The sequence below is a fragment of the Salvia splendens genome, chromosome 19, assembly GCF_004379255.2.
Source record: "Salvia splendens isolate huo1 chromosome 19, SspV2, whole genome shotgun sequence".
Classification (NCBI taxonomy): domain Eukaryota; kingdom Viridiplantae; phylum Streptophyta; class Magnoliopsida; order Lamiales; family Lamiaceae; genus Salvia; species Salvia splendens.
Window position 1 is genome coordinate 14,733,053 of NC_056050.1, and position 72,089 is coordinate 14,805,141.

General features: G+C 37.6%; 4 protein-coding genes and 1 pseudogene across 5 annotated transcripts; 4 read left to right on the forward strand and 1 right to left on the reverse strand.

Annotated features, from left to right (window-relative positions):
* The first annotated feature begins 15,800 nt into the window (after nucleotides 1-15,800).
* LOC121779063 lies at nucleotides 15,801-17,964 on the forward strand (annotated as a pseudogene).
* Nucleotides 17,965-22,008: 4,044 nt separating this feature from the next.
* On the reverse strand, nucleotides 22,009-22,866 carry LOC121779064 (protein MAIN-LIKE 1-like). The gene has a single exon (XM_042176412.1). The coding sequence runs from the start codon at nucleotides 22,864-22,866 to the stop codon at nucleotides 22,009-22,011; it is 858 nt and encodes a 285-aa protein (XP_042032346.1).
* Nucleotides 22,867-30,378: 7,512 nt separating this feature from the next.
* Nucleotides 30,379-34,392, forward strand: LOC121778418. Its single transcript, XM_042175772.1, has 3 exons — nucleotides 30,379-30,616; nucleotides 33,206-33,327; nucleotides 33,892-34,392. The coding sequence occupies exons 1-3, from the start codon at nucleotides 30,481-30,483 to the stop codon at nucleotides 34,210-34,212; spliced, it is 579 nt and encodes a 192-aa protein (XP_042031706.1). The 5' UTR covers nucleotides 30,379-30,480; the 3' UTR covers nucleotides 34,213-34,392.
* A 7,670-nt stretch (nucleotides 34,393-42,062) lies between these two features.
* Nucleotides 42,063-45,814, forward strand: LOC121778404 (protein LAZ1 homolog 2-like). 2 transcript variants are annotated; one of them, XM_042175755.1, is made up of 9 exons: nucleotides 42,063-42,171; nucleotides 42,519-42,703; nucleotides 43,132-43,188; nucleotides 43,768-43,876; nucleotides 44,154-44,335; nucleotides 44,413-44,501; nucleotides 44,617-44,866; nucleotides 45,040-45,273; nucleotides 45,386-45,814. In XM_042175755.1, exons 2-9 carry the CDS (start codon nucleotides 42,557-42,559, stop codon nucleotides 45,563-45,565), a joined length of 1,248 nt encoding a protein of 415 aa, XP_042031689.1. In that variant the 5' UTR covers nucleotides 42,063-42,171; nucleotides 42,519-42,556; the 3' UTR covers nucleotides 45,566-45,814. The 2 variants fall into 2 exon arrangements, with proteins under 2 accessions (XP_042031689.1, XP_042031688.1); XM_042175754.1 differs by lacking the exon at nucleotides 42,063-42,171 and adding an exon at nucleotides 42,299-42,416.
* An 18,270-nt stretch (nucleotides 45,815-64,084) lies between these two features.
* Nucleotides 64,085-66,719, forward strand: LOC121778398 (cation/calcium exchanger 4-like). The gene has a single exon (XM_042175747.1). It carries the CDS (start codon nucleotides 64,554-64,556, stop codon nucleotides 66,417-66,419), a length of 1,866 nt encoding a protein of 621 aa, XP_042031681.1. The 5' UTR covers nucleotides 64,085-64,553; the 3' UTR covers nucleotides 66,420-66,719.
* The last annotated feature ends 5,370 nt before the right edge of the window (nucleotides 66,720-72,089 follow it).

The following is a 72,089-nucleotide window of genomic DNA, read 5'->3' on the forward strand; positions in this document are numbered from 1 at the left end:
TGAGAAAGACTAATCGTTATATTCTAGTTTACCAGTCATTCATGTAATGTCCTTAGGGTTACACTGACTAAGTCTTATGACTAATCAGTGATCGAGTAAGTCATCCTCAGTTTATGTGTTTACATTAAGAGTATACTCCTAGTAGCTTTGATCGTAAGTTTGAGTATACCTATGAGTATTTTTACTCTAGCAAAGGCTAACTCAAGAGGAACACGAAATCATAAGCTAAACAATCACATAGAGAGATGAAATTAATTAAAGATCAAGTACGCAGCAAAGACATAATGACGCAAAAGATATTATCAGAGAACAACCAAGCATATTTTTTCACTGAAAAATGCCTTTGTGGCAACATGTTTCAAACATGATGTGAAATGAATGGTAGTTCGATATATCTAGCTCCAATACCTGCTTTGTGTATAAGTGGGAGAGTTTTTGGCAGTGGGTATACTCGAAAGCATGTTTTGAGTATAAGTGGGAGATTGTTAGGTTTAGTATACTGAAAAGCATGTTTCGAGCGAGTTTGCACGAATAGAATCTTGCTTGTGTACGAAAAAACTCTACAATCCACTTTTGACCCGATTCAGTATTATTCGAGCATTTCGCACGAATAGAATCAGTATATTATTACATTGTGTTTGCTTGTGCGTTTATAAGATGTTTTATAAACATTTAAATGCATAAGAAGTAAACAAAGCCTAAGTCTTTTGCTTAGTAGACTGGTTGTGGGCGTCGTCCACTTTAAGGTAACTACAGTCGGTTCTATGCAATGCTTTGCAAAAGAAAAAGAAGAATTTCACAACCTAGATAGGCTTTGGCTACCTATCGTGAAAGGTTGCAATGTCAGTCTGATTATTTCTAAGCCTTATTGAAATAAGATGATGTTGGTGTGATATAGCACTGAATGGATCTAACAGCAAGACGTGTCTTTATGCTATCTACTGAAAGACGAGGTCTTGATAAATATCTATTTCTTAATCAATGTACGTTAGCATTGAGCATACGATATTGAGTATCTACTACTTTGACTTACCAAAGGTGCGGGTTTTTCGTCACCCAACGATCCAGGTATATTGGGTAGTGGTGATCATTATCTAGCGGTGCTAGGATTGCTATTATGTTGAATCGTGCGCGAGGTGAGTCTCGTTTGATAATGTCCTCAAGAGGAGCTTGAACAAGGTTTTATTATTCGGAAACTGGCCAGTTGGAGTTTTATTACTCTATGAATAATAAATAAGTGTTTCTTGCTAAGTCTACTCTTGGAGTTAATAAGATGTTAATTAATTAAGTCCATAGCAGACTTTAATTAATTAATGGGCATTTATATCTTAAGCGCGGGAAATGAATAATAAATAAAATGGAAACCCGGAATACTTATAATTTCGGATTTGGATGGGGAGTTCAATATTACGTCTGTAGTGGCTGCTCGTAATATTCCAATATAAGCTTGTATTAAATTGTGGGTTCAATTTAATTAGTAAAAAGCTAATTGGGGGAGCCCATATCCAAAACCTTCCATAGATCCCTGACTGGGCCCAATATGAACTATTATAAATAGGAGAATAAAAGAGACAGAAAATGAATTTTTGAGATTGAAATTTCGTTCCCCTCCTTTCTACAGTAGGGGACGAAAATTTCAATGGAATTTCTACACCGTGAGATTTTCAGCTCCTCCTCCGTGAGAAAGATCTGTCTTCTTTATTCGAGTCCTAGTGTTTCGTTAAGAACAGCCCACCCTGATGTCGAGATACAGTTCGGGACACCAGTCAGAAGATCTGTGGTCTAGTATTGAAGATCATCGTGGAGAAGGCGCAAGCAATCGACGATTCTTTGGAGAATCAACGAGGTAAATTGGCTAACTCCGTAGAATTCATGTTTAGGATTTATATTCTATGAGCATGAATTATTTGCGTTCTAGCATGCAATTTTGTATTAACATGTGAATTGATTAATCCCGTAATTTGTCAAATAGATCATACGTCTGATTTATTTGTTTGTATAAGTCTTCCGCTGTGCAAGGGGCTCCAAAACCCCAACAGTCCGCACTACCACTAATTGAGTTCGCCTACAACAACAGTTTCTAGGCAACGATAAATATGGCGCCGTACGAAGCCTTGTATGGAAGAAAGTGTAGATCGCCGCTCTTTTGGGACGAAGTTGGAGAACGAAGAGTACTTGGACCTGATGCAGTTAAAGAAACGATTAAAATTGTTCGACAAGTTAGTGAAAAGATCAAAGAAGCTCAGGACAGACAAAAGTCGTACGCGGATGTCCGACGAACTGACTTGCAATTTCAAGCGGGCGACAAGGTCTTTCTCAAGGTATCCCCGTCGAAAGAGATAACGCGTTTTGGTGTCAAGGGAAAATTGAAACCGTGATTTATTGGGCCTTATGAAATCCTCGAAGGAGTGGGTCCTGTTGCGTACCGACTGGCGCTACCTCCAAGCCTTGGAAACGTGCACAACGTCTTTCATGTGTCGCAGTTGCGGAAATACGTGTTTGACCCAAAGCACGTGTTTCACTACAAAGAAGTCGCATTGAACCCGGACTTGAGCTACGAGGAGAGACCCTAAATGACTTTAGACCGAAAGGTCCAGAACGTGAGAAATAAACCGGTTGCTTACGTGAAGGTACTTTGGCGAAACCAAGGGCACGAAGAATCCACGTGGGAGCTTGAGGACAAGATGACGGAACTGTACCCAGAACTCTTCCCATGAGAGTACCAAATTTCGGGACGAAATTTCTTTTAAGAGTGGTAGTATGTAACGCCCCACTTTTTGAACCCTAAGACGTTTGCATTAATTACTTTGATTGCCGCAATTAAATGACGAATTGTTATGTATTTGCGTTGGTGACATAATTTTGATTTGACCAAGTCAAATTCGTTGATTGATTACGTGGCCTTAATTAATTGATGTGGAATGAAATATATTGCCGTAAATAATATTTTATTTCGGGGAGTGAGATTTAAATAGAATCATCAATTTTCATCTTGCCTTTTTATTTAGAATTTTCGACCACTATGAATTTTGGAGAAGAATTCTATTTTTTCTGGATTTAATTAATTGCTTGGGATAATTATCCAAATTAAATCCAAAGCCAATTATTCTTTATTTCCTCCATGGAAATTTCGACCCCTATGACTTGTCCATGGAGATTTTCAAAATCTCCTAATTTTTGGGAGAGGAGGAATTAATTATTATATAATTGATTCCTTACTTATTTCTTTCCATGAATAAATAAAAATATTCTAACCAATCTTGCCTACCTTATTCCATTAGAGATTTGGAAAATTTTCCTTGTGGGAGGGCTAAAATCACACGCCTATTTCCATATTGTGGGAGGATTTGTTATTAATTTTTCTGATCGGTATTATTTTATTCTACTCCGTGAAATACCAAATAAAATCATAGGCTAATTAATTAGCCATGATTTTCGATAATCTCACCTTACTCCTCCCCAAATTCACGTTAATTCCCTCCCTCAAATCTCCCATAATCTCTTTCAAATATTCATGCAATTAATTCTCCAAATCTTCCTAATTATTTGAGAGTCTATTCTAATCCTATAAATAGGAAGGGAAGACTAAACCCAAAACCTAAACCTAGCCCCCAAAACTCACGTCTCTCTCTCCCTCCACACGCCCATCTCCCCTCTCCAATCCTCTCCACTTGTTCTTCTACTCCACTCTTCCATTCTTGCCAAGAGTTGTTGAAGAATCGGGATTTATATTTGTTCTACCGATCGTTTTAATTAAAGAAGGTACAATCAAACCTCTATTCTTCATCCTCTCCATCCCAACTTTTCTTTTGTTTCCCTCATGCATCTAGTGAGTGTAGGGATTTCAAATCTAAGGGTTTAATCGATGGGGAAACTTGTGTTTGTATGTGTGTATGCATTTTGAATGCAATTTCGTGAAGTCTAAATAAATCATTTGTGAATGATGTGTGATTATATGCAACCATGAGTGTGAAGGCTCTTTTAAGCATAAGTGTGTGTTAGAAGCATGAAAAAGTTGTGTTTGAATGAATGGGGATAGAACCCTAATTAAAATTTTGAAACATGAAAAATTGTGAGTTCACACAGTAGGTTCCGACGAGTTTTTAACCAAGCAAATGAACTCCTTTTTGTCCGATTATTTTTTCTGAGTAAACTCCATGGTGTCTTCTGTGTTGTGTATGAATTTCAACCTATTTGGACGAAAGTTGAAATTTTGGTGAATTTTTGAAGTTAACTGCGCAGTTCTGCCTCAAAATGTTTTCCCGACCAGTAGGTTACGCATTCAATTCGACCGACCTAAAAAGGTTATTTTGACGTGATTTTTAAACTGCAAGTTATTTGATGAGTCTACTGCAGTGTGGTAAAATTTTAGCCCCAACGGAAGTCGTGTGAATTTTTAATGATTTTTACAAAATGATGTCACAGTGCTGTCAGATTTCTATCTTTACAAAAGCAACTATGTTGTTATGTGAAATGATATACATGATTTATATAAATGCTTAAGAACCACTCTATGATGAAGTGATGTGTTATTCAAGGATGTATGCTATGGTGTGTTTCCTTTTGTCGATGGGGATAAAGGAAAAACGTGGGGACATGCATAATTATGAGTCAATGTTTGTGACTAATTGGTGATACATGCTATTATCAAAGGTGGTAACTCGTGCACGAAGCGTGATAACAAAGGGAAAGAAGTAAGGTTTAAACGGTTGAGGTGAGCTTTCTTTTAACTACGGACCATGTCCTAATTATTTTATCGATGGAATTACTATGTTTATCATGCCGTGATTTGTTTTAACGTGCCTATCTGATTTGGCTTTTGCCACTATTATTTAAATCAAATTCGGATCCTCGTAGGGCCGCAAACCATACTTGGATTAGTGTACACCTATGGTAGATCGTGTGCTAGTGTACGGGCTGGCCGGTCTAGTGACCTGGTTTGCGGCCGCATTCCTTGTCATGTATTGGCAGATATGGCTAACGTCTATGGGAAAATGACTGATCAGTCGACTTTTACAATGGGAAATGATTTTGAGTGCCTCGGGCCTTTCTAAAGCTAAACCCCGATGGTTACTTACGTATGGCATGATAAATAACAATTTTTTATGAAAATATTTTCGGCATAAGTCCACTGAGTATTTTTATAATTACTCAGCCCTGCATGTGTTCTCCTTATGTGCAGGTTGAGCGGCGACGAGCGGTTGGCGGTGTTGATCAAACTAAACAAATTGATAGTATTGTCTTGAAACTCCGAGTGTCGTCGTGTCTTCACACATGACTTCACTCTTTCTCTTGGTCGTTTCCGCTGCGATATTTCTTTTACTTATTAGCTATTGAGCTTGAACTTGAATTTGTTCGGTTATTGGATTTTTTAAAGTCTTGTTGGATAATGTCTAACTCTTAATCTTTTCCTTGAATATTAATTTCCGGCCCAACTCATTATTTAAACCCGAGTCTTCATCTTGTTTTATACTTAATTACTCATTTAATATGTTGGTCAAACCTTTTTGATGAAACCCTAGCCTATTTTCCTTGTTATATTTAAGTCTGTTTAAGTCGCGATCGCCACATTTATTATACCCTAGTAGGGCGGTCGTGACAGTTTGGTATCAGAGCCTCAGTTCTTTCCGCTCTGGATCCAAGAGTCTTGTTGAGTCAAAGTCTATTCATGTGTAATTTGACAAATTGATAATCATCGAAGGCTCAACACCACGACTCGTCTCCGCCCAACCACGAAGAATGAGGTAACAAGCGTTTCAATAAGTTTGATATGAACCTGTGAAATATTGGAAAGTGTGATGGGGATATTCCTCTGGTGGAAAATGAAATTATTTCGATGGAAATCGAAGATAATATGATGTCCTTGAAAATGTTGTTTGGAAGTGTGGGATGATGAAAATACATGGATATGAAATTGCTTAATACGACTATGCCAAAAAACTATGGATGGTTCAAAGCCAAAAACTACCTATCCTTATGCTTACATACCTCTTGAGGGTTGAGCTTGTGTCTGCATACATATGCATTTGGCAATTTCCACTCATGTGGGGGATTGTTGGAATCGTGCTTGGTCAAACGACTTTGACTAATAATAAATGTTACAAGACATTTAATTTTGGAATCGTGCTTGGTCCGCCTATGTATCCGATAGTGTTGGAATCGTGCTTGGTCCGCCTGTGTATCCGATAGTGTTGACTATGGATGGTTCAAAGCCAAAAACTACCTATCCTTATGCTTACATACCTCTTGAGGGTTGAGCTTGTGTCTGCATACATATGCATTTGGCAATTTCCACTCATGTGGGGTATTGTTGGAATCGTGCTTGGTCAAACGACTTTGACTAATAATAAATGTTACAAGACATTTAATTTTGTGAAATTAAATGCAATAGCCACGATCTACGTTCCGAGTAGATGACCGTAGTATATTCATTTTCTCAAATCCGATTCCCGGTGAGTGAAAAATAATATATTAAAGTTGGTCACAATAAAGCTAAAAATGAGCTATGGGAAAAACTAAGGGATTAATTAACTAAGCGTTAATTATCCCACATCGGGGATGATAAACTTCTGTGATGAAGTATTTAATAAGATGAATTATTATGTGTAACAATTATCATGGAACAAGACGGGTGACATAGCCCACACGCGCGCACCGCGCACCATGACCCGTGCGCCGGGCGCCGGGTGTCGGGTGCCTTGTGCCTTGGCAATTGGTCTTTGGGCTGTTCTTTGGAGCTGGTAGTTGAGCATGGTTCAAGCTCCGCTTGTTCTTTTTAGACCACCCCAAACTCCACGCTATCCCCGACGGGTCCTTGTCCACGTCATGTTCCCGCAACACCCCGACGCATAACGGGAGACAAAAGGTCCCCACTGGACACCGACGCATAACAGGAGACAAAAGGTCCCGCTGGACCCCGACGCATAACGGGAGACAAAAGGTCCCCGATGAACCCCGACGGTCCATGGTGTATCCCGTCGTGTAGCATGCCCAGGTGCTTCGTTTCTCTTCAGCTCCCAATGGCTAGTGCACCAGTCAATAACCCCCGGCGGTTACACTCAAGCCATCATGGCATACATAATGACTGTTGACTCCATCAATGCCCCTGCGGGTGGACTTGGCCTATAAATAGGCATGTATCCATTGCATTCTTGCATACACGCTCTCTCCGTCTCTGCATAATCTTCCCGTCGAAGCTATACCCCCGCCTTACTCCCGTTCGCCGGAGCTCTGCTGCTAGCGGTGCCGATACTTCAGAGATGAAGCCGTTTTATATTTGGGGAAGACACGCCAAACCGAGAGCACTACCGGGGCGTATCTCGTCTTGCGAAAAGAGGACTCCTCGACTCGGCTTACAAATTATATCTACGGTTTATAGTTTCTAATTTGTTATTTCAATTCAGTTTATTTCTGTTTAGTTTCTCCGTTCATCATTGGGTTGTATTACCCCCGGTTAGTGTATCTTTGTATCACATTAAATTTTCAACCAACATCTTATTTATATAGAACTAATAGAAGCAAACAAATAAATACTTTTGTTATTCATAGTGATAGTTTACTGAAATCACACAACTAATGTATAAGCATAAGAGCATCCACAGCGACGAGTAAACGGTGCCCGTCCGTCCGTACCAAAGGCGCGGCACCGCCTGCTCGCAGCTAGCGCGGCGTTGCTCGATGCATCGAGCACGTCCGTGCCAGCGAGTAGCTGACGTGGCGCGTTCTGATTGGCCAACGACATTTCCGTTGGAAAATCAATTTTTTATAGAAAAAATTCAAAAATAATACCAAAAACTAAAAAATATATATTTTCAAAATCCCAAAAGTATGGTTGATTTTTACCCTTTTATTGGATTTTTTTGATTTTTTTGATTTTTTTATTTCCAAAATCATCTATAAATACACACATTCATCATCTATTTTTCACATCAAATCATCTCTCATTCATATTTTTTCATACAACTTATCTACATCTTCCTCTCTCACTCAAACCCTGTAATGAATTTCACCCATCTCATTGTGGAAGCGGAGCGCGAAGAACAAGAATACTATGAACAACATCGTGCCGCCTATGAAGCCTATGTCGCCGCGAATACCCCCGCCCCTCCTCCTCGACCAACTAGATCAACTCGCCGCTACATCCATCGTGACTGGGAGGGAGCCAACGAAAGGCTCGTTGCCGACTATTTTTCCGACCAGCCGCGGTTTCCGGAAGATTGCTTTCGGCGCCGTTTTCGCATGTCAAAACGCTTGTTTATGCGTATTGTCAACACATTGTCTGCCCATGTTGAATACTTTCAAACAAGTACAGACGCAACCGGTCGGCAAAGTCTCTCGGCGTTGTAGAAGTGTACGTGTGCCATCCGACAATTTGCTACTGGGCAAACGACTGACCTCTTCGACGAGTATTTGCATGTCGGTGAGTCCACTGGAATCCTTTGCCTTAAAAATTTTTGGGAGGACGTTCGTTCATCTTTCGGTGATGAATTTTTTCGGGCACCCACCACCGATGATTGTCAACGGTTGCTTCGTCTTCACGAAACAGTCTATGGTTTTCCTAGTATGCTTGGCAGCATTGACTGCATGCATTGGAGGTGGAAGAATTGCCCGACTGCTTAGTGGGGGCAATACTTAAGCGGCTACAAAGGCGACGGCCCAACACTTATCCTTGAAGCGGTCGCCGACTACCGCCTATGGATTTAGCATGCATATTTCGGTGTTGCCAGATCCAACAACTACTTGAACGTGCTTTATTCTTCACCACTCTTCAATGATGGTTGAATGGTGTAGCACCGGTGATCGACTTCACCGTCAACGGAAATGCATACCACATGGGTTACTATCTCGCTGATGGTATCTACCTAAGGTGGTCAACTTTTGTGAAGACGCTCAGCAACCCGCAAGACCGAGGACGGGTTCTTTTTGCGCAGCATCAAGAGTCTGCTCGGAAAGACGTCGAAAGGGACTGACCGCCTGACCGGACGGACAGCGGTGGCGACGGAGAGGCGGTGATGGCAGCGAATTTTGGCAGCCTTGGGCGATGGCTGTTGGAGCAGTGGAGAAATAGAGAGAGAGAAAAGTGAGATTTAGAGGGAGGAAGAGTTTGTTGTGAAATAAATGGAAGAAGAAGACGTATTGGTATCTGGGAGTATTTTTTTTAATGGGTTTGTTTTCTCTTCATTTGTTTAAGTGTTGAAGTTGTGGGCTACTTTTAGTTTTAGGAATTGGGACTTCTAAATTAATACTAGTTTATTTGTTTATTTCTTTAACTTTTAGTGTTTCACTAAGTGTATGTGTGTTGAGGGAGTATATACGTGTGGTGTTGGGCGTAGATGTACTATTTCTTTTTTTTCCTTTTCTTTCCTTTTCTTTAGTTTCAAGTTTTTGGGCAATTTTAATTTATTTTTTTATGTGTTGGGCTCATAGATGGGAGTCTAGTGTTGTGTTAGTTTATTTTGTTTTGTGAGAGGTCTTGGTTAATAAATTTATGCCAGTGTATTAAACATTTTGTGAAGCTGAAGTCGGGTCGAGTTTTTTTTAAAATACGAGAATCTAGAAACCTTTCTAAGAGGAGATGAGGAATAATACGAGCACATACGTAGGATACATGCATTCTAATTAGATGTTTTCTTGAGTTGATGAGTTTATTATTTTATTTCAAAAGGGTTTTCTTTCGCAAGCGAGTAAGACGAAGTGAGAGTTTTCAAGTTAAGAATATTAAGAGAACGAGGTGGGTTTTCTATTCTACATTATTGTGTAGGCTTACTTTTAAATTTACACAATATCTTTCAAGTATGAGTTATGTGATTAAATTCCAAATATATTGTGTCATGCTGTATTTTGTTTTGTGGATGTGCCTATCTGATCGCCCTAGTGGGGACTGAGTCCCTACTAGAAGTTATGAGTTTAATCGAATTCGGGTTTGTCTAGGGAGTGAGTCCCTATTCAAGCTAGTGTACACAGAGGGGATCGTGTGCTATCTTTCGAGTTGGCCGGTCCAGTGATCGAGAATGTGGCTACGTTCTCGTTTCACATATGAGATTCAGATATGGTACGAGGAGAGAGAAAAATGGGTTGCGCGGCCATACTTTTGAGCGAGAAAATATTTTGGTGACTTGGTCTTTTGTAAAACCCCGAGTTCACTTTTAAATGCTGACACAATATTTTATGAAAATTATTTTGGCATGTGTCCACTGAGTGCATCAAGTACTCGGCCATGCATTTCTTTTTTAAAATGTGCAGGTTGAGCGTGACGGGTGCGGTGGGTGTTGAGCAAGACCGTTGAAGAAATTTAAATGTTTAGAATGTGTCATGTCTTCACACGTGCCATATTCCTTCTCTCAAATGCTTTCGTTGAGTAGTTGTCCTTTTGAGATCTTGTATCGCTGAGATAATATTCATTTTTTAGTTGTTGATTGTTGAGATACTCTGATTTTATTCGAGCTATTCCCATTTGCTTCAAGCAATGGTCGAGGTTGTGTTGTTTTTCCCTTTCTTCCCCTCTTCTTTAATCCCCCTAATCGCGATCAACCGTGTTTTCTATCCTTAGAAAATGCGGGCGTGACAAGTCTATTGTTACTTTTGACTATGTAAATCCATAATGTTTGTTGAAATCGTGGCTTATTTCATGTCTTCATTGGCTTCGGGATTGATTAATCTGAGGTGCATATAGTGTTAATTAACAACTTGACCAATCAAAGTTTGATCATTTTTTTGTGACATTATTGATTAGAGTCAATGATACAGACAAACATCGAGATAAGATGAGTAGAAGTGGGAGCTGTTGAGATTGATCTATTCTTTTAATCGGTGGGTGGGTATTAGGGTGTCCAATGTAACGCGGACACGCCCAATAGCCTCGCCCCAGTTTTTGTCTATAGCCCCAATTTTGTTGTCCATAGCCCCAAAATTTTATTTCCGCCACTATAGTGGACACCTCCAATAGCCCCCAAATTTTATAATCAATTTTTATTTTTAAATATTTTTTAGTTTCAATCAAGTGTAATTTAAATAATCGCAGTGTAAATAACTAGAATAGGAGATAATTAGGGCCGAATATTCGTTGTATTGCAAACCGGTAAAATTATACAACGAATAATTAAAATAAAATACAACTACAAAACTCCGCCACCGTCTACTCGGTGTCGGAGTCGGCTTCCTCGTCTTCCTCTTCTTCTTCTTCTTCTTCTTCTTCTTCTTCTTCTTCTTCTCCTCCTCCTCCTCTCTCGCTGCTGCCGGCCGCGGTATCCCCAGGCGCATTATCAACCAACCCCAGTCGACTCTCAATCCGAGTGATGAGCCTCTTGTAGACGTTCCTGACGTACGGGTCAGTTTCCCCTGCGTATTTGCTGCATACGTCTTGCAGTTGTTGCATCAACTGCACGTCTATGGTATTGAACAAAACCTCGTGGGGTTGCACCGTGGGCTGTGGGATTGGGGCGGATTGGTGGATGCGCGATCCGGACGTGCCCGCCGATAGGCGGGAGCCACATCTACCCCCTCTGGCGCTGCGGATAGAGGCATGTTGTCCCATGGGCCGTCGTCGCCTAGTGTGAGTATCGGCTGGCTCTTCGACTTGCTCATCGGATTGCTCGAACTCGTGCGAGCCGCTTCCACTGCTGTAGTCGCCGACAAGGTTGTGCCTTGTGCGCTTTGGCCCAGGAGCTGTTCCCACCTCGTTCGCCATGATCGACCTGAATTTCGGACAATCCGCGAGGACAAGATACTCTTCCCACAAGGTGAACTTCGGCCAGCCCTCCGTGTGGTATTTGCCCTCAGACAGGTTCTTGATATCTGCTGCGCTGCGGCCACTCTCAGCATGGCGAAGGTTGTTCTCGTATATGGACGCGAACCGCTTGGTCGCATGGAGAATCCTACCCCACTTTTTCCGGAGCTGTTCTGGGTCGCGCCTCTTGGCGCCGTCGGGTTTGAACTCCTCGTATGCAAACATGACGCGCCTCCAAAAGCTCCCCTCGGCCTGATCTGTCCCCACCACGGGATCTGAAGTGATAGCATCCCAAGCCTTCGCCACGGCAATGCTCTCGTCTTTGGTGTATGGCTTGCCCCGGTTGGACCCAGAACCAGAGCCACCGCTACCGCCAGTGCCACTGCCCTCGCCACTCGGAATGCCGGCCCCGCTGCCCGTGCGCCCACCGACGTGGCCGGTGCCACGACTGCCGCCTCCGCCCCGACTGCCGCTACCTCCTCGGGTCGGAACGGGCGTTTCCACCAGTGCTGTCGGCGTATCTGGGATGCCAGAACTGAGCAGACCCATCATAGTATCAAACGCGTCTTGATCTGCCTCGGTGAACGGAGATTGGCTGGCTTGGAAAGGGGAACCCGGACGTGGCTAGTGAAGCGTGTCTAGGTTGGGTCTGTAATCTCCAAATGCGGAACGACTCAGATTCAGCTGTAAAGGTGGCGGAGTTGGAGAAGACCTCCACGACTGAGATGGAGGAAGGGGTGGACTCGATGCCCACGGTGGGGGAGATTGATTCCAAGTCCAAGGCTGGGACGGAGGCACATATCCGCCAAAGCCCGACGGCTGAGAAGCATATCCGCCAAAACCCAATGGCTGCGAAGGATAGCCCGAGGGGTTTGATGGATTGCTGCCATATCCCAATTCCTGAGAGTCGGGTGATTCGTCGTCTCCTCGGTGCATTTTTTAGAGAGTGGTTGTGTAGATAGTGAGTGGAGGGATTTTGTGAAAATGGTGAAAAATAGGTGGTGGGGAGTGGTATTTATAGAGGGAAAAAAATTGAAATTGGCGCCCATGCGCCGCGGCGGTTTCCGCCATTATGGTCGCCGCGCCTATAGGCGCGGCTATGCCCCCGCCGCGTCCTCGCCCCGCACCCGGCGATCGCCCGTCCGCCCCCATCGCCACGCCCGCCGCATCCACCCCCTGGGCGGACAACCTTCCCACTATAGCCCGCCCGCCGCCCGCACGTGGACGCGGCTATAGCCGCGTCCACTCCATAGTGGATACCCTTACTCTGTTTCAATATAGCCGCGTCCACTGCATAGTGGATACCGTTACTCTGTTTCATCCCTTTCTTTTATCTTAAAAGTAAATTATTGTGGTTAGCTGTCATTATCAGGGTAAATTTTTAAGTAATTTGAAATAGACGACGGCGTACAACTCTCGGAACTGAAGTCATTGTTTATAATTATTGTTTGTCTCTAGTTTGTTTGATTTTTTAAAATTATCTCATTACATGATCCAATAAATACTTCATTCTCCTCTTTCCATTTTCAGGTTATGCATCTTCTTCTTTTTCATTTTTTCACGGAATACTTTTTTTTTCAAATTCCAAATAATATTATGTGGAATAGTAACCAAGGATTTTACGAGAGAGATTTAATCAAATAAAACTATACCATTCATGACTTGTATATTCGTTACACATAGGTCGGTTCCATCTATTTCCACATGCCATACAATTGGCACAAGTATCATGAATTGCTGTTGGCGTTAGACCCATCAACATTTGTTTTTCTCAGTCTTACTATTAATTTTGAAAAGTAAAACGAAAATTAGTGTGGTCAATTAATAAATTTTGATTACAGCCCTTATTAACCATCATTGGGGGACCCAACAACGACAGCGGTGTGAGTGATGCTAGTGACCAAGAGAAAGCCATCATGAACTTAATTTACAATACCATACAATTGCTATGGTATATAGTGGGCCTTGGGCATATTTAGAATTTGGGCTATTTAGGAGTTGGGCCTTGGCATTTATAGAGTTTGGGCTTTTTAAGGGTTTGATTTGTTACTCCTTATTTAGCATTGATTTTAAAAATTGATAAATTGAAACAACATGGTTAAATTAAAACTTAAAAATTTTAAAATTGAAAAACACAAAATATTTATAAAAAAAAAATCAATACCAATAAAATAAGTTATACTTATGAGCAATAAATAAAATATGAAAAAAGAAGATTTATAATTTTATAATTTATTTTATTTCACTTGTATTTTAATTTTAAAAGTGATGAAATTTTGGAAAGGTTATTTTATAGTGCAGTAGGAGATTAGGAAAGTTGGTATTTATATTCTTTTTTAAATGTTATGAAGAATATCTATATGTCTATTTTTCATTTGTGCATTAATTAGGTGATGGATTAGGAGATGTTTTAGGTGATTCCTCGAGCTCCACCAAAATAAGTTTGTCATATTATAATTTTAAAATGAAGTAGTACATGCATGGAAATGTTTCAAAAACTAAATTCATGCCACTAACATATACTAATACTCCTACTATTATCACAAGGTAATAATATTCATGCTTTTTTTTCCTATCTAATTGTACGTCATTTATTTTGTTCTTCGCGCATAAAACAAGTTTGTTTTCCTATTTTCTAGTATGCATTATATTCTTGCTTTTATTACAATTCATGATTTTGTTTTTCCCTAATTTAATTTATATAGTACTATGATATTCTATTCTTTAGTTAATAGTATTATTCATGCGGTACTTTTTCGTTCACAAGAATTACTGCATCAACACAAGATATCATCTGCATTACACCTAAGCTTGTTTTACATTGAATACTATAATAGTATTGTTATGTAATTGATATAAGTTTAATATTTCCCAGTTTTTGATTGCATGATTATTATTTCCATTATAATAAATTTGCAGTATATTTGCACTTAACTTGTGCGCCGTTACGCAATTTGCTTTCTGAACTCATAACTTTTGCATCAATTACAAAATCAGTTTGCATCAAATATAAATTTACATTTTATTAATTTAAATTATATCGGTTATACAATATTTCCTAGAATCACGCCATTAATCATTTTTTCCATAAGGTAAGTTTCTTTTTGCCTAATTTTCGGTCGGCATGATATTATTTCCTTGATTATAATTTTTGTTGTTCATTACTTAATTTGCATACGAATAGCATAATAATCTTATAATCATATACTGTTTGCATAAAAAAGTTGCATATTACAAAGAAAAAAATATATTGTACCACTCAGAAAAATATTGCATTACATATGTTTGAAACTACACCCAAGGAAAATACGTTGACGAGAGAGAAAAACTTGAGAAAAATACCAGTAATCCAGCAGAGAAAATCATCAAAATCACCTTTCCGAGAACCCAACCTACACCAAAAATACGGCCTTTCTAACGTTCAGCAACATGATACTCGCTTCGACAACACAATCATCTCTGAATCATACTCGAAATCGTCTCATTTGAGAAAGAAAACAAACTAGGGTTTCGGTTTTGGGATGCAATTGAATGCTAGAATTCCCTAAAAAATCCCAAATTTGACTTAGTTAGCAATTGTGTTGTCCATTTTACACTATATTGAATGCTAATGGAAGGAGTATGAATGATGCAACTCGTGCTTAAAACAATTCAAACCGTCCAGATCAAAATCTAATCAACTCCTATGCATACTCATAACTTAAAAGACTACACAACGGAAAGCCACGAAAAGAAATAGGTCTACTTTTTTATTCAAGTTTAAATCTCATCAGAAACCAGTTGGATTAGGACTACATTTTTTCTTGATTTGTTTCAAGTTAAAATCTCTTTAGAACCCTTTTCAATTAGGGTTACGATTTTCCCTGATTTTGATTTCAAGTTTAATCTCGTCAGGTACTTGTTGAAGTGGAAGTAGGGTTACGGTTTTTGTGGATTTCAATTTCAAGTTTAATCTCTTCTGAAATCTCTCGTTTAATTAGGGTTACGTTTTTTCTTTATACTGCTGATTTGAGTTTAAATCTTGTTGAATAGAGAGAGATGTCGGATCAGAAACGGCCGCGTATCGCCCCCCGCAATGATACAGTCCCATCACTATGGCCCTAACTACTATAAATTGCATAGGTTTGTTTGTTGAAGCCTAGTTTCATATGCAACTTGCTTTTTTTCTAACTTTCTTAATATTTATTTTCACAGTTTACCTGTACCGAGACCTGGCCAAATTCTAGGCATCGTGGGAAACAATGGCATTGGAAAATCTACTGCAATTAAAATTTTGTCTGGGAAGGTCGTTATAATGTAACTTTCTTTAACTATTCACCTACCCTTCTTCCTTCTACATGTTCCTTCTTTTACATGTTCCTTCAATTTTCTTTTACAGAATCCACCTGATTGGCAAGAAATTTTGGATCATTTTAAAGGAACTGAGCTGCATAATTACTTCACCCGTATTGTTGAAGATAAAGTTAAGGTGCTAGTTTCAAAGTTGCATGGCTTTGATATCATATGGTGATGCATTATTCTCACAGGTAACCTTCAAACCCCAGGGCGTCGTTAACGTCCCTACAGTTCTTCAAGGCAACGTTGGGCAAGTTCTTTCCAAGGTACATGACATGAGAGAGATGAAACAAGAACTTGTTGCTGAACTCGATTTGATTCAGCTTATGGACCGTAATGTGGGAGATTTATCTGGTGGAGAGCTTCAGAGGTTTACAATAGCCTTTAATGCTATGCGGAAGGCAGAAATCCATCTGTTTGATGAGCCATCAACTTTTCTTGATGTTAAACAAAGACTAAAAGTTGGTCGAGTTGTCAGATCCTTGGTTCAACCTAATAAGTCGGTGATGTTCATTTTTTCTGTTAACTATGAAAATTTTACGCTGATATTTACGACCTATCACCTTTGTTTTCAGCTATGTGATTGTGGTAGAGCATGATCTTAGTCTGCTTGACTATTTATCGGACCAGATATGCTGCTTTTATGGGAGACGTGGTTTATATGGGGTAGTTACTCTTCCAGTCTCTGTCAGAGAAGGAATTAATGTTTTCCTGACTGGGTTTGTGTCTACTGAAAATCAGTTTAGAACTAAACCTCTTAAGGTAATTCCTATTTTATTGCTATTACCTCTCCTTACAGCTGGCTGCAGATGCTCCACAAGAAAGTGCTGAGGAAAGTGTTCAAACATGTGCAAGACACAATTATCCAAGCATGACTAAGACTGATGGAAAGAAACTTCAAGCTCAAGGTTCTGGAGGGTGAATACACTGATTCTGAAATTATTGTGCTGCTTGGTGAAAATGGGACAGGAAAGACAACCTTCCTACAGATGCTGGTACATTTTGTTGTATAGTCAGTTTTGCTTTTAAAAAACATGTTGATTTATGCTGAAACTGCTGTCTTTCCCAATGTTAGGCTGGTCATTCGGAGCCTGATTCAGGAGAAGGATCTGATGTGGAAATTCTTAAGTTCAATGTCTCTTACAAGGAACAGAATGTTTGTAAACCATATGTTGAATTGTAATATTCGTCATCTGTTCACGTATCCTCATTTTGTATCGGCTGTGTTCAAGCCTCTGTTGATTGAACATATTCTGGATAAAGAGTATGTGGATCTTTCTGGTGGAGAATTACAGAAGGTTGCTCTCGCTCTTTGTCTTGGAAAGGTGAGGTCCCGTCTGATCCGTATGATTGTTATCCATATTCATGTTCTATATTACTCAAGACCTAAATTTGTTCATAATCATCAAATTGTGTGTTCTGTTTTTCCCATGCTTATTGTGCATTGCGCATATGTGGCACGAAAAATTTACACGTAATTTGTGACTTGTCATCTTTGTTTTCAGCTATGTGATTGTGGTAGAGCATGACCTTATTATGCTTGAATATTTGTCGGACTTCTTGTTATGGGAATCCTGGTATAGATGGGGGAGTGAGTTACTCTTCCATACTCTGTCAAAGAAGGAATTGATATTTTCCTTGCTTGATTTGTACCCGGAAAGTTTCGTATTAGACAAAAATCTCTTACATTTAAGGCAAGTCTTATTTTATTGCTGCTAACATGTGGTATTTGGGCAACTGAGATGCCAATTCCATAAAATGTCGTAGGCTGAAGAGATTCGACGTGTAAGTGATGAGCAAATTGAAACAGGTGCAAGGCACAAGTATCCAAGCGTGCCAGTCACTGGATCAACTTGGCATGCAACGGCTTGATCAACAGCTTGATCAACTTGTCGATCCAGTGACTTGAGATCATGCATTGCAGCTTGATCAGCTTGACGGTCCAGTGACTTGAGATCATGCATTGCAGCTTGGAGAAAATCGGATCTGTGGGGGAGTATACCACTAGAATAACGAAAATGTACCCACTTTGTTAATTGTTCCAGATATGGGAAACACGCCACCGTCGTTGGCGTTTCATTAAGTAAAAACGCCAACCGTGATGGCGTTTTACTTGTAATTTGTGTATTAAAAAAAATATGGTACTTATTTAAAGGCGCCAACTAGGTAGGCGTGTTTGTTTAAAAACGCCTTCAGCGTTGGCGTTTTCTTGTTGTTTAAAACGCAATACTCATGGGCGTGTTTAAGTTAAACACGCCATTTAGGTAGGCGTTTTTATTTCAAAAACGCCATCCACATGGGTGTGTTAGCGTTGAACCAGATATCAGCAAGATTTCTCCCAAAAACGCGAACCCTAGCCACTTTCCCTCCCCAATTGCAAAAACTCTCGAAAAACCTTAAAAAACCCTTGCTCGGATCGACACAATTGGCGATTTGTGAATCCCGTATACCACACAAGTGTTTGGGTACACCAATATTCTGGGGTGTTCAATCCACTCAGCCACCCAGATTATTGGGACGTGTCTGAATGGACTTTGCAGTGTTCACGAACTCAGTTAATGCCTCGAAGTCGCGGTCGTTACCGTACAACTAGCATTCCTAATCAGATGGATGTCCGTGAAACTGACCAGCCACGAGCTCGACGACGTTGTACACAATGCCGTCAACCTGGTCACGACAGGCGCAACTGCCCGACTTCTTGATTGCTTGGACTTATGTATCGATAACTACTTGGACTTATGTATTGATTACTTATTTAGACCTATGTAGTATTCAAAATGTTACTGCTGTAGACTTATGTGTTGATTATTGTGTGGATTTGAGTAGTATTCAATATGTTACTTCGTTGGATTAATATAGTGTTCAATATGTTACCTATTGTAATGCAGGGCAAGGAAAAAGGAAAAATTGAAAAATTGGAAAATGTTTCTGCTTAGAAACGCCAGGCGTGTTGGCGTTTTTCGTAAAATGCCGACCAGATTGGTGTTTTTATTCAGACTGTTTGACATCAAATTTCCAACCGTTTCTACTCGATCCTGCTTATTATTACAATGCTCAACTCAAAAAACAAATATAAGTATAAACATAACAATGTTCAACTCAATAATCAAGCAAAAATAGTTGTTGAAATGTTACAATGTACAACTCAATAAACAAACAAAACTATAAACATTACAATGTTCAACTTAATAAATAAACAAAAATAGTCGTTGAAACGCTCAATCATCTCTCCTCTTCCGCATAAACAGGCCACTAATTCCCTTCCCGATTCTGGAGGTAGGGAGTCTAGACGGAGGAGTATCTTTCACAACGGTATTCTCTAGATCAACCCCAAAAAAGTCGTCTCGCACAGAAGACCGACGTGGAGATTGGTGGACATCACTGAGACCGATATCTTCACCTGTACCACCAGTGTGGCTGACAGAGTGACGACCCCGAATGGCAGATCTTGGTGGAGGTGGAGGCATAAAATCGTCATCGGAATCATCTACCAACTGAGCATCCATCCTTGAAGATGACGACTCTCCACCAGCTTTCTTCTTTCCACGCAGCTTCCCTTTTTGCCTCACGGGCATGTCAATGTCCAGCTCAGAGTGCTGGGAAGGACGGTAGTCCATCGTCTCAGCTTCCCCAGATATCTGTAGACCATCTTTAACCATCCTCGAAATGGTGAACAAATCCGGCCGTCATGTCATGTCTTGCTCGCTAAGAAAGTGGCGTATTTTGTGAAGCGTCTCTACCTACAATTTTCAGTGTTAATTACAATTCATCATATGATTATAAATAATGAGTAGTTGTTGAAATTTACCGCGTAGTTATGAGAGGCCGTCGTTTCATGGAAGCCCTTGAAAGGGTTGGCAGCGGAAGCGTGCGTTCTAACGGATCACACAAAACTGATCTATTTAGCAGATTATTCAGACAAACTCTATTCGCGTAATTATCACATGTATCATGCTCGCAACTTGAATTATAAACATGTTTTAGCACAAAATATCCCTAAAACATGCGTACTACGGAGTTAGCCAATTTACCTCGTTGATTCACTTGAGAATCGAAGATGGCTTGCGTGTTGTCTACGTGAAGATCTTGAGAACTCGACCTCGGATCTTCTGACTGGTGTCCCGGACTGTAAACTGATATTTGTGTGGACAAATCTCACCAGTGTACTATGACTTAAATAACGAAGACAGAAAACTGCTCACGGAAGGAGAGCAATTTTTGATTCTCTCTATAGATGGAGATGGACGAAAATTATGATTAGGAAAAAGTGTATTTTCTGTCTCCTTTATTCTCCTATTTATATTAAGTCACATATTGGGCCCAATTAGGGATCTAAGGAAGAATTTGGATATGACCTCACCCAATTAGTTTTTTACTAATTAAATTGAACACACAATTTAGTACAAGCTTATACTGGAATATTACAAGCAGCCACTACAGAAGTAATTTTGCACTGCCTTTCCAAATCCGAAATTACAAGTATTCCGGGTTTCCTTTTGTGTGTGTAATTCATTTCTCGTGCTTAAGATAGAAACATCCATTAATCAATGCCTGCTATGGACTTAATTAATTAGCATATTTTTAATCTCCAAGAGTGGACTTAGCAAGAAACTCTTATTTATTATTCATAGAGTAATAAAACTCCAACTAGCTAGGTTTCGAATAATAAAACCTTGTTTCGAGCTCCTCTTGTGGATGTTATCAAACGAGACTCTCCTCGCGCACGATTCAACATAATAGCAATCCTAGCACCGCCAGATAATGATCACCACTACACAATATACCTGGATCGTTGGGTGACGAAAAACCCGCACCTTTGGTAAGTCAAAGTAGTAGATACTCAATATCGTATGCTCAATGCTAACGTACATTGATTAAGAAATTAATTATCAAGACCTCGTGTTTCAGTAGATAGCATCAAGACTCGTCTTGCTGTTAGATCCATTCAGTGCTTACCACACCAATATCATCTTATTTCAATAAGGCTTAGAAATAGTCGGACTGACATTGCAACCTTTCACGATAGGTAGTCTAGGCCTATCTAGGTTGTGAAATTATAATTTTTCTTTGTTCAGGACTGACCGCGTACCTTAAATTGAGCGCAACCCACAACCAGTCTACTAAAACAAAGACTTAGACTTTGTTATGTTCGCTTGTACATTTAAATATGCAATAAACATCCATCAAATGTAAAACATAATAACATCATGACAAAAATAATCTGTTGCATTCATTGGAAAATAATAATTAGAGTTTTACAATATTCAATCACTCGAATGGTGATTTCTAGTATACAAACCCTAACAGCCCTCCGGAGCATGCACGCCAGGTTTTGTTAGGTACACCACGGTTATCCGGCGAAACCAATCCATATACTCATCAGTTGCAATAGGCTCCATTGAGTACTCCAAATCAGTCCACACCATGTTGTGCATATTATCCCAATCCTGTATATGATTAGCGTGCCACTCAACCCAATTCCGCCCAGATTTGCCACGTCGATCCTGTTTTGCAAAATCAGTTTCGTGGAACCGGTCAACAAGCGGGATATACTGTTGGACAATCCCAAATTGTCGCAACACTCGCTGTGGCAAGTGTGGTTCAACCATATTCCAGCAAATAAGTGTTGTGATCGACGTCCATATAGGACGACCGGCAACACAAACATCCGGCAGACTTCGCGTGACATACGGCCTCCAAATAAACTAAATATGAAACATATTTAGTCAAAACAAGTTCAATCAAAACAATAAACAAACAACAATTTAGGTTACGTAAATTACATGGTTGGCGTGCATTATGGAGAACTGATCTCTGAAAGTTTCAATGCAATGCCCGGGTGCTTTTACATAAGAGGTCGGACCAGTCTATCTACAAAAATTAAATTATGAGCGAATAACACGAAAATTAATAAAAATTATGCTTAAAAAAAGTAATTAGTGAACAACTTACGCGACTGCACATGGTACGTAGTCTATGGGCACGGGATTTAGCATCTTCGGTCTAATAATTGGGATTCTCTCCCAAGCCCACAACTGTAACAAAGTAAGAGCTCCCCTGACATCAGTCCTCTTAGCAAGTGCAGCTTCACATAGATTGTGGTACAAGTAGGCAAGAGTCGCACCACCCCAGCTATAGCTAGCACAACGTTCTACATCCATGAAAAATTGAAGGTAGAAGAATGGAATTTTATTACCGGAGGCGTTCGGAATCAACAGACCACCCAGTAACAGCAAACAATAAACACGAGCACGTTGAACGTATATGTACTGGTCGTGGTCATTACTCAACTCAATCCTCAGTTGATTTGATAAGCTTGTCTGCTTCCAGTTCATTTCTTTCAAATCAACTGCATCTGGAATAAAGCCAAGAAAATCCAGAGAAATGGTCTTCCAATAGTTGACATCCTTAGTGGGGATGTAACCCGTCAGAGCATCACCGTCAACTTTGAGGCCCCATAAGACCTCCACGTCTTCTAATGTCACTGTCGCTTCACCGACTGGAAAGTGAAACGTGTGAGTCACTGGCCTCCATCGTTCAATCAATGCGGTGATAAGATGGTGGTCATTATCTTTCGGTTGACCACACCTCAACATCCCGCCAAACCCCATCTCGTCAATTACTGCCAAAACACGAGGATGTATGGGAACATCCCAAATGATTCCTTCGTATCTTCTGCAGCGTACATCTTCTGATGGCACTCCTGCCCATATGTTATTAGAGACGTGTTGTCTCTGCAGATACAATACGAAGGGGTCCTCAGGACCACATAAGAGTCTTCGGCGAGCACTTGAAGATGATGTCATAGTTCACCTACACAACATTCACAATTCAAATGAAACAATTCACAAACCTAAACAATTTCAGTACTTGGATACTATTTAAGTCAATATCACAAAATGAAACACCAATATCAAATGATGCACAATACACAAATGCACAAATTCACCTACACAAACATTGCACAAATTCACCTACACAACATTACACAAAATTATAACACAATTCACCTACACAACATTAACAATTCAAACTAACCAATATACATCAACCTAAACAATTGCAATAATTTGTCATTATTGAACCCAATATCAAATAATGTAATACCTAAACCCAAATAATGCAATACACTTTAAAACACATATAAACCAAATCAAGTTGTCCAAATTTTAACCTAGAACAACACTAGGGTTTAGGTTTTTAATCAAGTTTATACCCTAACTACACACCAATATCTCAACTATTAATCAACAATAATGTCAAACAAGCCAATATGCTAAATAATAATTCAACACAATATTTCAACTCAATTCACGACCCATTACAAACCCTAACTAACTATCCAACAATTACTCTAATAATGTAAAAGATAAGCATACTAACCGAAAAATTGATGAAAATGGGGAAGAATAGCACCGATTGATCGAGGGAGGGAGAAATCACGGAGAAGAGGACGAATTCGCGACGAGGAGGCACTGCTTCGGATAAACTCGCGAGGTGTGTGGTGTGAGTTTCGCGATTTGAGGGAGGAGAGGATGATATATCAGTCTGTAAAAACACGCCACCAGTGTTGGCGTTTTTCAAATAAAACACGCCATCCTCTTTGACATCTTTTCTTTAAACACGCCATTTATTTCGGCGTTTCTTTGTTGATTAAAACGCCAACGCTGACGGCGTTTTTAACCAAAACACGCCAACCTAGTTGGCGAGTTTAAATAAGGACCGTATTTTTTTAAATTCACAAATTAAACATATAACGCCAGCGAGGTTGGCATTTTTACTTAATGAAACGCCAACGAGGGTGGCGTTTTTCCCATATCTGGAACAATAAATAAAATTGGTACATTTTCGTTATTTTAGTTGTAAACTCCCTCACGGATCTGATTTTCTCTTGTAGCTTGATCAGCTTGACTATCACTTCTAACTAGGGATGGGAAATTATAGCAAAATACCGAAATACCGGACTTACCGTACCGGAAAAATACCGAAAATACTGATTTTTTGGTATACCGCAGTTTTCGGTACGGTATGATACCGTACCGCAGTGTTTCGGTACGGTAACGGTATCAATTTTTCTATACCGCGGTATACCGGTACACCGATAGATTATTATTATTATTATATATATATATATATATATATATATATATATATATATATATATATATATATATAGGGTTTTGATCTATGCAAAACTAGATTTAAATACAGAAACGCAGAACAATATCATAATTAGGTCACTTTTAGGTCATAATTAGGTAATTTTTAGGTCATGCTAACAAAGCATGACCTAAAACGATCTTAGCATGACATTAAACTCAAATATTATAATATGACCTAAAACTGCTTAATTATGACCTTCCGTGTTCTTGGTTAATTATTGACCATTAGATCATCTAATCCTAGGGCCAAGATTTGGTCTGCATTTCTGGATTTAAACACATACTTATTTTGATCATCTCCCTATATATATATATATATATATGATTTTGATCAAAACAAGAATGGCTTTAAATAAAGAAATATAGGCCAAATGTGATCCTTAGGATTTGGCGAGATCATCTTGAGATTAAAAGATCTAAAGGCTCAATTAATTCCCTAAATCTTATTATTTTATTCACTAAAAATCCAATAAGGTTACTAATGTCATTAGCTACATCTCGATTGTTATGGCAACTCCTATAATCTTGCTATTTCTCTTTCGACTAACAAATCATATGCGTGAATTATGAGTTAATATTCCTCAACTTCATCTCCTTCGTATCTTCATCTTCTTCAGCCGATGTACCATTAATCTTCCATTATACTTTTTTTCCATGAAGATTTATTATTTGTGATTAAGTAGTTTCCAGAATATTCGATTTGTTAATATCCAGAATCAATCTCTCGTCGCATCTGTCTGTATCCTTCATCGGTAATTTTTTCTCCGGATCCAATATGACTATAAGTTAATACTCCGTACCATTGCTCTCTCATCTCCTTATTTACTTCATCAGTTTGTTATCATTTTGTAATATATAAATTCAGTTTTGTAATTTTCATCGATTTTGTTTCATGATTTGATAACTTTCATTTGTCGGTTTTTTTTCTGGCATAGATTTTTGTACCTTCTTTTTGCCAGATCCAATATATACTATAAGTTCATCTCCTTTTTTCAATTCAGCCGGCGGTTAATGTATAACCCAGAGTTTTAGTTTCTGAATTTTCATTGATTTTGTTTAATGTTTTGATTACAAAATCTGTTGTTTATGTCTTTGTATAGATTCTCGTTTCTTCACTCCAAAAATAGAATCTGAAACACCTTATACTTCGCATGTAGATAATCAAGCATCCTACAATGACATTATTGAGAATACAGGTTTCTGTGACTGTAATTTTGTTGTTATGCTCTGATTCTGAATTAGTCAGTGTTCATAAATGTTTTCGAAGGTACTATGTATGACTTAACTATGGGTTTAGTATGACATATAATTGTTATGACCTCAGTCCGCATTTAGCATGACCTAATGTTATGAACACTTATTTGTGTACTTGTTCTTTTTTAACTTTTAGTACTGTTACAACCCTGACTTATTAATAGTATTATTATGACATGATTTCGTATGACCTTAATTCGCACTAAGCATGACATACCGTTATTAGCACTTTTTTTTCAACTTTTGGTACTGTTACAACCATGACTTATTAATAGTATTATTATGACATGATTTCGTATGACCTTAATTCGCACTAAGCATGACATACCTTTATTATCACTTATTAGAAACTAATTGAGGAATTTTATGGGTCAAAGGCACCCCAGAAAGTAGTTGTTCAACCACTTGAAGTCGTCAGCATGAAGGGATCTGGTAGTAGACTCCTCTCAAGAGTGGAGAAGGCTTTGAAACTTAAGAGCAAACCTTTGCGTTAATGTAAGAAATGTCAGGAGTGGGGTCACCACGATTCAAGGAATTGCGACAAATTCAAAGAAAAAGAAAAGCGGCGGTCTAGAAAAAATTCTGAAGTTTGATACGATGTATTCTTTTTTTTGAAGTAACGTTAGTTTAAATTTTTTTTGGACTCCATTTTATTTGCAATGTCAGGTTGTTTGAAATTACTCAGTTCGTTCAGTTTTGTATGAGGCATTCTGGTACTCAGTAGTTTTATGTCATGACTTGAATATTGGATTATTATGACCCAATTTACCCATACGTTTCCATGACTCAAATATTCATTTATTATGACCCAAAAGAACTTACGATGTTTGGGTTGTTGTTTGTGTATTCTGCGTTCGTAATACTTTTGTGTTTATTTTGATATGATAAAAACAAGAGAATAATTGTGTATTTTACTTCAGTTTGTTTGATATGAACATTTCGATCAGAATTGGATAAGACATTCTGGTACTCAGTAATTTTATGTCATGACTCGAATGTTGGTTTATTATGACACAAATTAACCATACGATGCTATGACTCATATATTCATTTATTATGACCCAATGTATTGAGTAATTATCATCACACGGTGTTTCGTCGCCAGGAAACAAGAGGAAAGCATTACAAGGTGTTTCAGAGTACAGTTTTACTCAAACTACTAATTTTTTATTCAAAAGTCCAATTTTACGTCATTTTAAGTGCAATTTTCTGTCAAATGACTGAAAAATGGATGGAGAAAAGGAATAGGTGTAGTTTGGGTCATTGTTGTTGTATTGTTGGGTCATACCATCGTACGGTTAATCTTTAAATTTGTAAATATCAACATAATAATTGTACAGACGACGTTTTGACTGCTCTGTTTTTTACTAATTGGTACAATGCAGCATCAGCTGGATTACTAGTACATTGAGACTCCAAAAATTAATACAGATGAAATAATATATACTAACAATAACATCAAGCTTACATACATAAAACATGGTCCACAAAACGAGAATAACAAGGTCTAAACATCGTTTAATTAAAATAGTGGTAATATATAAAGAAATGAACAACAATTTTCAGTAGTTTTAGGTATGACTAACTATAGATTAAAGATCAGTAGTTTGCTATCATCTTTTCTACGTTGATCTTTGTTATCTTGCTCTCCTTTCCATAGTGTTTGGATGCCGCCTCTTTATTCAATAATACGCTATGATTATTCCCTGCATAAAAATGAGGTTAATACTGCGGCATACTCGTCATTAAATAACAATTGTGTAGTTGAGATACAATTACAATCATATCAAGTTATGATTAACCTGGTTTTGGGTCATGGATACAAAATCCAGAAAACAGAGGTACAGAAGGTAAATACAAATATGTTTAACCTGGTTTTGGGTCATGGATACCAAATCCAGAAGTGTTTAGAGTCGAACTTTTAAATATTGATTATGAAAAAAACCCCGAACAAAAAATGGAGTGCCCAAAAACAATTAAAACTTCATTCCTTCAAATAATAACCCAGACAATGTAGGGTTACTTGCACTGTTGCTTTTCGACTCGTCACAAACTCCTTACACTATTTATAGTTTAAGTTAGAATTAATGCATTTAATTAATATGTTAGTTTAAGTTAAGAGCTCCTTTACTAAGTGATGTCTCATTACACTTCAAAATTCTAATTTAATTACACTAAAAAATCAATCCCAAATTTACGGCCTAAAATGAAAAGTGCAAGTAACATGGGACGGATGGAGTATGTTATAAATCAATCCTTTTCCTATATTTCCTCCTTTTTCCTTCTTAATATCAGCCATTAGATTAGAGAAATGGACGGTCAAGATCAACATGGGGTAATTAATCCCGTGTTGCATTATTTGTCCTATTTTGTGCATTATGAGGTTACAATAGTAATCTAAAAATGGCTGGAAACCGCTACGAATAATGCACCACATGGTCACGAGTAATGCATATAATTGCCTATATAATGCACAATATGTGAACTGCAATGCATACGAACAAGATGTGCTATGCTATGATGTTTGACACACGTTTCTTGTTTCCCCTAAGGGTTTAATAAGCTTAGGGGCTAGGGTATAGTACGTACGCATTAATAACAAATTATAAAACGATACGAATAATTCACCAAATTGTCACGAGTAATGGATGTTATTAACTATATAATGCACAATATGTGAACTGCAATGCATACGAATAAGATGTACCATGTTATGATGTTTGACACACGTTTCTTGTTTCCCCTAAGGGTTTAATAAGCTTAGGGGCTAGGGTATAGTACGTAGACATTACTAACAAATTGTTGTTATTGGAATATACGTATGTGCATTATTTGGTTTAGGTAGTGCATTATGTAGCTGTTAATTGTCATTATCTCAGAATATTATGCATTATTAGAGGTATTGTGTATATGGGTTAATCAACGGATTGAAGATTACATACGTGCATTTAGTAATGTCTACGTACTATACCATAGCCCCTAAGCTTATTAAACCCTTAGGGGAAACAAGAAACGTGTGTCAAACATCATAACATGGTACATCTTATTCGTATGCATTGCAGTTCACATATTGTGCATTATATAGTTAATAACATCCACTACTCGTGACAATTTGGTGAATTATTCGTATCGTTTTATAATTTGTTATTAATGCATACGTACTATACCCTAGCCCCTAAGCTTATTAAACCCTTAGGGGAAACAAGAAACGTGTGTCAAACATCATAACACAGCACATCTTGTTCGTATAAATTGCAGTTCACAAATTGTGCATTATATAGTAAATTATATCCATTACTCGTTACCATGTGAAGATTACATACATGTCTACGAATGCATAATATTCTGAGATAATGACAATTAACAGCTACATAATGCACTACCTAAACCAAATAATGCACATACGTATATTCCAATAACAACAATTTGTTAGTAATGTCTACGTACTATACCCTAGCCCCTAAGCTTATTAAACCCTTAGGGGAAACAAGAAACGTGTGTCAAACATCATAACATGGTACATCTTATTCGTATGCATTGCAGTTCACATATTATGCATTATATAGTTAATAACATCCATTACTCGTGACAATTTGGTGAATTATTCGTATCGTTTTATAATTTGTTATTAATGCGTACGTACTATACCCTAGCCCCTAAGCTTATTAAACCCTTAGGGGAAACAAGAAACGTGTGTCAAACATCATAACACAGCACATCTTGTTCGTATGCATTGCAGTTCACAAATTGTGCATTATATAGTCAATTATATCCATTACTCGTTACCATGTGAAGATTACATACGTGTCTACGTACTATACCCTAGCCCCTAAGCTTATTAAACCCTTAGGGGAAACAAGAAACGTGTGTCAAACATCATAACATGGTACATCTTATTCGTATGCATTGCAGTTCACATATTGTGCATTATATAGTCAATTATATGCATTACTTGTGACCATGTGGTGCATTATTCGCAGATACCAAAATGTGACAGTTACTTTTCCGTCAAATGTCAATAATAACCCTGTAATGCATACAACCACCTTCTATAATGCAACACGGAACCAGTTTTATAGAATCAATCTGATCCGTTGATGCCTTAGATCTAACGTGTAATATTAAGAAGGAAAAAGGATCTAAGATGTGAAAAGGAGAATAACGCTCCCCTATATATATATATATATATATATATATATTAAAAAAATTAAAAAATAGAATTCTCTAAAATTTTAAAAAAATAAATGTAATATATATTACATTTATATAGGGTTTACGGTATCGGTATGGAATTTGGACATGCCGTAATTTCCGGTAAGGTATGCGGTATGACACAGTCGGCTCCGGTATACCGAAAATTCGGTACGGTATCGGTATGGAATTTTGACATACCGTAATTTCTGGTACGGTATGCGGTATGACACAGACGGCTCCGGTATAACGGAAATTCGGTACGGTATCGGTATGGAATTTTGACATACCGTAATTTCCGGTACGGTATGCGGTATGACACGGTCGGTACAGTATACCGTACCGACCCACCCCTACTTCTAACACCTCTCCCTCCACTCCCTAAGCAGCAGCGCGCAGTCTCTGCAGGGGTACAAGAGCCCTGAGGTGTCCCTCCACCAGCAGATCATAGTTACAAATATTTTCATGTGGTGTATCCCAATCATAGTTACAAATTGTCTTTCCTCCTTACTTTTCTCTCTTTATGCAATTATGATTAACTAGACACACCAAAAAATAATTATTTTAAATTATTAATAAGATACACTGTGAAATAATTTTATCATCATATTTAGGATTAACTCAAATATTTTAGAATATTCTAATTTTTCATTCAATAAAACATTACCATTACATTTTGTAATTGGAAAAAAAAAGAGGGTCTGATTTGGAATGAAGCTCGAATTAATTGAGATATGGTGAAGTAGGTGGTACAGTTGCATCATATAAATAGGAGAGAATGGATGTGGAGTGAAGAGCAGCAAGAGATTGAAAATGGGATCAACACCACCAAAAAGCTCTCAAGTCGTGGCAAAGCTCAACCTCAAACCTCATCCAGAAGGAGGGTTTTATTCTGAAACATTCAGAGACACCTCTGTTAACCTCTCTAAATCTCATCTCCCACCACAATGTAACCTCTTCTCTACTTTTTTCGACCCTCGCTTTCTCACTCTTTTCGTCTCAAATTACATCCCCTAAATTGAGCATGAATTTATCTATTTCTTAGTGGATTTTCATTTTTATTGTTTTTTGTTGTTTATGAGCCTGCGTTTGTATGTCGGTGGGCTTGCTTTCCCTGTTTTAGGTCTTCGTAATTGCTGTAATTTTCTAAGCTGATTTGTAATTTGTTTTTTATTCAATGCATCAATTGACTTTTATTGGTGTTGGTGTTAAGCATGAAGCTCGTTGAAACGCCGGTTTGTTGGATGTAGCAACAGTACTAGCAATGAACTATGCCTTCATTAAGCTTTATGTTGAAGACTTGAAGTCAATAACTTGAATGGTAATTTTTTATAATTATGGAGCTTCATGAACAATTGCTTAACATGTATGTCCCGTGGCACGTAGTTCTAGTTTTGCGTTGGATTTGATCTGTTATGATTAGATTATTCGATGATCTCAATGTATTAAGTAGTGAACCGGCAAAATTCCAATGATGTGATCAACCAAGGTTATATCTCTTTAGAATCACATTTTAGAACTTATAAGATCAGACTGTGGACATTGTATAGTGTATACTGGGAATGGGAAATTTGCCACCTGCGCTCACTAGTGTTTTTACAATTTAAGAGACCTATATAATACTAATTGGTTAGATGTTCCAAGAGACCCTTCTGATGCTACAGAAGACAGTATTTAACATTAAAAGTGTGCAAACATTTTAATGAGCTGAACTTGAACACAGACAGGGCATTCATATTTTAGCATTAGCCTAGATAGATAAAAATAGATACAAGGCCCAAGACCCTTGATACAATTTGAGCTAAATTTTCTTGATTCATATTCCATTGAAAGTGAAATATTTTTTAGTATTGAGGTAAAAATACGTGACCTTAGATCATGGGATCAACCATGTTCAGTTTAGATAGGTTCAGTCCTCTTTTGCATCAATTTCAATCAAACTCAAGATACTGAAACACCGTATTAATCAAGAATATTAGATTAACCAATTCCAAATCTGGAACTCTGCCACTCTTGTCAGTTGGAAACTCAGGTTAGGACTTAACATGGCATAGGTCTCTTAAACAAATCAAAGTATGTTGTCTCATCTCTGAGTCGAGTACCCATCTCCCAATTTTATAGATGGTTTTGTACATCTAAACCAGTGTCACATGCTGAATGCTGTCGGCATCATTTAGTCCATTTTCACCTAGGCTAAAACAACAAAAGGTAGTAGAGCATTTGATCACTTGATTCACTTTCAACTGATCTAGGCATCTAGAGATTTAATTTTGAGAAATTCTTGGCCAACCATATATTTTTAACCATCTAAAGTCAATTGCATTTACTTCCTCTCTCTGCTGGTTAAACCTGCAAGAGTGACTGTATCTCGCAGAATTTGTTAAAATTCAAGTTAAAAATTGGATTATAGTAGTAAATATGAAGTGTATATAATATTTTATGAAGTCTTGAGGAAAATGTTAGTAGCCCATGATTGTTTTGTCTTCCATGCATAAGTTATGGTACTACTGTAGCAGTGCTATGCAACTAAAAGTTGGAACTCTATGAACTTTTATGGGTTTTTTTTTGCATTGCTCACGCATTATTAGAATTTTGTCAATTAAAAGACAAACTTCCCTTCCCTTTTTTCAATTCAAATTTCAAATCACCCTCAATGTTGATTCTTCGCCGCCTGGGGCTGTAGAAAGTTTCAGGGGTTAAGCTGTTTTCCATTGATGCAGTAATATAAATTTTTAGTAGAGAGTCAGATATTGGTATAGCCAAGTGGATCAAGGCAGTGGATTGTTAATCCACCATGAACTGGAGTTACTTTCGTTTCACCCCCCAAACTCTATTATCGCTTATCCAGTTTGTGTTTCTATAATTTATTGAGTTTCCCTTTTTATTTGTGTTTTTATAATTTATTAAATTTCCCTTTTTTTGTTATTTTTATGAGTGATGATAGTGTTTGCTGATGTTTCATAGAATGATTTTCCTAATATTATGAAAGGCCAACAGCAATTATTTTAGTATTTTTCCCTTGAGTAGAAGTTGTAATGGTGATACAATAAGTGTAAAAGGGAAAGTTGTAGGGGCTAAAATTACACAACTTAATGTACAGTTGTATACACTATACAGAGTCATAGATGAAGTGATACTCAGAAGATATTTGGTGGAGCAAAGGAACTAACCTTTTTGAGGTGAATCAAATCTCCATATATAAGTGTGCTTTTTTTATGTTGAAATTCGAAAGAATGTGTTTCAATTTGCTTACTCAATTTTATGAATTTGTTGGCAATCCCTGATAATTGTATTCACGCTGCTTAGATTTGGTGATGGGATGTTTTTTCCCCACGACAAGCATGCAAGCATCTGATGATAACAAAGCAGTGTCTCAACTGATTCATTGCTCCACTGCATTAATTTTTTGGCTTTGTAGCTGGAATATTATCATTATTATTCACTATACTAGAACTTAAGAATTCTAATACATGTAGAATGCGGGTGTAGTCCTAGTTCCTCATTTATTTTTCTTAGTCTTGATTCTAATTTCCTGCAGATAAGGTTGATCGACCTGTCAGTACATCCATATACTTCCTATTGCCTTCTGGAAGTGTTTCTCACCTCCACCGCATTCCCTGCGCAGAAGTCTGGCATTTTTACTTGGGAGAACCCCTAACGGTATGTCTACATCGACCTCTAATATGATATCTGAATGCTCAAATAATCTTAGCATTTAGTTAATTGGATTCAGATTACTAATTCCTTAAAGGGCATTCTCTTGATGGAAAAGGTGGAAAGCAAATATTTTCACTATTTCCCAATCTTTTCACATGTTCAGTAAGTTGTGGATAATTTTCTCTGGGCAGGATAGGATTTTCTTTTTGGGCAGCTTGTTTTCCCTCCATAAATCACTCCATGAAATATACTATCACATTTTATCATGTTTTTTTCTCCCTAGAGAACAAGGGATACAAAAAGATGGGAATGGGATGAAAATGGTGGGAACCAATTATCCCATCTCTTCTTATTTCTCGAAATAAATTTGCAACCAAAGAGAATGCATCCTAAAAGATATAGAGAGAAGTACTGATTTGATTTTCCTTTCTTTTGTCACATGATTCTTGCCTCGTGTGATATGCGATCTTGTAAGCTGAAAAAGTGTGGTTTTACGATTCATTTTGTCATGTACTAAAACAATAGGTTAAGTCATGTTACTTATCTCATACCAATTTTCAATCTCAGGTGGTAGAACTCAATGACAATGATGGGACCGTAAAATTTACATGCCTTGGACCCGATCCACTAGCTGACAATCAAGTAGTTCAGCACATGGTGCCTCCAAATGTCTGGTTCGGCGCATTCCCTACACAGGATATCGACATCTCATCTGATGGTGCTGTTAAACGAGCCACAAGGGATCACGAAGCACACTTTTCTCTAGTGGGATGCACCTGCGCGCCTGCATTCCAGTTTGATGATTTCGAGCTGGCAAACCGCACTGAGCTCGTCTCTCGCTTCCCCAAGTACGAGTCTCTCATCACTATGCTCACCTTCGCTGAATGAATTACCTTTACGTGTCACTGCCACAAATGATGTTTTTCTGTATGGTTTGAGGTGTTTACAAGTATTTTTCTTTCATGCTACGTTGATCTGGTCTCTTATTTCGTAGTATTTTGTATTATGATGAATGGATATTTATGCAGCTTGTTGATTATGTACACGAATAAAGTGTTGCTCTGATCATATTCCCACTTACCAAGTCATATTAATTAGAACATGTCAAACTGTCTCTAAGGCCATCCGCAACGCTGTTTCTTATCCGTCTCATAACCGTCTCATCTCTTAACTATTTATGGGCCTCACTGTACTTTTCACTCCATCTCTTAACTAAGAGACAGCACCTGCAACTCTTCATCTCTTATCCGTCTCTTAATCATCTCATCCCTTAACTATTCATTCAATTTCATTTTTATTTTTATTTCCAACAAATTCAATTAATAAAAACACACTTCATTAAATAAAATAAAATTACAACTTAAAATCCTAAAAAAATACATAATTAAATTCGTGGAAAAATAAATAAAAAAGACAATTTAAATTACAAATTTATAGAAATTATAAAAACTACTCTGACGGCGAATCATCCCCCGAAGGCGGTGCGGTGCACCGAATGGATGCGGAATACCAAGTTGTCCCGCCAGATACACAATGCCGGCATGATGGGCTTGATATTGGGCGGGCGTCATCCGGGAAGTGTCTGCCATCGTGGCGGTGAAGTACATGGACATTAGGGAGGAGGGCGGCCCTTGGGAACCCGTCTGGCTTGATTCATCTCGGCCCCTCCTCCCTCTAGCCGCCTTGGTCCCTAGCGGCCGATGGCGCACATGGGAGGACCCCCCTGCATCGTCTGTCGTGCCCTCAACCTCCTGCGAGGTAACCTCTTGTGCGGCGCTGCCTGAACTACCCCCACTAGACGAGTATTGGCCACCCGCCGTGTGCTTCGTGCGTTTCGAGGTCGAGCCCGTGCTTGACTGGACATCGCCGACCCACCTTTCGACGTCTTTGACGGCCTCCCAAACATCGACATGTTTGAATTCTTTGCCGTTGTCGTCGAAATAGACTCGCAAAGCCGATCACAGAATGTCGGCTCCAGTGGCTCCGCTTTGGTAATGAGGCGCTTCATTCTTGTAGATGCCGTAGAACTTTTTGACCTCTCTGTCGACTCGGTCAAAATGACTTCGGAGCATCTTCAATGTGCGGCGGCGGGACCCTTTCGGCTTAATCTCGTTGTAGGCCTCAGTGACCTTTTCCCAAAAGCACTTCCGGGATTGTTGATTCCCGACGATGGGATCATATGAGACGTTGATCCAGGCGTTGTACAGAGCCATCATGTCCTTGCGGCTGTACGGATGACGGCCTACATCCTCCTCCTCCTCGGCCGCCTCCTCCTCTTCCTCCACGGCGTCGAATGCCCTGGAGCTTCCACCGCCTCGTCCTCCTTCCGGATTGGGTTCATCCGGATAATCCTCCCTAATTTGGGATAATCCCTGCGAATAGCTCGGGGCGGAGGGACAAACGTATGTATCCACATCAAAATGTGGTGGTTGGTACCCCGCCGGCGTCGACGAGCCTTGGGTGCCCGACGTCGACGAATCGGAACCACCCAAGACATTGTACATGCCCCCAGTCGCCAAACACGTTGATGTCAAACCCGCCGGAAATTTTGTGATGAAAATTGGAGAGGTTAGATGAAAACTGGAGAGAAAATGAAGATGATTTGGAAAGAATAGATATGTGTTTGTGTGTATAATGAGGATGGAATAGAAGTATTTATAGAGTAAAAAAAGAAAAAAAAAACGGTCGAAAACGGTAACATTACCGTTTGAATTTTTAATTTTAATTTTTTTTATTAAATTCAATTTTTTAAAAATAAAATGATTTATTGCGTCAGCGTGACGAAGCCCACTCGCGGGCGTGTGGCAGCTGGCGCGCCAGCTGTCTCGGTGGGACGGACGTCTCGGCGAGACCGGGATGAGACGGGACGCTGCAATGCGTCTTGCTGCCGTCTCGTCTCGGAGGGACGAGATACGAGACACCTCCACGACGCTTTGCGGGTGTTCTAAATATTGAAAATGTTGGAAACACTTCTACATCACCTGACTGCTAAAATCACACTTTTCCAGATTAGCATCACTTCTTATTTTATTTTCTTTTGGTAATTGCAAACATGTAACACTTTTTTTAGGCCAACATGTAACACTTTTTTTCCAACTCCAATTGAGTTCCTTACTCTATAAATTAGCATTTTAAAATGAATAAATAGACTATAACAGTAGAAGAAATATCTCCCGAGGATTGTTAAACTTTCAATTTTCCTCTAATTTTGCCAAGTTTCCAGCGGAGTCGAATTTGATATGACCCATTGAAAATTGGGAGTAACCAAAAATAATTCGATGATAAATGGTCAACTAATTAGCAATCACAAATTAAGACCTAATCTTAACTATTAGTTCAGTTGATATAGTAGTTAAAATAATGTCACATTGATTATATTTTAAATTAAAAAAATTATTAAATAAATTTAAAGGGTATTAATAGCAATTTTTTCTCATCAAAATCATCTCAAAACTTTAAATTTACGTAACTCTCTCGATTATATCATATTAAAGATAATTTTATAAGGATTCCAACGAGATCTCAATTGCATATGTTCCGATGATGTTCGGGCGATGAAATTTAATAAAGTATATTTCAATTTTTGTACATGTTGATAAACAGATTTTATCAACAAATACAAAAAAAATCTTAGTAGGTAAAATATCAATAAAACTGTGTTGATATTTTCTTGTACTTGTGTTGATATTCTTTTGTCATATTGTTGATATTTGTAATATACTATGTTGATATAAAAACACCCACGAAAATTATCATATGAAAACATAATGACAATATTACTATTTTGTTGATATTTTGTCTACTATTTATTAAAATTTGTGAGTTTAAATCTCATCCTCTCATTTCAAAATCAAAGGGTGTAGATTTAGTCTTGGTTTTAGATTATAGAGTTATAAGCATTAGAAAGGACCCACTTACTAAATACTTATATGATATTTTTATTAAAATTGTAATAAAAGTATGCCATTTTTTAACAATAGCACACCTTTTCATTTTTTTGGTTCTTGGCAATTGAAATTCATTCCTTTTTATAACTGCTGTTGTTTTTCAATAAAAACGACTTTTTCCAAAAAAAAAACATAATAAATTACGACTCCAAACTAATTTCTAGTCAGAGACGGAATCAGAACTTGAAATGAGCCGGTGTTGAAATTTAACGATGCGTACGGTAGGACACGCGATGCTTCTAGAATCTCCGGTAGTGGCCTTTTCTAGTGGCTCATAGTGCTATATCTAGGATTTTTTATTTGCGAATTGTAAGAAAATATTAGTATACACAAGTATACTAATATCTTCATATATTACAGTGTATCTTGATATCCTAAGAGTTCACAAATTAAGTTCTTAAAATATTAATTTGACCTAAATATGGTACTCCAACCATCCGTCATTACTTGTCCTACTTTGACTTATTTCAATATTAAAAATGTAAATTTAAAATGATAGAAAAAGTTAGTAGATAGTGAATCGTTTTATATGGAGTATTAATTTTATAATTAAATATGAGTGGATTGTGGATTTATTAGTAAATCAATACGTATTGGCATAAAGACCGAAAATAAAATATGAGAAGAATAATTACTTTTATTAGTAGTAATTGATTCTTAAAACAATTTTAGAGATAGAAAAAGTAATAATATATTCTTAAACTAATAATCACCCTAAATAAGAAATCAAATTATCTAACTGCTCCTAATCACATAAATAAAAAAGGGGATATAAACGTTGGGTCTGTTTATAAGAGCACCCGCAACGCGTCGCGCGGGTTCATATCTCGTCCCTCCGAGACGAGACGACAGCGAGACGCGTTGCAGCGTCCCGTCTCGTCCCGGTCTCGCCGAGACGCCCGTCCCACCTAGACGGCTGGCGCGCCAGCTAGCCACGTGCCCGCGCGACGTGGCACGCGCTGGCGCTAGACGTGACGCCCACTCGCCGACCCGCGAGTGAGCTTAGTCACGCTGACGCAATAAATTATTTTTTTTTAAATCCGAATTTAATAAAAAAAAATTAAAAATTCAAACTATAATGTTACCATTTTCGACCGTTTATTTATTTATTTATTTTTCTTTTTTTACTCTATAAATACTCCTATTTCATCCTCATTATACACACAAACACACATCTATTCTTCCTAAATCATCTCTATTTCCTCTCCAATTTTCATCTAACCTCTCCAATTTTCAGCACAAAATGTCCGGCGACGGAAACTATGGTGGCTCCGGCGGGTTTGACATCAACGTGTTTGGCTACTGTGGGGGCATGTACAATTTCTTGGGTGGTTCCGGTTCCGGTTCGTCGACGCCGGGCACCCAAGGCTCGTCGACGCCGGCTGGGTACCAACCGCCCCATTTTGATGTGGATGCATACCCTCATCCCTCCGCCCCGAGGTATTCGCAGGGATTATCTTAAATTAGGGAGGATTATTTGGAAGAACCCAATCCGGAAGGAGGACGAGGCGGTGGAAGCTCCAGGGCATTCGACGCCGTGGAGGAAGAGGAGGAGGCGGCCGAGGAGGAGGAGGAGGATGTAGGCCGTCGTCTGTACAGCCGCAAGGACACGATGGCTCTGTACAATGCCTGGATCAACGTATCGTACGATCCCATCGTCGGGAATCAACAATCCCGGAAGTGCTTTTGGGAAAAGGTCACCGAGGCCTACAACGAGATTAAGCCGAAAGGGTCCTGCCGTCGCACATTGAAGATGCTCTGAAGTCATTTTGACCGAGTCGACAGAGAGGTCAAAAAATTCTGTGGCATCTACAAGAATGAAGCGCCTCATTACCAAAGCGGAGCCACTGGAGCCGACATTCTGAGATCGGCTTTGCGAGTCTATTTCGACGACAACGACAAATAATTCAAACATGTCGATATTTGGGAGGCCGTCAAAGACGTCGAAAGGTGGGCCGGCGGTGTCCAGTCCAGCACTGGCTCGACCTCGAAACGCACGAAGCACACGATGAGTGGCCAATACTCGTCTAGTGGGGGCGGTTCAGGCAGCGCCGCATAAGAGGTTACCTCGCAGGAGGTTGAGGGCACGACAGACGATGCAGGGGGGTCCTCTCGTGTGCGCCGTCGGCCGCAAGGGACCAAGGCGGCTAAAGGGAGGAGGGGCCGAGACGAATCAAGCCAGTCGGGTTCCCAAGGGCCGCCCTCCTCCCTAATGTCCATGTACTTCACCGCCACGATGGCGGACACTTCCCGGATGACGCCCGCCCAATATGAAGCCCATCATGCCGGCATTGTGTATCTGGTGGGACAACTGGTATTCCGCCTCCATTCGGTGCACCGCCACCGCTTTCGGGGGATGATTCGCCGGCGGAGTAGTTTTTATAATTTCTATAAATTTGTATTTTAAATATGTCTTTTTTTATTTATTTTGCCACGAATTTAATTATGTATTTTATTTTATGATTTTAAGTTGTAATTTTATTTTATTTAATGAAGTGTGTTTTTATTAATTGAATTTGTTGGAAATAAAAATAAAAAATAAAATTGAATAAATAGTTAAGGGATGAGATGGTTAAGAGATGGATAAGAGATGGTGGTTGCAGGTAGGGGTGGGTCTATACGAGATATCGTATCGAAAACATTGTATCGTATATCGTATCGAAAATATCGATATGAAAGAATTTCATATCGTTATCGTATCGAAAGTTTCGATATATCGAACTTTCGATATGGATAATATCAATATCGTTATTGTATCGATATTTCTATATATCGTACCGAAATTTGATATATCGATATATCGAAATATCGATATCGTATCGAATACCTGTATATCGAAAATTATAATTTCAAATATGTTTCAATATATACAATATATTCGAATATTCGATATAAAATGATATATAAAACGATATATTGCGATATAAGAAAATTCATATCGTTATCGTATCGAAAACTTACGATACGGTATCGTTTCGTATCGAAAATTACGATATATCGAAAATCCGATAATTTTTCGATATTTTTCAATACGATACGAGCGATATATCATTTTTTCAATATTTTTCCCCAGCCCTAGTTGCAGGTGCTGTCTCTTAGTTAAGAGATGGAGTGAAAAGTACAGTGGGGCCCATGAATAGTTAAAAGATGAGACGGTTAAGAGACGGATAAGAAACAGCATTACGGATGGCCTAATTCCTCCTCTATTCCTCTCTCTGCTGTCCTTCCCCCTTCCCTCTCTCTCCCCTGCATCTTCTTCCTCCATACGCGGCTGCTCTCTTTGGAAAAACCCAAATATAGTATAGGTGAATCTGGGAGGACAGCGACAGCGGAGCGGTGGCTTGGCTTATTATGTTATCTCCATCCTTGTTTCTATTTCATCACCTCAGATTTTCGCATCCTTCTTTCGTTATATAATTCCAAAAAAAATATTTTACTAATATTAATATGAGTTAGAACTTCCCAAATTGTTTAAATACACACGGGTCAAACTCAGTTTCATAAAATTCTTTCATTCGTAACAGGGCATGCACAGTAGCGACTACCAAAGTTCCGTTGGGTTTTAACAATTGTACATAAAAAAATCCGGTGATGCACAATTATATAGAAAAATATAAAACAAAAAATATCAACAAAATTATTAATGTGTCAATAAAAATAATACAATTCACAATTTTACAATTTTTATTAAGACTATATTAATTAGTTATTAATTTAATATAAAATAATAATTGTTATTATTATTATTATTATATAATATTATATGATTCATAATTTAAATAATTATACTATAATTATTTATTATTTACTTACTAGTTTTTAGTATTATAATAATTAAATATAATTATAACTATAATTATAATTAAGTATATTTGAATGATATTAAAAAATAAATTAATTATTAATTTATAACATCAAAATAATAAAATTAATATTGATAAGTAATAATAGTGTTAAGAGTGAGGAGAATGAGAATATATTATAATATCACTTTTGGTACTAGTTTTGTGTATGCCCAAAATATCTTCTATAACACTAATGGAAAAATGTATTTATTTAGAGGACGAAAATCGCATCAGGTATAAAAAATGTGATTTATAAGTACTAAAAATGATATAAAATAAAGATCAAATACTATTTATGTGGGAAAGTGCTGAGTTATATACATTAAACTGCTGAGCGATGGTGCTCGCATATCATTTTCCACGTAGAGGTTTATCATTTCCACGTAGATCTTTAAATATCTTTATTTAAAAATGGAGTTATAATGTACTCCCTCCGTTTCACTATAGTTGAGTCATTTTTCCATTTTGAGAAGTTTCTTCATAGTTGAGTCATTTCCATATATGGTAACTTTTTTCTCTTACATACTTTACTTTCTCTTATTTTATTCTCTCTATTTTATTCACTTTATACTTTATTCTCTCTACTTTTTCTTCTCTCTTACTTTTTAACTATTTATTTAACACATCCAACATCTTTTTTAGACTCCGTGCCCAAAAGTTACACCTCAACGGTTGTGAAACGGAGGGAGTATTGGTAGTTGATGGAGGTATAAAATAGGATGGTTATACTACCCTACCCCTACCCCTACCCCTACCCATCTTCTTACATAAAATGTAGTAGTTCAATGGTTTTTTGTTGGATTTATAACTAAGATGTCTAGGATTCAATCCTTAACAAAAACATATTTTTTGCCCGTAGGGGTGTAGCGCAATTGGCAACTGACGGGCAGATCTAATGAAAGGAAAACATAGAGACGTGTCACCTTTGTTGAGACGTGTTGATATTCTGCATGCTTCTATCTCTGCGACTAATCCCACTGGATCTACTTCACCTCCCTTTTCCAATCCATTTTTCGCAATTGTTAATGCTTCCATAGATTACCCCAATTCCAACAGTAAGTACGCACACCATTTATTTGTTTTCGCATTCTCGTCTTCTCGCTTCGTTTCGGTATTGCATTTTGTAAATAAGTGAGATTTGGAGGAGATTTTGAAATAGAGGGTTCTACAAGGGGCTTTTTCCAATCCCTAGCTAGAATTACGATTGGAGAATGATATGATGATAATTACTCAATTTTCCTTCTCTTTTCCTCTAATTTCGAATTCCTTTTTTGTTTTCTCTCCATTGTATGTTGGAGAAGTGAGTTCGTGATTTTCTGCTGATTGATTTTGTTTTTTTTGCTCATACTCTCTACTCATTTGTCAATCATAATTTGTTTGTATTGGATTCTCGTATTGGCAGATTGAATTTGAAATTGCATAGCAGAAGATGCAAGTGGAATGGAATTCTACTTGTTTGTGTATCGAGACATTTATACAGATCTTTACTGGCCAGCACTATGCCTTGCTGCCTGCTTTGTTTCTGTAGCATTGCTTCTTTCACTTCTCCTAACTTTCCAGCATCTCCGCTGGTACACCAGACCTTCGGTTAGTCTCACCTGCAACGTGTTTATCTTAATTGCTCCATTCTGTCATATTCAGGATCCATTGTTTACTAACATAGATTGAAATTTTTGGGATGTCTATAAACCTTTGATATATTTTTTTCATGTATTTTAATCTATCTACGGTGTTTACGGTGTTCAATTTCAGTAGTAGGAAGATTGATAAAGTAAATATGCTTTGCTAGTCCATTGCTTATCCTTCACGTGCTCAATAATATATACTCCTCAAAAGTAAATCCCCCCCTAAGAATATAAAAATCGTTTTTCAAATTTGGTCGACAGAAGCTGCAGAATTGGATTTTTCAATGGGAAATATCCTGCATTAATCATAGAGTAATACTGTTATAACTATGGTGGTATGTCTTATTTGGATGTAAATTTCCTCACTAATTCGTGCTAGTATTTCTCCAGGAGCAAAAATGGGTTGTTGCTGTTATCTTTATAGTTCCAGTGTATGCAACCCAATCAGTAAGTGTATTCTTGGTTACTTGGTCTTAGTATTAATATTATTTTTTGTGGAAAAATGAGCATTATACTGTAGCACTATTCAGCATAGCCTTTCATGAAAGGAGGACATAACAAATTGGATCTGCAATACTTAAAATTGATTGAAGGATTAGTCCTTTAATCCTTTTACGATTATCCTAACACTGAACAACCTATATAGTTTTCTTTTCATTTATCAGTAGGTGACATCAAAATTGGGAGAACGAACATATTTTGTGAGGAAGGACATACATTGTGAGAAAGGATACCTATTTTCAGACATTTGGCTGTGGATGAAAGCAGCTCCTAGGTTCAAATCGAATCCCACGATGGGCAAGAATTCTATTTTCTTGAGTGTACTTAATCTAACTGGGAATTTAGTAACTTTATATGTTAAGTGCAATTTCTCACGTTATCACAACACAGTAGGTTTCACGATAACCCAACAGCATAAAGGTATATATATTATGTACTATAACATGAGGATGCGCCCTATTATCGGTGCTTCGTACATGTTATGTTTTATTTATGATAGTTTGATAAATGATCTGTCTTTTCCAGATTGTGTCCTTGTGGAATGCAAACTTGTCCCTTGCCTGTGATATATTGAGAAATTGCTATGAAGCATTTGCTCTTTATGCATTTGGGAGCTACCTAGTTGCGTGCCTCGGTAAGGGATGCATATTCGGATGGCTGTAGATGTGAAAGATTCAGACAGGCTATTTTTCAGCTCTCTTTTGTCAACTATTTATTTTTCTTCGTTGTATTCTAATGTTCCAACAATTGTAATTTGGCAATTACATTGAAAACAAAAGGAAGATTTGGTTTTCAACTTTTAATACATATCAATTAAAAAAACTTCCATTTATTCATTTCAATGAAGAAAACTGATAGGATGCATAAGGATTATCAGTATTAATTTGCTCACATGAAATAACATTTGATAGGTGGTGAACTGCAAGTCATGGAGATTCTTGAAGATGAAGCAAAGAAGCAACTTAGCAAGCCATTGCTCGAAAAGGAAAAGAGTTCACAACTACAACACGGGACATTTTGCAACTTTATCTTTCATCCATGCTTGCTTGGAAAGGAGTTGTTCTCTATAATAAGATTTGGTTTAGTACAATATGTAAATTCCCATGCTTATCCTTCTCTCAGTTATGGTTCTTCTATTTGAACATGCTTATAGTTTTGGACACTTGACAGATGATTTTGAAGACTTTTTGCGCACTCTTAGCACTTCTCCTTGAGCTCTGTGGAGTGTATGGTGACGGAGAATTTAAGTGGAACTGTGGGTATGTTTTTTATGTTTATAAACTTAATAAAGAAGCGAATAGTTAGAGTTTAATTAAATGGTTTATTTCTGGGTGCTTGGCCACTCACTTATTGATACTATTTGTTTTATATCAGGTACCCATATATAACAATAGTTTTGAATTTTAGCCAGATGTGGGCCTTGTATTGCCTCATCCAGTTTTACAATGTAACACACGGAAAACTCCAACCCATAAAACCGCTTGCAAAGTTTATAAGCTTCAAGGCTATTGTATTTGCAACATGGTGGCAAGGTGTTGGCATTGTCCTGTTGTGCAATTTTGGTGCTCTGCCAAAGGAGAAAAAGTTTAAATCCGGGCTGCAGGATTTTATGATTTGCACAGAGGTGAGCACCATGGCAATTCATGCTCATGCATCTTAGTAACTGCTATGTGCTACTTCAACAACATTTTAGCATTTCTTTAATACTATATTAATTTTGTAGTAGATCTTATGTTCATTGCTTTTTTTTGGCTTTTTTCAGTAAATATAGCTTCTGTTCCTTTTTCTCTTTGACAGATGGCAATTGCAGCTGTAGCTCACATATTTGTCTTCTCAGCAAAACCCTATCATTTTGTACCGGCATCAAGCTATGGGAAGGTTACCACCGAAGAGACAACTCCTGTAGTTGAGATACATGAAAGTGATAAAGAAGAAGAGGCAGTTGTCGAGAAAACAGAAACCACGGTCGAGGCACCCGGAACAAATATAACAGAAAGCGTTCAGGATATTGTCGTTGAAGGAGGCCATAAGGTCAGGTTTTCCATTACCCATTCAATTCATGAATCATGAAACATTTACATAGGCGAACTTCGTCTGTTTGCAAACATAGATGTTGATGTAGGTTGTCAATTTTGAGACGCAGGTTGTGAAGGACGTCGTGCTAACTATCAGCCAGGCGATTGAGCCAGTGCATGATGGGATGACAAAGATCCAGGAGACGTTCCATCATATCTCAGTGTCGTCACCATCGGGTAGTAAAGATGAGCTGCCGCTGGTGAGGGAGCACTACAAGAATATCATAAAGGAACCCGAACCCGACTGAGCAAACCGTAAGTACTGGCTATAGATATCCCACGTTAATACTACAAGCTAATGTCTGTTTAGAGCAATGCCAGAAAAGCCGCCTTCTTGGCAATGAACAGCATTTGGTTTGGATAGTTTGCATGCAGTAAGTGTGGAACTCAACTGTGAGGTTTACAATGTACTCCTTTGTTACACGAATATATTTTATTTATTGATTAGAAATTAGTAGTGCGATCATGTTTTTTCTTCTTATGAAACCTTATACTAATACCCAAAGATCGATTTATTTATTAAAGGAAACTGTTGAATGAGAAAAATACAAGAACACAGGATCTCCATGCCCGTTTCGTTTCATTTCATTTCATTTTGTCTCTGCGATATTATTTGTGGAATCATTGCCAAAATCAGTGATATTTTATTTGAGATTTAAAAAAAAAATCCAGTTCACAATTATAATGAAAATTCAGCATAGTGTTTAAATAATTCACTTTAAAAACTAATTATAATTCACAATTTTAATAATAAAATAAATAAAACTCCCTCAAGTATCAATAGCGTCGGTTGGATTTGGCAACTATAATTGAACCACAATATAGATAACACTAAAATCCAAATTATATTTCAAAATTTCATCAAAGATGCAATTAGAATAAGATATGTACACACAACACATATAATTGATAATGTACTCCTTCCGTACTAGAATGACTCTACTATGATACAACTTCTGAAAATAAAAAAGTAACTTAACCATAATAGAACAGGAGGAATAATAGAGTGGCTTACAAATTTCCCAAATTCTGAAAGTTGCAGTAATCAAACTTGCATACTAGTAGTAGTAGGAGTACTTTCTAAAAATTTCGTGTAACACAAAAATATGATTACGCTTCATTTCTATTTTTAACTCAAAAAAAAGATATACCCTTAAAAAATACTAGTATTATGCTTCATTTTTAATAATACTCTCTCCATGTCCAAAGAGTATGAACAATAAGTTCAGCACAAGTTTTAATAAATAAGAGGAAAGTAAGAGAGAAGACAGTGGAAATAATATTAGTGGAGAGTGAGGTCCACGTTATTATAACGGTATAAGTTGTTAATGGTAATAGTTTAAGTTGTAAATAAAATAATGTGTAGGGGTAATATGTTGTTTGAATTTTTCAAAATTGGAAAGTTTTAGGGACTGATGAAAAAAGAAATAGTTCATACTCTTTGGGGACGGAGGAAGTATATATATATACAAACATTGTATATTAGGTTGCCCGTATCCTAATAAAATACTATAAACCTGCATTTTTACTGCACATACATAATATTAGTCTAAAAATTAGTAGTGTAAATTTAAATATCCATTTCAATGAATTTTCTAATTTTCTTGCATTAGTTGATATTTTAAAATGTCTGAATACAAGAAATTTAAAAAAATTATAGTTATAAATAAGTCATATTTTAAATCATCGCTAAGTTTCTTAAAAGAAATAATAAGTGGGAGAAACACCTTATTTTAAACAAATCCAAAATTATTATACATATTATACAAATACAGTATATTATTAGTGTTAATATTTTCACCTTTTAAGATAAATAAAACTATAAAATATCAATAAAATTAATTTTAATTTAAAATAAATATACAAACTTTACAAAATAAAGTAGTAAATATTTAGATCTCGTAAAATACACAAAGGTAACATATTTAAAATATAAAAGTAATAGGTAGTGATAAAATTTAAATATAAACTCCAAACTATAATCTGAAGCGTTAGAAAAAGTCAACAGATGACAAAATAACAACAATAAAAAATGTCAGCACAGTGTCAACACAGCATCAACCGTTGACACAGTGTTGACATTTTTTGTTATTATTTTGTCTGTTTACATTTTTAAACTGTCCAGATCATACTTTGGAGTTTGTATGATTTTTAGAGTTTGCATTTGATTACGTCCCTAAAAGTAATAAACCCAAAACTTTGTGACAAAATGCATCACCAAAAAACCTTGTACTTGTACTCCATCTGTCCCACCGAAAATGACTCACTTACTTTTTTAGTTTGTCTCATCCAAGATAACTCATTACTAAAAATTGAAACCTCTTTATCTCTACTTTATTTCCCCATTTACTTTATTTTCTCCACATAACACACAAAATAAAACTGCATAGAATCTCGTGCCGCCCAAAGAATGTGTCATCTTCTTTGGGACGAAGGGAGTAACAGCCTTTTGAAATAAACCCAAGTCATCGTTGACACTTGAAATAAACCCAAGTAACAACCTTTGGGACGGAGCCTGCAATGGCGGCGAGCAGACCGGCGAGCGCTCGCGGATTTTTTCACCGAAATGGAGCTTGCCGGTTACAATGGTTCGGCGAGCGAACCAGCGAGCACCGGAGATCGGCTAGCCGGTCCGCTCTCCGCCATTGTGGATGCTCTAAAACACAAACAGAAAATGAGATGGTATACCTTTTGATTCTGCAATTTGACTCATCCATAGTATGAATAGTAACGAATAACTCTATCAAAATATTTTGCTAACATTTTACTAAAGATTAGTAGTACATAGGTATTTTCTCTTTAAAGGTTGATTCGAGCCTCTGTGATCTCATGGCCAGCTCTGCTCTGGCTTGACCGCGTCCATCATTTTTACCAGTTGTAGCTCCTTCCCTTCTTCATAGAACGCGATACTGCTGAATCCTGGGTTCGTCTCATTAAATCTGCGCAAATAATATTTCATTCCATGTATCGGGAATACCAGTGCAAGCAATCCTGCGCACCGGCTGTGGCTTTAATGGCTGTACCGGGATGGATATATGGTCCTCGTCTCTCAACTCGGACAAAGCAGTAATGTCAAGAAGCTTAACACCCGTTCCCCTGCAGCAACAGGATCACTAGAGTCGTCTTTTAGAACTTCTTTTCCACCGGAAAGTGGCGTTGTATTTGCACTAAGTTTTCCCCTGTTCCAGTGGTGTCCTGTATTCAGGACAAGTACATCAAATTTATGAAGATATTGCCGTAAAAATGCAGGGGGGCGATCTAGGTGCATCGGGAACCGACCCTTTAATAGGTTCCAAATCACAGAGACTAGCTGACCATTAGTAATGGATGGTTGTGTTTGTAATGGGGAACCGATAAGCCCATCCATCTGGTCTTACAGCATGACGAGCCTTAACATGACGAGCTCTTTCTTCCCCAACTGTTACCATGCACATGAGAGACTGGAACTGTTGTCGACCCAGTGAATCCCCAATGAAAGCTAAAGTTTTATCCTGCATTCTGCAAGCAATACAAGTGCTAGAATTTACGCTATGACATGGCAATGAAACACGAAAATTAAATATTAGATTATGCGACATCTGCAGACTTTGCTGAAAAACCATCTGAGGTTGGAGCTGAAAACGCATATCAATATATATTTACAGACAAACGTAAAGCACCCAACACTTCTAGCTAAACAGAGCCCACATAGGTGACAACCATTGCTTGCAACCAAATCCAGAATACAACGGACGATTATCATCAATAACCCATTTACCTTTGGCATAATTGCAACCTAAAATAATTAAGATGGGTTAGCTAAAATGAAAACAACGTTCTTTATGTCATGACATGAATATCATATCTAAAATAAGATTGTTACAGGTAAAGGGAGAAAGCACAATACACCAATTGAACTTAGAACCAAGGGACAGTTCAAGAAATATATTAAGTTGAAAACAGTTACACTCCCTCTGTCACACTTTCCTTTTTATTTTATCCCATAAAAGATGTCACATTTCATTTCTTGGAAAATGCTTCCTCTCACATTAATATAAATATACTATTTTCTCTCTCCACCTAACACACAAAACAACTATCACCTAAAATCTCGTGTCAATCCCCAAGTGTTCCATCTATTATGGGACGGAGGGAGTAGTATATTTTATCTTTTACCACTTTTCTTTTACTTTGCAGGAATGCCTACTATATCCAAAGAACAATCACTCTTATACTATGTAAACAAAAAAGTTTTGTTGTCTGCTGTATCCCCTTTCTTTGATTGCATACTGTAGGGATCAGATTACTCGGGGTTCACTAATTACGGAGACCTCTTTTTATATGACAGAGACTGAGATGGCTAATCTCAGAAGGTACAAGCCAAGTACAACACCAAATATTACAAACAAGAACAATTCAAGGAGTACAAGAATTGGTAGACTAAACCCTAATCTATTACAAGACTTAACCTCTTGCAATAGTACCAGGCTTCTCACCACAATTCACCTGCACACTCAAGAAATCAGTTAGTAATATAAGGAACAGATCCAGAATGGATCTAAAACTGTAAACACAAAAACAGAACACAAGGAACAGAGAAATGGCTCAGGTCGCAACCACGACTACACCAGGACCAAGGACCTCCTCCGTCCTATCCAACAAGTCACAAGGGAGCACCGTGGAACCAATCTAAACCCCGAGCTAGGGTTACCCGACTGCTACCACTTACAGCCACCTCACGCCACAGATCTGACTCAATCACAGCCACAAGGCCTCAAGAACCCTCGGATCTCACGGATCTAAGAAACCAACCGATAAACCTCCCAGAAATCACACAGGGACAAACTCAACCGTTCGAACTCACTCAAATCTCCAGATCAACGCAGAGGTTGAGAGATAACACTCGATCCTCACCAAAAAGAAGAGATCGAAGCCATCGGAGAAGAAAATCGGCCAGAGTTTCAGAGAGAGAGAGAGAGTTTCTTAGAGAGAAGGCAGAGCGAAAGCTCGAGAAGAGATAGAGAGAATAGTGAATCGAATGAGTGAGTGAAGAGTTGAGAGTCGATTAAAGACTCAGAGAAAACACACCTCACGATCCAACGGCTCAGCGCCATAATCCGGGTGAAGATGACACGTGGCAGCCATCGGGTAATCGCTCCATAAGTAATGGGCCAAGAAGAGTTGGACTAATTACACTTAGAACGGGCCATCAATTAAAACGGCCCAGCCGAATTAATTCCAAGCCCAAAAGGTGGTCCATAATTCCACATACTCCACCTTGGACTACCTTTGGTAAACAGAGGAGAGCCTTGGTCATCGTGTTGCTTCATCACAGCCTACAAGGTTAGAACAAGACACCAAAGAGGCAGAGCTCATTAGTCAAGAACTAACCAGGTTGCCTAACAAGACACCAAAGAGACAAAGCTCATTAGTTAAGTAGGTCTTTAACTTTGCCTTGGGATTCCAGTAGACCAAGGTCTAGAGGACCAACAAGGTCTTCCCCCGGGACATGCACATGTACATGCTAACCACAATCAAAATGCAATCTTTTAATGCAACTAAACAGTTTATCAGCAGGTAAACACTTTGTTCCCATGTCAGCAGGGTTCTTATCAGTATGCACCTTATGCAACAATATTTCTTGTTTCTCAACTACATCCCTAATGAAATGGAACCTAACATCTATATGCTTAGTTCTATCATGAAAAACAGGGTTTTTGCATAGTTGAATAGCAGACTGACTATCAGAATATAAAGCAGGAACAGATTTTAAGAATTTAAGTTCAGAAAGAACTCCCTTTAACCAAATTGCTTCCTTCATAGCCTCTGTGATGGCTATATATTCTGACTCAGTAGTGGAGAGGGCTACTATGTGCTGCAATTGAGACTTCCAGCTTATACAAGAACCACAAACAGTAAACACATAAGAAGTAGTGGACTTTCTTTTGTCCCTATCATTTGCATAATTTGAATCAACAAAACCACATAGATTTACACCATCATCACTCTTCATAAAACACAGACCATACTTAGAAGTATGTTTCAGATATCTCAAAAGCCATTTCAGGGCCTCCCAGTGCACAGGTCCAGGGTTTGACATGTATCTACTCAAGCAAGAAACAGCATAAGCAATGTCAGGCCTAGTACTAACCATTAAGTACATCACAGAACCTATAGCATTAGCATAAGGAACCTTTTTCATAGCATGGATATCAGCTTCAGACTTTGGACATAAATCTTTACTCAACAGAAAATGAGCAGCTAAGGGCACAGAGGCTGACTTAGCAGCAGACATGTTAAACTTATGCAAGATTTTAAACACATATGGTTCTTGGTGAAGCACAAGCACAGAATCCTTTCTGTTCCTATGGATATTAATACCCAAGATCTTTTGTGCATCCCCAAGATCCTTCATGTCAAAGTTATCACATAAAGCAGATTGCACATACTTAATAGATTTATGGCAGGGTCCCATAATCAGCATATCATCCACATATAGCAACAGAAACACAGGAACTTTATCAAGATTTTTCACATATAGGCAAGCATCAAAGGTACTTCTCATGAACCCAAGATTTTGCATACAAGAATTAAATTTGATGTTCCACTGTCTAGGGGATTGCTTTAAACCATATAAGGCCTTTTTTAACAGGCAAACATGATTGAGATACCTAGGATCTACAAATCCCTCAGGCTGTTTCATATAGATAGGCTTATCTAAGTCACCATGCAGGAAAGCAGTTTTAACATCCATTTGTTTAAGTTCCCAGTCAAAATGAGCACACAAAGCAAGCATAAGTCTAACAGTTGTAAATTTAACAACAGGAGCAAATATCTCAGTATAATCTACCCCCTCTTGTTGAGTAAACCCTTTGGCCACGAGTCTGGCCTTGTACCTAAGACCTTCTACCTCATTTTTAATTTTATACAACCATCTGCAGTCAACAACAGAAGCACCAACAGGTAGAGGAACAAGTAACCAGGTACAATTGACTTTCAAAGACAACATCTCATCTTCCATGGCTTTTTGCCATTCATTCCAAAATTTAGATTTAAGAGCCTGTTTATAAGACTGAGGCTCCTCACCATCAGATTCATGCACATTAAAAGCCAAAGAAATCAGGTTAACCAAACCAGTATACCTTTCAGATTGACTAATGTGCCTCCTGACTCTATCTCTAGACAGGAGATAATCACTCAAGTCTGGACCAGGGTTAACAACTTGGTCATCAAGTAAAGCTGGTTCAGGCTCAGGTTGAGGCTCAGGTTCAGGTTGAGGGTCAGGCTCAGGTGCAGGGTCAGTGGTGATAGGATTTGGAACCCAAAATTGCTCCACCTCACTTGGAGTATCCTCAGATACCTCCACCTCAGTGAGGTTATCAGTGGACTCCACCTCACTAGGAGGCTCATTGTCCACACTTAGAGGAGTGGTATCAGGGGCAGGTCTAACACAGGGGAACTCATCTTCATTAAAGATGACATCTCTGCTTATAATGACCCTGAAGCCAGGCTCACTTCTGTTCCAAATTCTATAACCCTTGACTCCCTCAGGGTAACCTAGGAAGACTCCTTTCTTGGACCTAGGTTCTAACTTGTCAGTCTTGGTATGAACAAAGGCACTACAGCCAAACACCCTAAGATGAGACAGAGAAATTTTTCTACCAGTGAAAACAGACTCAGGACACTTTCCCTTTAGGGGGACTGAAGGAGACCTATTTACAAGGTAGGCTGAGGTCAGTAGGGCTTCACCCCAAAATTTTTTGGACATACCACTCTTAGACATGAGACACCTAACCTTTTCTAGGAGGGTTCTATTCATCCTCTCAGCAACTCCATTTTGCTGAGGGGTATAGGAGGTAGTCTTGTGTCTTTTAATTCCAAACTGAGTACACATGGAGTCCATTCGAGAATTACAAAACTCAAGACCATTGTCTGTCCTAATCACTTTGATAGACTTTCCAGTTTGATTTTCAATAAGATTTTTCCATGCAGAAAACTTATCACTGACCTCAGACTTGTTTTTCATTAAGAAACACCAAACTTTCCTTGAAAAATCATCAATTATGGATAGAAAATAGACTGACCCAGAATGAGTTGACACAGAGGCTGGACCCCACACATCCATGTGTAGGTATTCTAACACACTGTGACTGATATTTTCAGTGACAGGTGTTGGGAAAGACACCCTATGTTGTTTGCCCAAGACACAAGTGTCACAAAAAGGAAGACTATTTTGAAAATCATTTTCAGAAAGCAACTCATTTTTCTTCAAAATATTTAGACCTTTTTCACTCATATGACCAAGTCTATTATGCCACAACATGGCTTTATTAACCCGAGCCAGGCTTGAGACATTATTCACACAGGCCAAAGGTTGAGCAGAACACACATAGAGATTACATTTTTTCACAGCTTTAAACAAGCACATAGCACCCTTACAGATCTTCATAACTCCCTGCCCCCACTTACCCTCTAGCCCATCAAGCTCCAAGCAAGTGCAGGAAAGCAAATTGTAACACAGATCAGGCATATATCTCACATTGTTCAAGTTTAGCACATAGCCATTGCTGAATTTTAAACACACTGTACCAATGCCAAGAATTTGACACTTCTTGTCATTTGCCATAGAAACAAAAGTATTTTCTACAGGTTTAAAATCAGAAAACACAGATTTAAAAGGAGATATGTGATAGGTGCATCCAGAATCAATCAGCCAATCATTTTCAGAAAAGAGCAACCCAGAGAAGAATTTACAGACAGAATATCATGAGTCATGAAGCACACTCCTTCAGGATCATTATTCTTAGCTAGGTTAGCAATAGAATCCAGATTATTATTACCATGTTTCTGCTTCTTAGGGTTGGGGCATTCTTTCTTGTAGTGGCCTACCTCACCACAGTTAAAACACTTTCTATTAGCCTTAGGATTCCTACTGTTAGATCTAGACCTTCCCTTTCCTTTCTTCTTTCCTTGATCATTAGATTTATTGTTATCATTACCCCCTCTGGTTTGGGATCTACCCCTAACATGCAGGGCTTTAGACTGAGCAGATTTAAAGGCATTATGTTCCTTAATTTCAATTTCCTTAGATTTTAAAGAACTGATGATTAGGTCCAGAGGAGCACTATCCCTACCATACTTTATAGCAGCTTTAACATCATTATAAGAGTCAGGGATAGCATTCATCAAAGCAATACTAGTATATTCATCAATAGTCTTGTCACCAGACCTTTTAATGTCCTGAACAAGTTTCTGGAAAATATCAATGTTATCATCAATGTCCTTAGAAAGATCAAGTTTGAATTTGAAAAGTTTTTCAAGTAAATACATTCTGGAGGACATTGAGGTTTCAATATACAAAGTATCAAGTTTTTGCCATAGCTCAGAAGCAGATTCAATAGACCCAACTTTTCTAATCACAGAATCAGAAAGGTTTAAAATAATGGTTGATCTGGCCAATTCATTCATTTCAGAAATTTTTTCAGCAGGTTCAGTGTCGGGAATAGTTCCCTCCAAGCTTTGAAAACTTTTTGCTGAATTAAAATACATTTTATTTTCTGTTTCCAGATAGTAAAATCATTTTTCCCATTAAAGGGTACAATACCAACTGGTTGAGTCATTTTTAAGAAAACTTTCACACAGAAAACAGTACCAGCAATCCAGAAAGCACAGCAAACAACCTTACTGTCACAGAAGCTGGACTTAAGAACACAGAACTTAGAGAGACCACTTAAAACAGATATACATGTATTTCTCATGCAGAAAACACAGATGCAAACCAGGCACACAACACACAGACAAGTAGCACTCCAACACAGTTCCAAGTGGTTCCAGAAACCCCACAGAAAATGTCAAAACTGAGTTCCTCCCTATCTGTCACGTACACCCCGGCAAGAGGATTTCCCAATTCGCAATCACCCAATGTATGGGGGCGCAGGGGGTCACTCAAGGCGGTTACCAGTGCAGGGTGGATAGGTAATTCACTCAAGACACAGATTTTGGGCTCTTAGAGACCAACTTAGAACACAAGACAGGAGAAAACACACAACAGACTGTAATCAACGGAAGCAAGTTAAGCAGGAATGCATCAAGAAGCAAATCAGAAACACAGGAGCACATAAGCCTAGACCACGGCCAGTGGTATCTACCAGAAACAGCTGCCCAATCCTAGACTAGAAAGCAGTAAAAGTTTTAAGGATTTCAGCCAATTTACCAGAGCGGTTACCCTTCGTTAAGGTGTAACCGTCTTACCTCTGGGCCTATACCGGAGGCCGAGCTTTACTCTGACGAGCCCACCTCCTTAATTTTTAGCGACCCGGCGTGCCCAAGTAATCCCCCCGTAGTTTTGATACCACTGTAGGGATCAGATTACTCGGGGTTCACTAATTACCGGGACCTCTTTTTATATGACAGAGACTGAGATGACTAATCTCAGTAGGTACAAGCTAAGTACAACACCAAATATTACAAACAAGAACAATTCAGGGAGTACAAGAATTGGTAGACTAAACCCTAATCTATTACAAGACTTAACCTCTTGCAATAGTACCAGGCTTCTCACCACAATTCACCTGCACACTCAAGAAATCAGTTAGTAATATAAGGAACAGATCCAGAATGGATCTAAAACTGTAAACACAAAAACAGAACACAAGGAACAGAGAAATGGCTCAGGTCGCAACCACGACTACACCAGGGCCAAGGACCTCCTCCGTCCTATCCAACAAGTCACAAGGGAGCACCGTGGAACCAATCTAAACCCCGAGCTAGGGTTACCCGACTGCTACCACTTACAGCCACCTCACGCCACAGATCTGACTCAATCACAGCCACAAGGCCTCAAGAACCCTCGGATCTCACGGATCTAAGAAACCAACCGATAAACCTCCCAGAAATCACACAGGGACAAACTCAACCGTTCGAACTCACTCAAATCTCCAGATCAACGCAGAGGTTGAGAGATAACACTCGATCCTCACCAAAAAGAAGAGATCGAAGCCATCGGAGAAGAAAATCGGCCAGAGTTTCAGAGAGAGAGAGAGAGTTTCTTAGAGAGAAGGCAGAGCGAAAGCTCGAGAAGAGAGAGAGAGAATAGTGAATCGAATGAGTGAGTGAAGAGTAGAGAGTCGATTAAAGACTCAGAGAAAACACACCACACAATCCAACGGCTCAGCGCCATAATCCGGGTGAAGATGACACGTGGCAGCCATCGGGTAATCGCTCCTAAGTAATGGGCCAAGAAGAGTTGGACTCATTACACTTAGAACGGGCCATCAATTAAAACGGTCCAGCCGAATTAATTCCAAGCCCAAAAGGTGGTCCATAATTCCACACATACAATCAGAACAGCCAAGCTTGATGAGATATGTCTTAATCGTATTTTACCTTTATTTCCAATACTAGCCGACAAGATTTCTGTTTTCTCTCCTTTGACAAATGACTTTACAAAAGGAGAGTTCTCTGGAACAATCTTTGATTCTCTTGATTTATTTCTTCCTCCTGGAGGTTCTTCAGATCCTGTTCCTTTCAGAACACTCGGATAACTCTCTGCAGATAAAAACTTACTAAGAACTAAATTTATAAAGAATCAGATCACAAAGCATAAAATGCCGAAAGAGAATCCTGAGGAAACTTGTGCTATTTGGATGTACCTTTGTTTTTATTAACAGATGATAAAATTCCACTTTCCTCTCTTCTGACAGATGACTCCGAAGCTGATGAGTTCCTCACCGGAGTCTCTACTTGTAAGGATTTATTTTTCCCTTCAGATAGTTCATGTGACCCCCAATTTTTCATAACACTACTGGGATTTTCTGCGCACCAAGAATATATATTGGAAACTTAGTGCTTGTATGAAACAATATGAACAAAAACAAGTGCTTGTATGACAGAATTGTGAATAAGAAACTACATATTTACAGATACTAACGGAAAAGTGCATCGGCAGAAAGAATCCATGTTGATTTTATTTTCTACCAATAAAACGAGAGAAGGGATTACAACGATGAGAAAAAAACACACTTGACACTTCACCATACGAAATAGATGGTTACACTGGATGTCCCAGATAGAAAACAGCACCAAAAAGATGTTGAAAGAATTCCAAATTTAATAGTACAACACTAATCTCCTTTCTAGTAGTCCATGATAGAAATGCCAATTATTGTAATAGCTGAACCAGATGAAAGACTATACCAGACCTTCTTCATTGGTAATTTTACTATTACTAATATCTTCTCCCTCGCCTTTTAGTTCTATCCCACCGGATGAAGCAAATGATTCAACTTGTTCCAATGTTGTCTGTGCTGACATGTTGGTACCCTTGAAAATTTCACCTGAGTGTACCATCTATCACAGTCAAGGGGAATACAGAATTAAAATAATTTCATCACTTCTGCAATGTTTTAAGATCTTTCTGATTTCTGAAGTCTTGACATGGATAAAATTCGACAAAGAGGAGCACCATAACTATTCAAAACAACAAAGTGAAGCATAAACTCACTACTATGCCTATAAAGAAGATTGGAAACATAGAGATAGAAAACCATTACAAATATTTTGAAGGTTACAACTGGAAAATCTAGTAACACAATTCGAATACAGAATTAGTCGCTTGGATCGCATGAACAAACTCTCAACTCCAGCACAGTGTCCGAAGGAGCACAAGACTAGCAGTGGGTTTTTTCCATCCATTGAAGTATTTCATTTGCATCCAAAAGTACAATTCACATTCACATTTGCGCTCCTAAAATCTTTGAGGTCGTAACTTCTTTTTTTTGTTGTCAAACACAGGCCACATAGGATCAAGTGATCCAGCATATAGAGCGGGCAGAAAGAGAGAAAGGTAAATATCATGTGACATGCACATACATATAGCACATTTCCATACTCTATACTGACACATAGAAAGCAAAAAACATAGTAGTTGTCAACTAGTTGCTGTATGCATTATGTCTAGCAGCATACCCAGATCCGGTGGCAGGATGCGACCCGGAGATGGCATGAAAGCGGTGAGAACTGAGCTCTTTGTCCATGCCAATACAAGCACAGTCGTGCAGACTAAACCGATGAGGATGAGGGAGACCTGTGGGATCTTTAGTCCTTGAATGCCTTGTTTCATCCTTAATTGCAGCTCTAAGCAATCAGATTTAGACTCATCCGATCATCAGGATCGCATCACAAGTGAGAAATCCCATGATAACAGAAATATAGGTACTGCAAAATATGAAATGTACCTTTATTGAGAAAAAAAAATTCAGTGCGTTGCAAACGCACAGGCTAATGACTAATTATATGTTTGTTCATAGAATTCCATCCGTAGATGAGTTATCTATCCTACCAAACGTGCTCTTAATGCTACACCTCATAACCGATGAATGACAATGTTTAGACGAATGACATAAAATTCGTTAAGTATCTGAACTCTCTATTGTATCACACGATTTACGATTAAGAGTTCGGTTTACTTATTTGAAGCTCAATTGAGTTCATCATCCTTTTTCTTTTCTTTTTTCTGGAACCAACAATTATTCTCCAATTAATTAATAACCTAACAACCGATCTCGATTATCAATAGCAGAAAAGCTTCAATTCTTTATTCGAGTTCAATTCACCATTCCAAAAATGCCTAACGTAAGATGCAAACGACAACTGCCAACTCATCCAATTTCACATCACAGCCAAAACAGTAAACACAGTTCATCGCACTCTACAAAAATCATAAACAGTGCAATAAACTACACATCGATCAAAAACAGAAACTGAAGCCACCGATTCAGCAATGTTTACCAGGAATCAGAAGGCGTAGATCTTTACGGGATGCAACCGAATTCAGTGAATATTGCGCGTCTTCTTCCCGAAAGAATGTTCATCAAATTGCGCACAGAGAGAGAGAGATGGAGGGAGATGAGGAGGAAATCAGGGGCGATGATTTAAATCAAATCGATAATAATTTATAGAATCAGAAGAACTAAGACAAGATTAAGCCTTAATTATATAATTAATTTACTGCAGATTGTTATAATGATGGGGAAGAATAATAAATCATGCAGCGGAAAGTGGAAACCATTGTATTCTTCATGTCATGTGTATAATTCCATTTCGTCTAAAGTGGAAACCATTGTATTCTTCATGGCACTAATCCACCCATAAATAACTAAGTTTCAAAATTTTAATCACTCTCTAGTCTCTGCTTAATCAATTTGGACAACACGTAGACCCCACTTCTGCTCCCTTCTTCCCATAATAGATGACCTACACTGAATATTTAGAGATATTATTTTATGTGTTGAGTAGACAAAAAAATTATACTATGTCCTTCCAAAAAAAAATAAATTAATTTTACCATTTTGGGTGTCTATCAAAATTAGACTAATTCAAAGCTGGAAAGTTTTAAACAAATGCTAAGCCTCTACATCATTCTAATATTGACCTCACAATCTACTAACATTATTTTCACCACTTTTTCCCTTCTTCTCTCTTACTTTACCAATTACGCATTAAAACCCGTCTCATTTATAACTTTGTGGAAGAGAACATTTTCCATAAAAGGAAATGCAATTTCTTTTGTACTGACAAATTGAAAAAGAAAAGGATGGAGGGAGTATCATATAGAAAATAGAATTGAGTAATTTCAATTCACATTGTCCCACTATAAATGAACAGTTCCTTTTTTATGTTGTTTTATAAAAATAATAGTAATAAATAATTAAAATAGAAGAATACTCCCTCAGTTCCATTGAATATGACCAATTTTTTTTGTCTCAATTAAGATGATTTATTATTAAAAATGGAAATACTTTTTCTTTATTTTATTCTATCTCTTTTACTATACCCACTCCCCACACAAAATAAAGTTGATGGATAAAGTTGATGGATAGAGATATTCGAAAATTAGGATGTTTCGCCAAATAGTCTGTACATTAAATCATCAGCCCATCAAGCCCAACTCAACGCGTACCTTTTGACGGTTTGCACCCAAAACGAGAGTTGGGTCAGCCGACATCTTTTTTATAATGAAAAATATAAATTTAATATGTAATAAAAAAAATAGTACAGTATTTTTAACTGTCAAGTATTGTTAATTGAAAATAAATTTTATCTTATTCCAGAGGAAAAAAAATTAAAATATAAAATTTATAATTCTAAAGGGCTGATAAAAAAATGGAAACAATTTATATTTTTAGGGATAGAGTAAAATAGTTATTTGAATTTCTAAGTTCGGTCAAGTTCTGAATGAATAAATTAAAATTTGAAAAAGAAATACCTATTCCCATCTATATATAAAATGATGTTTTTGATAATGTTTAAAACGGTAGTACTCCATCCGTTTCATTACATATAACACATTTTTTTTAGGCACGTGATTTAGGTAGTGGTATTTAGTTATTAATTGAAGAGAGAATAAAGTAGGAGAGAAAAAAGGTAGAGAGAAACGGTAGGAGAGATGATATAGTAAGAGAGATTAAGTATTATTTTTTATCGTAAAAGGAAATGTATCATTTACAATGAGACAACTCAAAAAGAAATACGTGTCACCTATAGTAAAACGGATGAAGTATTATATAATTAGAATAAATAAATAAGAAAAAAATGTATTTCAATGAAACAAAGTCATTTCGAACAAAAATATGTCAGTATATAACTGAGACATTTAAATAATTTGAAATTCTGTGTTTTAATAATATGTTTTCAATTTTCAGGTCATAATTTGATCAAAGATTTGAACTTGTTTAGTTTCTTATACATTTAAATAGAAATACGTAAAACGACCATTAAATGTAAAAGCAAAATATCATTATGATAAAATAATCTATTTTATTTTATAGAAAATAAAATCAAGGTTTTTACAATATTCAATCACTCGAAAGGTGAAGTATACAAAACTCTAGCAATGCTCTCTCCATCTTTCTTATCAAACGGGTCCATTGTGTAAAAAGATATCTAAAACAAGATAAGAAAAGCGGCCCTTGTGTCGATGTATGTGTAGATAAGACCTTTTCGTTGTTGTTTGATAGAAAAGAAAATATCTAGTTTGTGTAATTAGATAACAATGGCTTAACTTGATAAATTGGTGGGTTACAGAAACATGGTTAAAATTATAATTCTGATAAGATTGAGGCGGACCATTATCTTATGTTAGGCTTTGAGTTAAGCTTATAGGTGATATCAAACAATTAGAAATGTCCATATACTCCCTCCGTCACATAATAGATGGCATACTTGGGAAATGACACGAGATTTTAGGAGATGTTATTTTGTGTGTTAGGTGGAAAGAGAAAATAATATACTTATATTGACGTGAGAGAGAGCTTTTCCCAAAAAAAAATGTGACATCTTTTGTGGGACAAACTAGAAAGGAAAGTGTACGTGACATCTATTATGGGATGGAGGGAGTACAATTTTCTATCTTGCTATTACTATCTTATCAAACACATCCTTAGTGTTGAAGTATTTCTTTGGGCACGAAGTTTAGCAAATAAAGTATGAGAGAAAATAAAGTAAGAAAAGATAAGAGATGAATAAAGTAGGAGGGAATAAAGTAAAAGATATGAAGTGTGTTTAATAGAGTAAGAGAAATGAAGAGTGTTGTATTTTACCCCAAATAAAAAAATAACTCATCGTGATGGTGTTTGAGGAAAAAAAAAAAAACTTAAAAGAAATATGATCCAACAGTAATGGAACAGAGAGAGTACACCAATACAAATATGTTAAAAGTATATCGAAACGAGGGTGATGTTCATATAAGGTATGTTAAATATCATTTCCTCTACAACTAAGAGCATCTGCAACGATGAGAAAAAACTCTCGGCCTCGTCTCGGCGAGACGAGATGTGGAGGAGACTCATTGCAAGCATCTCCTTCAAGAGAGGAGGAGGGGGTGAGCCAGCGAGACATGCCCACGTGGCATTGTATAAGTGGATGACCTTGTATCCGTCATAAAAAAATGCAACCCATTTGAAAAAAGAAAGAACTTTCGGACGTTGATCGTTTCAAAATTAATTTTTTTATATGGGAATTAATTAAAAAATATATAAATTATCTCACTGTCCCAAATATAAGTAACACTAGTGTTTTTTCAATTTTTTATCCCCCAATTCATTCTAAAATCATCTATAAATACCTCATTCATCACATAATTTTTTGTACACAAAAAAAACTCTCTCACACTCAATTTTCTTTCTAATTTCTATTCTCAATTCAAGTATGACATAAGATGAGGAATTAGCTCGGTTCATTGCCTTAGCGTAGTAAAGAGTATTATGACAACCTTGTCGTTCCACCTCCTCATGTACAAACAACCTGATGCTACATTCATTGTGATCGGGAGGAGGCACTCAAAGACTCGTTCGTGATTAATTTTCAGAGCAACCACGGTGGGGAAAGGAATACTTCCGACGCCATTTCCGCATTCACCAATAGTTATTTTTGCGCATCACAAATACATTGGTGGTATGTGACAAGTACTTCCAAGAACAATCAGACACTACTGGCCAAAGTGTACATCTGTAGTCCGACGACTTGCTACTGGGCAAATGTAGGATATCTTCGATGAGTAATTGAATGCTTCTGAATCTAGGCATTTGCGAAGCCTTCGAGGCGGAATATCTTCGCCAACCCACCAACTACAATTGCCCCCAATTGCTTCATCTCCATGAAACACGCCACGGCTTCCTCGGGATGCTTGACAACATTGACTACATGCATTGATAATAGAAGAATTGTCCCATACCATATAGGGGAAGGGGAGGATACACAAGCAGATACAAAGGATCTTACTCGATGATTGTGCTAGAGGTAGTCGCCGACTACCGCCTATGATGTTTGTGCTAGAGGTAGCCCCGGATTGAATAATAATATCAACATACTCAACCATTCCGACGTCTTCAATGATGTTTTAGACAGCAGAGCACCAACAATATCCTTCACGACCAACAATTGTGTAAAATCATAGCCGACTACCGCCTATGAGTTTAGCATGCATTTTTCGGGGTCCCGGATTGAATAATAATATCAACATACTCAACCATTCCGACGTCTTCAACGATGTTTTAGACAGCAAAGCACCAACAATATCCTTCACGACCAACAATTGTGTAAAATCATAAATAATCTAAGTTTAAATGGAGATGAGTCTTATGAATGCTCCAATATCTCTTGAATAAGAAATGGAGTAAAAAGTTGTATAAATCATAAATAATCAAGTTTAAATGGTAGAGAGATGAGCCTTATGGATGCTCCAAGTATCATATAATTAAAAACAATATATGTATATATAATAATACTGCATTGTATTATCATAGATAAACCGTAATATTAAAAATATAAGACAAATTGAAAGTTAGAAGGACTCAGTAATAAATAGTACTCCTAGTTGATATGTTTGCCGACAAATATACCTATTTTTATTTATTTTACCCACTTGAAATATTTTCTAAAGAAGTGTGCAATTTGGTGGATTAGATATGAGTAGTTTTATAATACTAGTACTATTTGATTCGGTGAATTATGTATACTAATTTTGTAATAATATCATGTCTGTCAATTATTAGAAGTTGGCCATTTATTAAAGTGATCGATCCTGCTCGATGATATGGAATGTTTTTAAATTTTTAAACCAGATATTTTACTCTTTTAGGCGTCTAGAATTAACATAATAAAATACTCCAATTAGTGAGAGTGTACCAATGAATCATAATCTAGAGTAGTAAAAACAAATAATGATTCCAATTTCCAATGTGTATGGAATAAGCATAAAATCCACGTAGCTTATCATCATTACCTTTCCATATTCCAAAATGAAGCCTTACTCCACCACCTGTCCTGTCGTCTTCCCCGTTTACACGCTCTTGTTTGCTTCTTCCTTAATCTACGAGTCCCATTCTCTCTTCTATTTTACTTATTTAATTATTCTCATTACTCCAAATTATAGTATCTTAGATGCACCCAAAATTCAACGATCCTACTTGTCGTTTTTCACTGAGATTCGGCCAAAAAGTCTGCAATTTCCATACTCTCTGCAGCACCACACACTTGAAATCCTTTTCCCCGTTTATCTCCTCTTCTACTGCTTCAGATTTCATGATCAAAATCGAAACTTTTCATCTGGTGTTTATGGGGAATTTCGATTGAAAATTGAAATCCCACTCCTTTTCATTTCACCCTCACTAGCCGCATTTATTAAGATTTTTTGAATTTCTTCCTCAAATTGACCGTCGCTATCTGCTAATTTCACCAGTCCAATTGTGGGGTTCGACGATGGGATTTCTCACTTGTCTTAATCGTTCGAAATTTCGGGGAAGTTGTAATGGGCTCTGCGTTTTGATATTACTTGTTTTCTTCGTGTATAAAAACGGGGGTCCGTTTACAGAGAAGCCGTTGCTGAGCTATCACCAGAAGACAGGCGTCAGCGATGATCGTCTTCAAAATTCATCGATTGTTGATCCGATCACGCAGAGGAGGAATTTCCAATCGAGCAAAAATCCGACAATTTGCACCGAAATTTACCAGCATAGTGGATTTGGCACAGAGTGCGAGTATTTGAGGGCTAATCCAGATTGCAATTCAGGAGGTTTTCTCAATTACTTGATTTTCTTTTACTGCGATTGTGCGGAGGTTAAGCCTTTGGGGTATTTAGTGTTAGGGATTTGGTTGCTTGCGTTGTTCTACTTGTTAGGGAATACAGCAGCTGATTACTTCTGTTGTTGTTTGGAGATGCTTTCAAATCTGTTGAAATTGCCCCCAACGGTTGCAGGGGTGACTCTGCTTCCGTTGGGGAACGGGGCGCCCGATGTGTTTGCTAGCATTGCTGCTTTTGCAGGGAGGGATTCGGGCGATGTGGGGCTGAACAGTGTGTTAGGAGGGGCTGTTTTTGTGACCTGCATTGTGGTTGGGACTGTTTCATTGTGTGTAGCTGATAAGAATGTGCAGATTGATAGGAGGTGTTTTTTGAGGGATGTGGGGTTTTTCCTCATTGCCATTATGTCACTTTGGGCAATCTTGTTTGTAGGTGAGGTGAGCCTTTGGGGGGCTATATTGTTTGCCTTGATATACGTGTTTTACGCCATCTGTGTTGCTGCGAGCGAGCTATTGAGGAACCGTGAGAGGGTGTTGTTGAGTTCGGATGGTGGGAGCTCAAGGCCTTTATTGCCACTTTGTAGGAATGCTGAGGAGGGTATTGAGCATCCCTTGCTAAAGTCTGATGATGGCGTTCCGTATCTTAAAAAATCGAGGCTTCCCCATTGGATGTGGTCGTCGCATGTCGCAATTTACTCCCACGAGCCTGGTAAAAATGGTGACGGTGAAAGTGAAAAGGTTTTGTGGGGTTGGAATGAGGAGGAGGATAGTAGGTGTGAGCGGCCGTGGTGCTCTTGGTCCGGTCTTTGTAAGTTGCTAGAGATGCCGTTGGCCATCCCTAGAAGGCTGACCATTCCCATTGTTGAGGAGGGAAGGTGGTCGAAAACATGTGCTGTTTGTAGCGCGTTTCTTGCGCCCATTTTAGTAGCCTCTGTCTGGAGCTCGGCTAACACGACTGTATGCCTCATTGGTGCTGTAGTTGGGGCGACGCTTGGCCTCCTCGCGCTTATATTAACAAGTACTGAACATCCGCCTACACAATTCTTGCTCCCATGGGTTCTTGGGGGATTCTTGATGAGCATTGTCTGGTTCTACATGATCGCGAATGAGCTTGTGGCCTTGATGGTGGCACTCGGTGTTATCATGAGGATCAAGGCGTCGCTTTTGGGGCTGACCATCTTGGCATGGGGCAACTCGATGGGTGACCTAATGTCGAATATGGCCATAGCCCTGAATGGGGGACAGGGCGTGCAGGTTGCTATGTCCGGGTGCTATGCTGGGCCGATGTTCAACATCCTTGTCGGGCTGGGCGTCTCGTTGCTCATCGGAGCTTGGTCCAAGAAACCAGCGTCGTACGTGGTGCCTGAGGATAGCACTCTCTACTACACGCTCGGTTTCCTAACCGTAGGGCTTGTTTGGGCGCTCGTTGTCTTGCCACGGAACGATATGCGGCCTACAAGGCTGTTGGGGATTGGCCTAATGGTGATCTACTTGGGATTTTTGAGTCTGAGAGTTTGCATTGCTGTTGGGGATGGATCAATCACTTGATGTGAAAGAAGTGTTGCTAATTTTAAGTGTGTTGTGTTGGATCTTTGCAATATGTGGTAATTAGGTAGTGTGTATACTTTGAAGTTTCCAGTTTTGATTAGTTGGATTTGGTTTGGGTAGAAGTAGAACTAACCAGTGTTTGTATCTAAATCAAATGTTGAAGTGGTGTGTGTTTAGGTCAGCGGCTATGTTAGTAATTGTAGCAATCCTTAAATTAGGAGTTTCTATTTAGTTGCTGACGTATATAATAATTGTTTGACCAATTTGATCTGCGTATAATATCCGTTTTATTTTATCTAAGTACTATTATATTATAGTATCGTTGTTTATAGTATTATTGTTCTAACTACTAGAATCTCATTGTAATCAGTAGTCACAATTCTGATTGAATTTGAACTCTTCAAAATTATTCAATTGAAGCCCAATTCTAATCTATATCTATTATAAAGCAAAACTTAATTTAATAATATAAATAAATTTGTCTATTGTGCTCTTATTATATATTCTCGCGATTTCTATTGCATATTTACATCTCTTACTATTATAACTCCTTGGATATTCAAACAAGAGGGAGTAGTATTACTAAATTTCGAAGGTACTAATAAAAATATAAGTAGGAAAAAAAATATATAGAAAGACATTTCCTTTTTAGTTCATAACCACAGATGAAACTCTCCTTTCATTAGTCCTACACGTATGAGACGAAGCTAGGAATTCTATATAAGTAGGAATATATATATAGAGTCGTGATCATATGATAACCCCTAAATATCGTAATAACCCTATAACCAAATCTGGACCACACATACTTCTAATCATGCGGTTGAGATTTAAACTTAGATTTACTTCATAAAAAAAAAGCGCGGGGTAAAACTGTCATTTCTCTCATTTAATTTCTGAATTTTGCCAAATATCACGTAAAATGATAAAATGATAGGTTTATTGCATAGAATGATAGTTTTGAGATTCAAACTTAGATTTACTTCATAAAAAAAAGCGCGGGGGTAAAACTGTCATTTCCCTCATTTAATTTCTGAATTTCGCCAAATATCACGTAAAATGATAAAATGATAGGTTTACTGCATAAAATGATAGTTTTGCCGGATAGAATGATACTTTCAGCCGATAGAATGATAGTTTTGCCGGGTAAAATGATACTTTCAGCCGATAGAATGATAGGTATTTTTGGTGTATAAAATGACATTTTTGTTTAATAAAATGATACTTTTACCTGATAAAATGATAATCTAAGCGGATAAAATGACAGTAACCTTATAAAAATGATAGTTTAACTGAAGAAATTGCATATAAGCTGATAAAATGATACTTTAACGTGACAAAATGACATAAAACTGATAAAATGATAGTTTTTCCGGATAGAATGATACTTTCAGCCGATAGAATGATAGTTTTGCCGGGTAGAATGATACTTTCAGCCGATAGAATGATATGTATTTTTGATGTATAAAATGACATTTTTGTTTAATAAAATGATACTTTTACCTGATAAAATGATAATCTAAGCGGATAAAATGACAGTAACCTTATAAAAATGATAGTTTAGCTGAAGAAATTGCATATAAGCTGATAAAATGATACTTTAACGTGACAAAATGACATAAAACTGATAAAATGATAGTTTTGCCGGATAGAATGATACTCTGAGTTGATAAAATGATACTTTTGACTGACTGATAAAATGATACTTTTGACTGACTGATAAAATGATATATGTTAGGTTTATTGCATAGAATGATAGTTTTCCCGGATAGAATGATACTCTGAGTTGATAAAATGATACTTTTGACTGACTGATAAAATGAGCGAAATTCAGAAATTAAATGAGCGAAATTTGGATACATAAATTTTATCATGAGAGAAATGACATATTTACCCCCGCGCTTTTTTTATGAAGTAAATCTAAGTTTGAATATCAACCGCGAGATTTTAAAAATGTGTGGTCCAGATTTGGTTATAGGGTTATTACGGAAATTGGGGTTATCATTATAATGCACCCCTATATATATATATATATATATATATATAGAGAGAGAGAGAGAGGGACGTGATCATATGATAACCCATATTTATGGTGATAACCTAATAACCTATCATTCTATGGACGAAATATATCATTTTATAAAATAGAATATCATTTTATGGATTAAAAATATCATTCTATGCAGGGACGGATCCATATGAGCCTCACAAGGGGCAATTGCCCCAGCTGGAAAAAATTATTTATACTATTTTGATTATTAATTTTAAAATTTTTTGAAATATCCTCTATATATGCCCCTTCTCTAATTCTTAAAATATCTCTATATGTATTTTTGCCCCACCTATATAGAATTTCTGGCTCCGTCCCTGATTCTATGCATGCTGAAAAAATATCATTTTATAGTGTATAAATATAATTTTTAGTAAAAATGATATTTTTGACCCATAAAATGATAGGTTATTAGGTTATCACCATAAATATGGTTATCATTTTAACGCACCCCTATATATATACGCATGAAACGAAGCTAGGAATTCTCTCTATATATATATAGGGGAGCGTTATTCTCCTATTCATCCCTTAGATCCTTTATTCTTCTTAATATGGGCCGTTAGATCTCATTCATCAACGGTCCAGATGATCTGTATTATTACACTATAATGGTGCATTATTAGTCGGTGTGCATTATTCAACTGAAAATCTGCATTATTAAATGACACGTGGCACCAATCTAACCGTCGGATGACAAAATCGTGGGGCTGAGATTAAAAAGAACAAAGAACAAAAGATACAAAAACGAAATGAATACATCCCTATATATATATATATATATAGGGTAGTGTTAAACTCCTTTTCTCCCCTTAGATTTAAGTTTCTTCGCAATCTGGATCGTTGGATCAGGAGGATGGACGTTCTTGATTAAAATCATATTTATGATCCCGCACTTCATTATTTGACCAATTTCGTGCATCATGAGGGTGAAGTAGTCATTTTATGTACTCAAAACTGATGAAAACGTATTGTGCGAAATTTACTCACAATATCTTTCCCGATTCTCTCTCTCGACGCGTCTTCCCAATTCCTGTAAAAACCCTAGCCGCAGCCACTCAAAATCAAGCCGTTTTCTCGGAAATTCACCGGGGTTTGCCTTGATTTCCAATAACCCTTCCTGGTTTGAACAATATTATCACCAGCGCACTGCATACAGAAGCAATTCAAATTCTCGCCGAGAAATGGAAATCGATTCAGGCATAAACTTGTATTCCAAAGAGCAACACAAAATGTATCAAATTTGGTTCAACTTTGCAGATACAGGTTGCTGCCTCTTTCCTTTTTTTTCAAATTTTGTTTTTATTTCTAAGTTGAAATGTTTCCGTCTATGGAATATTAGCCGTTTAGTTCAGTTATCATTTGTGTTTACAGATCGAGATGGCCGGTTAACTGGAAATGACGCGACGAGTTTCTTTGCCATGTCAGGTTTAGCGAAACCTGAGCTCAAGCAGGTTTAGTATACTGATATGAATTCCTCATTGTTTTCCAATTTTCTCCTTTTTGTTGTTTTGTATAGTCAAAGAGTAAAGGAAGTAATTGTTACATTCTTTTTAATATAACTATATGTCACTGCAGTATTTACCTAAATGAGTACATTATATATGATGCTGGGCAGTGGAAATTTTTTGGTTGTAATTTTAATGTTCATTTGGTACATTTATTTCTACAATATATATCTATTTGGTATTCCTTATATTGCACATTTCTTGATGCATGTTGGTGCTGCTGGACAGGGACAAAGCAGTTGAGGATGAACATAGAAGATGTTTTAATGTTTGTGTGGTCATTACTTGAATGCAATGTTTGTGTGGCCATTACTTGAATGGATCTGTACATTATGTAACTATTTTTATGCATTATATATCATGTATCATGCATCATGTGACTGTTGTATATGGTCAAAGAGTAAATGGAATATTTGTATGTTTATTACTTGATTTACTCAGTGCATTATTCGCTTGTTTGAATGCATTATTTACCATGTTTTATACATAATGTGAATGCTTTTGTAAAGCCTTCGAAGAGCGAAGGCAATATTTATATGTGAATTGTGTTAATGAATCTGTACATTATTTAACTATTTCTATGCATTATATACCTGTTTCATGCATCTAGTGCTTGCTGTTGTACATGAGTTAAAGAATGAATGAAATATTTTTATGTTCATAACTAGCCTGAATCTGTACATTATGTAGCTATTACTATACATTATTTATCATGTTTTATGCATCATTTGACCGCTGTTGTACATGAGTATAAGAGTGAATGGAATATTTTTATATATTCATTACTTGAGCGATTTTGTTCATTAATTAGCTATTTGAATGCATTATTTATCCTGTTTTATGCATCATGTGACTGTTGTTGTATATGTGTCAAAGAGTGAATGGAATATTTGTATGTTTATTACTTGACCGGATCTGTACATTATTTAGTTATTTTAGTGCAGTATTTATCATGGTTTATGTTTTGTGTGACTGTAGTTGGACATGTGACAATGAGTGATTGCAATATTCATGGTGCATTTGTTGATTTATTCTGAACATTATTTGATTATTAAAATGCATTATGTATCAGTTTTTAGGCATTATTTTGATGCTTCTGTGCAAGGGTGTATAAGTGAATGCAATATAACTGTCCACATTATTTTATTCAGTCTGTACATTATGTAACTAATTGTATGTTATTATTATGTATGTTGTACAGCATCAAAGCAGCTAAAATTGGACATCAACGAGGCGGTCGATGATATACTGCCAGTAGGAATTGCAATGAGTGAATAATTATTTGTATATTATTTAGCTATTTCTATGCATTAGTTATCCTGTATTATGCATCATTAGACTGATGTTGTACATGAGTCTAAGAATGAATGCAGTATTTGTATGTTAATTACTTGACTGATTCTGTACATTATTTGGCTATTTGAATGCATTATTTATAATGTTTTAGGTATCACGTGGTTGCTGTTGTACGTACTAGACCCTAGGCTTGTTAAACCCTTAGGGAAAACAAGAAACGTGTGTCAAACATCGAAACACGGTACAACCTAAATGAAACGGGTCAGGATAAATGTTCATTATATTTCACAAATAATGCATTACAGAAACTTATATAACGCATTACACTACATAATATGTACAGTATGTGTATCTGTTTTAAAAAATACCTACGCGCTATGCATGTGCAACCCGAGACGAATTACTGCAGCTCGTGTATTTGGACAACGTTTTTTAGACTTAGAACATACTAGCCCCTAGGCTTGTTAAACCCTTAGGGAAAACAAGAAACGTGCGTTAAACATCAAAACACGGCACAACCTAAATTAAACGGGGCATGATAAATGTTCATTACATAGCACAAATAATTCATTACAGAAACTAAACTACGCATTATACTACACAATATGTACATTATGTATATCTGTTTTAAAATATACCTACGCGTTATGCATGTGGAAACCCAGATGTATTACTACAGCTCGTGTATTTGGACAACGTTTTTTAGACTTAGAACATACTACATCCTAGCCCCTAGGCTTGTCAAACCCTTAGGAAAAATAAGAAACGTTCACCAAACAACGACACACGGCACAACTTAAATTAAACGGGTCAGGA

What these genes read in the sequence shown, in the direction of transcription:
- LOC121779064 (XM_042176412.1), bottom strand. Translation starts at nt 22,866, where the DNA reads ATGACATCATCTTCAAGTGCTCGCCGAAGACTCTTATGTGGTCCTGAG.
- LOC121778418 (XM_042175772.1), top strand. Translation starts at nt 30,481, where the DNA reads ATGGGATCAACACCACCAAAAAGCTCTCAAGTCGTGGCAAAGCTCAAC. An exon ending in ATCTCATCTCCCACCACAAT is followed by an intron (nt 30,617 to 33,205) that starts GTAACCTCTTCT and finishes AATTTCCTGCAG; the next exon opens with ATAAGGTTGATCGACCTGTC. An exon ending in ACTTGGGAGAACCCCTAACG is followed by an intron (nt 33,328 to 33,891) that starts GTATGTCTACAT and finishes TTTCAATCTCAG; the next exon opens with GTGGTAGAACTCAATGACAA.
- LOC121778404 (XM_042175755.1), top strand. Translation starts at nt 42,557, where the DNA reads ATGGAATTCTACTTGTTTGTGTATCGAGACATTTATACAGATCTTTAC. An exon ending in CTACCTAGTTGCGTGCCTCG is followed by an intron (nt 43,877 to 44,153) that starts GTAAGGGATGCA and finishes AACATTTGATAG; the next exon opens with GTGGTGAACTGCAAGTCATG. An exon ending in TCGTTGAAGGAGGCCATAAG is followed by an intron (nt 45,274 to 45,385) that starts GTCAGGTTTTCC and finishes TTTGAGACGCAG; the next exon opens with GTTGTGAAGGACGTCGTGCT.
- LOC121778398 (XM_042175747.1), top strand. Translation starts at nt 64,554, where the DNA reads ATGGGATTTCTCACTTGTCTTAATCGTTCGAAATTTCGGGGAAGTTGT.